The sequence below is a fragment of the Balearica regulorum genome, chromosome 7, assembly GCF_011004875.1.
Source record: "Balearica regulorum gibbericeps isolate bBalReg1 chromosome 7, bBalReg1.pri, whole genome shotgun sequence".
In the NCBI taxonomy this organism is placed as follows: Eukaryota; Metazoa; Chordata; class Aves; order Gruiformes; family Gruidae; genus Balearica; species Balearica regulorum.
In genome coordinates this window covers 20173758-20239183 of record NC_046190.1, presented here as the reverse complement: position 1 = coordinate 20239183, position 65426 = coordinate 20173758, and the positions used below count along the sequence as shown (strand labels likewise).

Sequence of the window (65426 nt, the reverse complement as noted above, 5' to 3'; positions counted from 1 at the left end):
AGATCTTAGCCTTCTCTCAAATGTAACTGAAATTGTTCAGTAAATTCAGATCCTTTGGGAGAACCAAGGAACACAAACACACAGACAGTGTAATCGTATAAGCCTTATTGCTGTAGGGAAGCATTCCATAGAGAACGTATGATTCCCTGTCCGCACCTGCACTGCCTCTTGGAAATACCCTGCAATATTTTTGTCTTAATTGTCTAAAGAATGTGTATACTCCCATGTGGATAACCCATTGGTTTTTTAACTATGTGTCCTTCTCTATTGCATGGACGATTTTCTTCTGTTGAGTAGAAAATAACTATTACAGTATGGAGAATTCAATAGTCTAACTGAACAGATGCTGTTACAAAGTCAGAGAACCGAATCTGGATTTTTTCTTTACTTATTTAAAACCAAAACACACACCCAGGTAACATTACCAAGATAACATTAGAAGAACTGTATTGCGCTAAGGCAAACTTTTTGGAAATGCTATTTGGTGCTACCATGTGAAATTTCAGGTATAAGATACATTAATTCAACCTGTTGCATATTTGCGTGATAGTACGGACTTTAGTAACGTGGTCCCACAGTATTGAAGTCCTCCCTGTCCCATTTCCACCTGACTTCAAGAACAGATCTTCACCTCATCTGAAATGGATAAGGAATGAGGCAGAGGGAAGAAGGCAGTTGTTCAATGTATCTCTTTATTTCTAACATTCAGTGGGACTAACAGGCCTTACTTATTATCTACCCCCTGTGCCAAACACAGAACAAACTTGTATTAATCCCAGCAGAGCTGCTTATATGCATCATCAGCAGGTGCCTTTCACCACTTGGTCCAACTCCATCAGAAAGCTAGGTCTGGTTGGAGAAGGAGGTGTCTGCTTGTTTTCCTTGGCTGGCTTTGGCTAACAGTTCCTCTCTGTACAGGTCAGCTCCAGGCTGGAGTTAAGAGGCTGTTCAGGGAGAGAAGGGACCCTCCTCACTGAGCATGTGGATTTCAGTACATTCAGCATCCTGTGGGAAAACCTCTCTACATTACATTTGTCTCTCAAATCTTACCTGAGTGAACTACTGCAGGAGAAGATACCTCCATGTATTGTATATTCTCTGAAGCACTGTAAGGCAGAGTGGAGGTAGTGTAGCACTTGGAAAGGTGCTAGAGGAGCTGGGAGGCTGTGGGACGAAGCAACAGTCCCACAAAGCTGATTAAAGATGTCCTTGGGGGAGAGTTTGGTGCTCTGAGCAACGAGTCCAGGACTGGGTGACCCTAAATGAAGGCTCCAGTACTCACTGGATGATATTGTCCGTTCCTCTGATTATCATGCATCTCAGTCACTGGAGGGCTCTGTGTTGATAAAGTGCCTTTACTGAGGCAGCACTGCTGGAATTTTTCCTATGTAGGTTTTCATACGGCATGAACAAAACATCCCAGGCAGCCTGGCTTTGTCATTGTTGCACATTCTAATATACTCAGCTGTGTCTTAAAATACCTTTGAAGTGTAACTTAGAAAGCTCCTAAACAGCCTGTGAAAATGGCTGGGTGTTTACTCTTTGAATGTGGCATGTGTGGTTGTGGAACAAAATGCAGTGCCCAGGAAAATTCAGAGCAAGAGAAAGAAAGGGTAAAGTATGTCTGATTCCCATCCAATATTCTTGCATCTCCTGTCCATCTGTACTCTGTATAAGCATGTTGGACTTTGTTACAAAGTGAAGCCACTGTAATTTATATCAGTAAAATGGGGTAAACACTTCCAAGGGCATTGTGGTTATTGGAAAAAAACCCCAAACACTAGAGAGTCTGAAAATCTAGAGCTATAGGTATATTTTAGAGGAAGTTAAACCATCAGAAATTTTGAAGTAACTGCAAAGGCACAAGGTTTTGCTTAGCCCTCTTCAGACAGTATGTGATTCTAATATAAAGGAAAACTTGTGTTTGTTTTTTTTTTGCAGATGATGTTTAGGGTTCTGCCATTCACAGAGCTTCAGGAGTGGGAGGCAGATCCCAGCCACTCTCAGGTTGTTGCCTGCTCACCTTAAATTCCTCCTGCAGCTGCTGTCACAGTACAGAGCAGCAGCATCTTCAGCTCTGCACTTCTGAAAACCAGCCTGTTTATTCTACTGCCAACTCAGGAGATGGAGTACAATCTTTAGCCAGTGTTTGTAAGAATATGAACATAAATAGCTATGTTAATGGTAAACGTAAGGGTGCCCAGGAAAGAAAGGAGGAAGTCAAATGATATGAAAGTAACAGCACCATAGCCAAAACAGAGTGTTTCTATTGTTGCTTTTTCTAAAACACTTCTGGTTTTATGTATTAGTACTTACCTAATTTAAAGCAGGACATGAAATGAGCAAGACAGGACACCTGGTGTAGTCACAGTTCCTGTTTTTTTAGCTTTGCCTTTTCTTGATGTGTTTGCCTTGTAATTGTACAGTGTCTTAAGGTATTTGGGATATTAACAGTTTTTAGAGGTACAAAGTATCCTTTTTTTTTAAGGGTGAACAATAAGGGAATGGCAAAAAAAAATTTCCCCACCTGTAATAACGCTTATTTTTAATAGATCGATTAGGCTTTGAAGAATCAAAGGAGGTGGATGGGAGGAGAAGGTGGTGGAGTTGACAGATTTGCTCTTGCTTTCAGTTGCTGTAGTGGAGGTGGTGTGGTGCTTTGCTTTTGTCTGCACGTGTGTGTTGTCCTGTGGTAATTATGCTGGTGTCAGGAAAGTGAAATAGGTCCTTTGAGTCCTGCATAGGACAGGATGCAGGTTTGGAGGTGGTGGGAGAACTGGGAATTTAACTGTTTTTGCTAATACAGCCACAGAGACCACTTTCATGCAACAGCTGCAGTCTAAGGAGGCGTTTGAATGAACAGCCTCATTGTTTTGCAGAGGAAGGTCAGGACACCAGGATTTCCTCTCTGGCTTCTCCCTGCACTGGTCCAGGAGAATCTACGCTTGCTGGCCTCTGCGGGTAGCAAAAAGGTCACTCACTGTGCTGGGTGTTGAAAGTGGGGGAAGCAGCTCTTCACTGTGTGGTGGTTTAAGCAATTCATTAGTAGCTCAAGAATAATGGTGTCAAAGGCATGACATCTGGCTCTGAAGACAGAGGATTCCAGGAAAGAATGTGTCTTTCAATTAGATATTGTTGATTTGTCTCATAAAAATTGTGCTGACTGCAGTTACCTTTAGTACCAAGTACCTCTCAGAGAGCCCAACTGTCCTTATGTCTCTCTAGTTTAGTAGGAAGAAAACTGTTCATTGTTTGCCTACCTCATCTCAAATCCCAAGTTTCATTAAGATGAGAATAAGTGTAAGTGGTCGTGGCTGACATAACCACTTGGCAGATTAAAACCAGTGATGTAGGAAATTCTGGGCCATATCTAAATATAAAAGTGACACATGCATTCAGTAATACATATTTTCAGGAAATAATAAGAGTATCATAACACACTGCTCATAGCTAGTACCTGCTGCTACAGGTACAGAGCACTATAAGTACATGATGTTCTTCTAAAGTCGCTTTGCAGCTTTAGTGCCTAGGCAGTGTATGGAAGGCTTGGGGTCCATTTCTACTTTCCACCTGGGCAGGAGGAGTTGGTTTCTTTATGGCCAAAGGTCTGCAGGTTGTTGCCTCTAAATGACCCACTAAGGAACATGGGTGAAACTTTTTTTGTCTCTTTTGTTCCCAGGTGTAAAATAGGGGTTTCAGCAGAATATATCTTTTAAGAAAATGTGCCGTAAATGTGGAAAGGTTGAGCTTCTATCAGGGATGAACTCCTGAAAGACACCAGTTGTTCCTTTTTGAAAATGTAGACGCAGTGCCCCATAACAGTTGTGATTCAGGTAGTTCATGTCCCTGTTATACCCTTTTGGCTGGGTCACCCACTGAATTGCATTCTCATGATGTGCTCTAACCAGAGGACAGAATTATCCATTGCACTGGTGCAGCAAAAATTTGATGCATCCAGGGATTTTTTTTTTTTTTTGACTAGTTAATTCAACCATCAAAAGAAGGGACATGAAATGTTGGATATGTAACTTCCACAAGAAAGCCTGATAAGTTTCTGGGTAGAAATGTTCAGAAATGTTTGAATCTTTTTTTTTGTGTGTTTGGTTTTGTTTGGTTTTGGGTTTTGTTTTTTTTTTTGGTTGGGTTGTATTTTTTTTAATAAGGGAATCATCTGATGTCAGGCTGCTTGTCAAGGGCAGCAATGACTCGTGAATAGTGGACAAATAGGCTCCTACAGCATGTTTATATTGTTCCTCAAATGTATGAACATGTTGCACTTTACTCTTGAAATCCTGTTGTTGGAAGCAAATTTTGAATGCACATAGCAGAGCCACTTGAACAAACTACCCAGTTCTACCTCCAAGTAATTGCCACTTACTTTGTTTATAATATGAGCAATGCTGGTGATGTGACATTAAACTTAACTGCATCCCGTTTTGGTGCTGACTAATATTTGCCCTTACACTAGGAATAAATAAGCTGGGACTTCTCTTGAGATAAAGCAGATATTGCATCTTTAATGGAATATAATAGGCATAAACAAACCAATTGCCCTGCTTTGTGATTAGAATTATGTGATTTTTCTCCTTTTACATTTAACAAACACTGAAAAGCACTAGAAGTCATTAGGCTTCATAAACACCAAGTTAAAATAAAACATTCATCATTCATTTCCACACAGATTCCCCCCAAATACGTTATCTGCCTGTGAAGACAGTAATTTTGCACTTGTACGTGGTGCTGTGGAAAGCTGAAAGCTTTCAGCCTCTGGCAGAGGCTTCTCAAAAATCTGTCTCTTTGCACGGTGGGGCTGTGCCTGCCTTGCTCTGGCATGCCAAACAGAGTGAGTGGAGAGATGTTTATGGATGAGGAAGAAAGGCACCAACATCTAGATTTGGACACGCAAGATTAGAGACTTAAAAATGTTTCTAGTCACCTCCCCGCGTTCTTTAAGCACTTATATATAGATATAGATAAGTAAATATCTGTGTTAGCTCCTTGAGCAGGAATGTAAGCACCCACATTATGGTTTAAGATACTTAGATTAGATTAGAGAATCTAACTACTGCTGTCTTTCTGATGGATCAGGCCTGAGGTCTTTCCTATGGAGGCAGTGTTAATGATGGGCAATTAGCAGAAACAGCATCTCGGTGCATAGTTACTTTGCTTGTAAAATCATCACTATGCATGATCGAGTGAAAGCCGAGGCATTCAACTTTGACTACGTTACAAACGTCTGCCTGCATCACAACACAAATTAATCTTATGGGAGGGATCTGAAACAAGTCTGCCTTTGCACCAAATCCTTGAAGCACCACAGATTCAGGTAGATGCCATTCCCCTGCATTGTCCATCTCCAGCCTGCAGTTTCCCACTCCCCCGCTTCCCCTCATACAGAGCACCTCATGAATTAGACTTATTTGAAGATGTCCTTAAAAGCCTTATGTGATGTACAACAAATGTGAGAGAGCTATTGATCACAGCTTATGTGAAGTTAAGGTGTCCTCTGGTCTTCATTGCTCTGCGGAAATCAAGCCCTTGGCCATAACAAGTTTCTTGATTTCCTTCCCCCTTGTTTGTCACTGTCATTTGTCAATCAAAAGCATATCAGACAGACCAGTTCAGAGGCAATACAGGGTTGCTTAAAGGTGGTGATGTCTGAGGAGGAAGGAGCAGAACCAGCATGTGAAGTATTCAAGGGCTGACTTTGAACTATGTGAATTTGTACTATGCAAGCTGCACTAGAAAAGGGAATGTGAGGTTACTGCAGTCATTCAAGCCTGGGCTGATGTCTGTCATTCCAAAACTATGCTGTTGAGGACTTCGGTTGAGGGGGAACATCAGGGAGGGGAAAACAGAAAGTGGAGTGTAGGTTCTCAGGATTGCAGTTTATTAAGAGGCAGAAGTGCCATCATCACAAACTCACCTATTTCTCCCCCAGGGAAAAAAGTGAGAACAGTACAGATAACATTACCTCAGGTCTCTTGGCGTGAATTTTGCAGGCTTTGTATAAAACTGATCCAGTGTACATCCGTGCATCTAAATTTAGGTTGGGACTCCTGTGCTCAAACGCAATCTGTAGTACGCTTCTGCCTCACTTGGGCTTTTACTCTCTCTGTGAACTTGCTGTAACTTGAACCTGCCTATGGACACCAAGTCTCTTCATGGGCTCAGCAAAACAAGAGTTTGCAGGGTCAGGAGTGAGGAAGAGACCACATCTACATGTGCACATATTGGCCACAGAAAATCAAAATCATCCCCCTCTGGTGATGAGTATCCTTAAATGCCACCATCCACTCCTGGGATGCCAGGAGGAGAGGTTTTCACAGAGGTGCCACTACTCCAGCCTCTGGGGCTGTTTTCTGTTTGTAGCACATAGCTCTGGGTTCTGCCTGGCAGCCTTTCTGTAAAGCATTTCAGCTTGTTTTGTTACACAGTGCTAAACAGACGGGAGGCATTTGTCGTCTCTTCAATGCCTGCACAGAAGTCCCCACTCCCCATGGCTGCTGGCACTGACTGGTGGTGCACAACTGGTTTGACTCTGCAAGGTGTGCAATATTCTTCATTGCCTCCCACCTTGAAATGCTGCAGCAGAGGCATTTCTGAGGGTCTTCACTGGCATAGGTGGAGTAGATTGATGCCTTGATGTCACATTTGAAAATTAATTTTGCATAAGTGAGTTATTTTTACTTTTACAGCATTTTCCCATGTTTCTATTTTCCTTGGCTATATCCAGGGAAGTCCATGCCTTGATAACACCTGCCTGGAAATACAGGCTAGGCAGGAGCTGATGTCTTGCTAACTTGCTTGGATCCATCCTCATCTCGTGGGATCTTCAGTATTAATTATCCATTTTCTCTTTTTCTGAGCTTTTTTTTTCCTGCCAACCCCTTTGGCTGCACTGTCTCCTAACAGTGAATGCAGCTGAGGGTTTTGTTCAAAATTTATTTCCCTGATGCCCTAGAATCGAGAAAAGTTATAAAAACCTGAGTCAGGACCTCCTATAGTGGTGGGGAATTTCTGACTTGAAAATAGGAGGGGTTTCAGTGATCCTCACATTCAAATCTGGAATTGATGATCTTAAAGGTCTTTCCCAACCAAAACTATTCTATGATTCTATGAAATGGTCTGACACTGCGATAAGGGAGGCAAGGGTTCTTTTCCTATCATGTTTCTTTGGCATTCAGTTATCTAACTCACCAAGCAAAATACAGAGCTGAGTTACATCTGTACAGTTTAGTGTGTCACTGGTTTAGTGTCTTCTTTTGTTTTCTCTGTGACTAAAGGATTTTTAAATTTCCCAGGTCACCAACAAGAGCCCAATCGAGCAATATTTCGGCAAGATTAGTAAATTACAAGGTGTCTTTCATCTATGAGGACCCTTCCCCCACCATGTCCTTTATGATCAGCATTAAGAGGTCATCCTTTCATCCTTGCAGCCTTTATTGGGGTGAAATGCAAGCATGGCTACCAGCACTTAGCATGGATAAGCAGCAGCTCGGTTGGGGTTCCAGTATTTACTTGAAGCTGCAAGGATGTAGGACTTAGGGAGGCCAAATCTAATCATTATTAACTCCTGAGACAAATGTTTAAGGAAGAGGTTGATACAGTCCTGTATCACTGGGCTTCTGTGTGGAGCTGTGAGCTGGGTTTTGTGGGGCTTGGGATGTAGGGAGGCCATCGCGGAGGGAAAGACTGAGTGGTGAGAAGAGTTAAATAGCTGTAGGAGGATGCTGATGTTCACAGAACAGCAGCAGGGTCGCCTTCTCTAGCTATAGCAAAAGTGGCATGGCATGGTAAAGAAGAAAGGACGTGCAAAACTGAGGGTCACCCTAAAACTACAGTCTAAGTGCCATGGCTGGGGGGGAGGGGCGGCGGCAGCATAGAGGGACCAATGATACACAAGTAGATATATTTTGTAAAGCAGCTTTTGGGGCTCTTTGGCTAAGGAAATTTTAGGTAAAGCCACAAGTTTCAAATGTCAGGTCAGACAAGGGGACAAAGTGGTAACATTGCAGGAGGCAAGGCTGGACCTGAAGGTAGAAGTAGAAGGCACAGTAGTGCTGCGAGCAGAGACCTGGTAAAAGGGCTTGGCTCATTCTAGAGCTACAAAACTCATGCAGTGTTTTCCAAAAGCCTGTAGCAGTCAGGTACCTCTTGCAGTTGCATCCCCTGGACTGGGCATCCATATCCCCTTAGCTCTTCAGACTATCCTCTGTCTGTTCAGTGAACTCTTGCTATCCCACTTGGTGTGATAAAAGAAACTGCTAAAACTGGAGGCTGCTGAGTGCTGTGCTGCCTCTATTCAAATCTCTAATGAGCTTCTCCTTGTAGCTCTAGGTTTAATTAGTTTTCATTGCAATATTAATGATCCAAACAAACCATTTTAACTTTCCTGTTGCACAGCTGGAATCTTCTTATTTAGCATTCTGCTCTATAAGGGAATCACACAAACTTCCTTTCCCCTCCCCCATTTGTCCCATTAATATGCATTAAAATCACAATCTCATTGGCATAGAGTTTCAGACCTGCTATAAAACTCTAATAATTTCTAAAAATGGCAAGGTTGAACTAATGACAGAGCCTCATCTAAATAATACAAAGATAGATTTCTCCCAGAGTTTGATGACAGTGATGATTAATACTTCATTTATTTATTTACCGTCTATCAGCATTTACAAAGATCTGCTCATTCCTCTGAGCACGCATATAATCTCTCTTGAACTCTATGGTATTACAGCAGAAATCTCTAATCTGTTAGTCTTCAACAAAAAAGCCTTCTTTCTCTCTTTTTTCCCCCCAGGAGAAGGATATGCCCTGCCATTCCCAGCATAGATCTAAAGACTGCATATCTCAGTCTTGCATTTCCCTCTGAAATCACTGACAGGGAAGACTTAGAGGAGAGTCTTTTTGTCACCTTCTGGTGCGTTTCAGCTCCTGGACTTATTGTGATTTGCAGAGACTGAAATAAATTGGGTAGTAGATAATCTGAGGATCTTCATGTTGAAGGATGCTAGAGAGGATGACAGAAAACTAGAGTCTCCCATGCTGAAGGACTGACGTGGAGTCTTGCCAGCACCTTCTCCTTCCTAAGCTGTAGAAATCATGGGAACGTTGGTAGTAAGGAAGCTCCAGGATCTCTTGCCCAACCTCCTTCTCAGAGCTGGTCTATTGCTAACACTGGATGTGGTCAGTTTTGGCTTTGTCTTGTTTAGAAATGAACATTTTCTAGGAGCATGGGGAGCTGTGCTCTGCAGGTAGGCTGTCAGCAACTGGATAAAACGGTTTGCGAGCCGTAATGCACAAGCAGAGGTCAAGATACAACTCTGAAAGTGCCAAAGAGATTTAGTGCCACTTGTGAAGAGTCATTTTCTTTGGAACTGACTCTCCTAAGTGCTCCCATTGTTTTTGAAAATAGGACTTTGGAGTGTAAGCATGAAGATAAAGGAGTGAGGTCCAACTGCTTGCTTTGGCATTGCCTGCAGGGTCTAAGCTCAAGAGAGCAATGAGTGACTTGATTGCAGAGCGCCAGCCCCATGGCCCAGGCAGTGGAGAGCTGTAAGTGCCTTACCCCCCAGCCCCTGCTCTGGGAGCCTGTAGGCAACCTTTACTCATGCACAGCCACCAACTCACCCGTTCTCAAAAAGGCATGTCCTCACAGAGCATTTTCCCTTATGAAGCCATCAAGCCAGATGCGAGCTAAACACACACTGCTATACCTAAATCAAGCATTTATGGTATCATAGACTTGAAAATCAAAGCAATTCAGTAAGTGCAGGAAAGAAGTTGCATCATCAAGGTCTCCCTTGGCTGCTGTTGTTGTTGGGAGAATGGTCCAGGAGATAGAAGGGGTACTGAGGGTCAGGACTTCACTCAGTGGTCCCAGGGCTCTCTCCAGCTGTGTAGGATTGTAAAAATAAGACTCCCTGCCTCCACCTAGCTGTGTCTAAATATCTTTTTTTTTTTTTTTCTGTCTACCTAGCTGACTGAACAGAGACTTTAGTGGTTGGGTGTCTTGACTGATGGGATTCACGACCTGTTTGCTTAACTTTTGTGATCTCACAGGGGAAAGACTTCAATGTGTTGAGTTTTTTTGCCAGAATATTTCTCTGCAGCAAAAGTTTCTTGAAAAGGCTTATATCAGTGAGCTGGTTTTGGTAATGCTCTCATGCTGGTTTCCTTCATATTTATGAGTTTGTCATTCCTTTATTGTGCTGGAGTGGAACTGTGAATGGCAACCTACAAAAGCACATTGTCAACAAGTTGAAATGTGTTTGTTCAAAGTCCTCCTGCTGGGAAGTTGTAGGTAACTAACTTGTTTGCTCCCAAGTGGGAAAAAGCAAAAGCATGTGTTGTTATCCCTTCAGAAATTGTGAGAGTAGAAGTGGGAGAGAAGGAGACAGGGAAAGGAAGGATGCTATCTCCTTGCTCATCCACAAAAAAGCAGAGATAAACCTTACATGAACTGAAAGCAGTATCAGAATCATATTCTGATAGTGTGACAGAGTTATGCAGCCTGCATCCACAGGTATGTGTGGTGTGATGGAGGACCCTTTCCCTGGTCTGGAAGCACAGCTCATTGCTGGGCCATGTCCCACTTGGGAAGGGCACCATCAAGAAAGGAACATAATAGCAACAAGGAGATAACTATGCCAAGGTTTCATGTAGCCAGAGTTCCCTATAATGCCTTCCTGTGGTTGACAGTTGACAGCATGAAGATGAGCAGTTTAGACACATTTCTTACTCCAAATACAACTGTTAAGATTAAATTTAGTAAGATCTCTTATCACTTTCGGCTAGCCACAGCTTACCACACAAAGATCTCTCTTACTTGGTTTCCTTTCCCTGTCAGTAAATATCTTCCTCCACCTCTGGATACGCCTCCCTAAAGCTTAAATTAAATGGTTCACCAAAACCAACATGTGCGGTGGATGTGTCTGTTAGATTAAACTGAACCCAGAGCACTCTAGCTTCTACTGGTATTTATGGTTAAGAATGCCAACAAGGTTCCAAACAATAAGAATATGTCCATACAAGTCAGTGTGGCTTAAATGAGTTTAGTGTCGCTCATTTCACTGGAATATAAGCCAACACATTTTACATCATATTTGCTGTAAGCTCCAGCAATGAGCCCATGGGCAGTTAGCATGGTTCAGTTGATATGTGGTGGTGATAAACTCGTAACCTGGTTTGCCACAGGAGCATGTCTGACTGCAGGTTTAATGTGACGAAGCTTTGTCATGAACAAGTGAACCAAATCAAACAATATGCAAAGTTTTAAGCAGTGTAACTTAGGGCTCAGACTGAGGTCTGAGTGTGCTGTTGCTCATGTAACAACATGCGGGTTACCACTTATCACTACTTACTAACCCAGCCGCTTATTATTCTCTCTGGTCTCCCAACATAATTATGTGTCGTTTCTCTCTAACCCAGTTCCATCGGAAAGACAAAGTTTAGTTTAAGTTCTTACTGGGAGGATTTTCAGTGTGTCCTGTTCCTGCAGAGTCAGGCTTGGGGAATCCAAAGGGGCCAGTGAGATCCGGAGTGGGAAGATGTAAGGTTAAGCCAGAAGACTGCTGGGTACTAACCTCCTGACTGGCTTGACAGCAATCGGCACAGCATGTGTAACTGCAGCTTCAGTGACCTGCTTTGTTCTTTCTTCAGTCAGTCCCTTAGCCAAAATAGTGCTGTCAAGCTAAAATCAAAGTAACTATACCAAGGGACAGATCTGTTTTAACAAAATTGTTTTCTAAATTTATTTAAATTGGTGTTCAAACTGTGTACATGGCTTCCTTCAGTGACAGAACTATGATTTTACCTCTTTCTATTCCTAGTAGCTCTGCAGAGCTGAACTACCTGAGAGGGAACAGGCTTGTGTCTCTCCATAGCTGGGCACTTCCACTAAAACTGAGCCAACTTTTGATAGTGAGATTGTAATTGTCAGTGATGTTTCAATTAAGAGCCTTGAGTGACTTTCTGCTCCCAGACTAAATCACATGGCACTTAGAGAAACATAATTTTATCCCATACCAGAGCATATCTGTCATTGCTGGTGGGGGTGACAGCATCTCTTAAAACCACAAGATTTCAGGAGAGCAGATATTCATATTATTTCTATTTGCTTGGCACTTCGAACTTTTGCAACACTAGCCAGGTTCAGGTTTTTCTTCTGCAGCTGTGAATGTGAACTTACACGTTTTTGGAAGACTGAGGTCTGATTGCCTTATGTAGAAACCATTTAACTGCACCGTTCTCTCTTTAAATGAAAGAATCATTTCTTGTGCTAGAAGAAACATAAAAATTTATATGTTTTGGGGATAAGCTGGTGTGTCTGCATTAAACACTGAATCTTTTGACTCTCATTAGAAGCATTAGGGCCAGCAACCTTGCCTTAGGTGTGGATGTACTGAAAGAGAAAAGCCCAGGCACCTACTGACAATTTCAGCAAGGGCATTTTCAAAGACTAATGGTATTGCAGGAGCTAGGTGCATTTATAGTTGTTTATGAATAATTAATAATTTTATTAAAGGTGTAGGGTTGACTGGGCAGGCTTCCTCTTCTGGAATTGAAATCTCGTCTCAAAATCTTGAGCCATTTGGCTTGTGATTGAAAGCTGCATGGAGTTTCCAGGTTGGAGCTTGTTGCAAGGAAAGACTTGAAGCTGTCAATTGTTCCAAGAGCTAATGGAGGCATTAAAAATGTAGCAGCTTACTGGGAGGAAAGCAGGGTGGGTGGGAAACACATGTTACTAGCATATGCTGTAACTGGACTGTAAGTGGTCTTCACATATTCATGAATGATGGCTGACCTCTACTCTGCTAGGGCACATGTGTGCATGTCCATCATGACAACACACTCTGAACTTACTCCATCAGAGGCCCTTGGGAACATAACCCCTGTAACTGTCTCCAAATATAGCTCTGCTAGTCTGCAATATAAGGCAGTGGGGAGAGCTGCTGGATCGAGGAGCCATTTGGAAACTGCTGCAGTGATATCCACCGAGATCTGTATGCCTGGTTGGTGACCTTCTTCGCTAAGAGGCAAATGTCTGCAGCTTGTAAAAGAAAAAGATGCCTCTGAATGCCTTTCCACTTTTAAAAGCTCCTCAGTGCCGGCTCAGCAGAGCAAGTAAAACCCGCAAGTGGCAGCGTTTACTGTACTTGTACTGTATGAATGTATGCAGCCATACATCTGGACAGGGAGGCATGTCCCAAGCAGGGGGCTGGGAATAATTCCTGGAGCTGCCTCTGACTTAGAGCTAGAGCTTTGACCTAAGCCAAACCACTAACTAGGAACTGTTTCAAAGTCAGTTCCTGTGAAAATAAGGACAGTAACCCCTTTCTGCCTCGATGTCCTCCTTTGTAACCCCTTTGTAAAATAAGACTACGTAACAGCTCACAAGGGATTAGGGAAGGCTCATTCATTTGTATTTAAAGTAGATCAGGATCCTTGGAGAAAAGTCCCTTATTAGAGCAGTAATGAATACAAACAATAATAACAATTCTGTTATCACTGTGAAATTGCAGGGATTTGGTGAACATCACTTGACTATAGCTTTGTTTGTCCTGTAGATTACAACAAAGAACAAATCATCCTCTCTAAGTGTTTTTGAACATGGAGGGTGAAAATTATATATTGTTATCTTTTAAAAGAAAATTAAAACTTTAACTCTAAGGTGTGTGTAATAAAATGGCACTTTAATTCTCTAGTGTGCCATGCAGGCGGCTTCTGTTAATTTATTCTCTTCTTTTCTTTTTGTGCTTCATGTAATATTCTGAATTTATTAATGTAGCAATATATTTGACCACAAAAACCTGCCTTCTATTGTTCTTAAGATTGTGAATTAACTCCACAAATGGAAGGCATTTCTGACTTCAAGGCAAATAGATCATGCTTGGGATAAAATGATTAGCAACATGACAGATGCACAAGAACTTCTAAGGGAAGGTTTTCCCAGGTGTCTTGCCACAATGTGTGGGCTTAGGTGTCATGAGCCCAAAGGACTCCAGCTGTCAGTAGCATGTCTCTGTGGTGCAGACACCTGTGAACACCACCACCTGAGTTGCAACTCCTGGGACACAGCCACTTGGTGCAGCTGGTTCCCCCTGCACAGACCTGCCACTAACATGCTTGGATACCTTCCTGTGCCAGAGTGAGGGTGCTAGGTGTCAGGTTGAGGTCCCTGCAGCACATCCCCCAGTGCACCACACACTGGCAAAATTCACTTGGTAAGGCGTCACCTCAGCCCTTAAATGACTTGGATGTCACCTTTCTTAGCTAGGTAATGCAAAACCCATCAGCAGCCAACAGAAAGGCATTCGGTGAGATTGAATTCAGTTCAGTGCAATCTAGATCAAATACTCGTAACTCTGCAAACACTTCCAGGACTAAGGTGTGGACCTAGAAATGTGCAATCAATTTCATCTTGTACCTATGAGCTAAGTCATCAAAGGCTGATGGAGTGCTGCACCTTGTACTGATTATAGCATCTAGCCCTGAAATCACCAGTGCCAGCCTAGGTTGTAGGTACTTGTAAATAACTTTCCTCATCTGACTCATTCCTTTATCCCTGTGCTTAAGCATTTGCAGGACTCATCCTGCATCAGTGGTACAGTTTACACTGAATGCAAATTAATGAGCACAAGTTCAGTGCTCCCTATCTGTGGGGCTTTGCAAAGAATGGCAAATTCATCAGAAAAAGAAACATTTTTTTGTTAGTTGTAGTTGCTAGGATCAATATCAGGTACGGGGAATGGGAGTAGTTAAGGAGATCATGGACAAGCTAAAGCGAGCTGTATATTCCACATATGGTATCAAGAGTTACTGAGGTCTCGACTCTGCTGTGGATGCAGCACGCACTCATGGGGTAGCCTGGAGACGGCTCTCTTGAGAGAGAGCTAAAAGGAGCAGGGTTTTCCAAGATGCTTTGCTAAAGTGTGTTGCTGTGTTAGCTCTGATGTCTGTGTCTCTGTGCTGGTAGGCTAGACTCATGTCTTCAAAATGTCTACTTCATGCTTAGCTGTCAGAAAGGCAAATAGAAGACCGGGAAAAGGATCAAGAATAGTATTGAGTCCCTGTGTATTCTGAATACTGTCACCTCAAAAAGGTCGTAAGAGTAGATTAGAGAAGGTACAGAGAGTAGAAGTGTGGAGAAGTGCAGAATGTCTTCTTCCATGAGAAGAGATTAAATAAGTAGGATTCTTCAGCGTAGAAGACAGATAACTGATAGGGATTTTTTTTTTTACCATTTCCACAATCTAGGAACTACAGGCCACTTAATGAATACCAGTGGAAAGATAATCCTAGCCACAGTCAGAGACAGGATATTTTTTCTGATGTTCTTGCAAGACACTGAATAAAAGGGTTTGTGTGGGGGAGAGGATGGGGGTTTACGCTCATGACCTGGCACAAAGAAAAGTTGAATGGATGCACAAAGGACTTCCCTGAATCTTTTTCTTTGGCTAACCTGCTGAGGCACATCCTGACAGATGTCAGACTACTATGAGGAAAGTTGGGCTGGACCATGGCACCTGCATCCACCTGGATTCGGTGGCCTATCCCATTATATGGAGAGTGCAACCCTTTCAGAGGGCTGCAAAAAAATCTATTTGACAGAGGCTGCATAAATAGTTTCCATCCTGGCATTTTTACTAGGCAGCAGATGTCTAGCTCTAGGTAGGCAGAGATTCTTCTGTTTAGTAGTATTAATCAAAGATCTTCTAACTAGCAGCTTTTCTCAGAAGCTAAATTACTAATGACCGCTGCTTATGGCTATTGATTTTTCCACTCTCTTTTCAGGCCTTGCTGGTCAGACCATTGTTTCCAGCACTGTTGTGTGAGTGTTTACCTGAGTTTCCTGATTCTTGGCACAAGCAAGAGTGAGGTTGGTTGGTGTTGTCTTTGCCAGTGGCAGGTTGTATCTGCCCTTTTTTGGCCCTCTGGAGAAAAATGAGGTACTGTTAAGGCAAATTCTTCATTTGGGTGAAGGAAGAGTTGAGCTGTAACTAGTCATCACCCTCACTGCTTCCAGGCAGAGAGCTGCTGAAGTGTGACCAAGCCACTGCCACCCTCTCCTCTGTCCTCCAGCCCTCGTGCTCAGCACATTGAGAGCTGAGGACAAGCACTCTTTCCGGGGCTGTCAAATGAGCAGTGAAAGGAAACAGACATAAAGGCTCTTTTAACTGCAAAACAGCACCTGTCTTTTTAGGCAAAGGCAGCGTTTGCTTGTCACTCCTGTCAGCAGCATGGGCTCTGCCTGAAAGGCCCTTTAGGCACCTGATTATGTAGGAGGGGGAGCTATGTTGTCACGCTGCAACACCCTCAGCGCTGGTGGGCCATGGGTCGAGGGGAGGCGGGTTAGGTGTCAGTCCTGGGGGATATCGCTCCCAGAGCGCCTCAGCACCCCTCGCTCGCACGGGGTGCGCAGCCGCACCATTTCGCGCAGCCCTTCTCCTAGCCACAGTGGGGGAAGGAGGGCATCGGCATGGGCAGATTTTCTCTGTGAGGACGATTGGGTATGTATCTCTTTAGTACATCTTTCTGGGTGAAACGCTGTTTCCTGACTGATTTTGAAGTGAAATATAACAACCTTCGTTTACATGAACTTGTTGCTGGCGAGAGATGGTACCCTGTCTTGCTCAAACTTGCCAACAGTTTCAGCGTCCACCTTCTCTCTTCCTCTTTTAACCTAGCTCTGAAATCCCGTTGCGTTGTAGCGGTCAAGAATGACACTCATGTCTGAAAACAAAAGCTTATGCAAAGGCAGCCCGGGGGTGTGGTGCTTGCTCAGCACTGAGAGCACAGCAGGACTGCCCGCAGGGCTCCTCGGGCAGAGTGACAGCTTGGTGTGATTTGCTTGGGAAGGCTGCAATGAAGGGACTTAGAGGAGAATGCTTAATTTGTTTTAGCACCTTTGATCTGATCTTATAAAATCTTAATCTGCTCGTATTTCCTGCTGGAAAATTTGCAAGGATGCAATAGAAATAGGACTAGACCCACAAAGTTTAAAAGAAAAACAATTAACTTTGGTTTTCCCTTTATTCCTTCCTGATTTTTGTAGGGCTTTCCCAGTATCCCCACTCCCTTTACATCTCCTCCTGTGCATATTTCATTTGTACACCTGGGGATCTCAGCCATTTCTGGGTTTCAGTCCCCTTTCTGGGGGCCAGAGTCCTGCCACCTCTCCTCAACTGTCTCAGCACTCAGTGCCTAGGCTGAGCTGGCTAGGAAGGCTTTCTCTGTCATCCATGGGGAAGACTGTGATTCTTCCTGTGGGAAGAAAGACACTTCAAACCTCCCAGAGGTGTCTGCTATCCTCCATTGATGAGAAAGGGAGCCTAGATTGCCAGTTTAAACTTGTAAAAGCCAGCACTGGGTGTGATGGATTCTGTCCACTGGATCTCATCTTCTTGCTTATACAGAATATTTTGCGCTAGAGCTTTTCTCTCCCTCACATCACTGATTGTGAACCATTTGTGCATTCAGATGCTGAAACAAGTGTTCTTGAGTGTCTCTGTCCCCTGAGGGTGAATTGTTGCATTCCTGCCCCCTCCCAATATAATAATAATAATAATATCTTCTATTTATAGAGCTTCAAAGTTTCCCAAAGAGCTACCTTTGGGATGGAACATACCAACAGTTAGACAGTGCATAGCAACCCTAGACAACAACTTAAGACAGATGAATGTATCCAGTTGAAGCTGAAGATGAGATTTCCTTTGGTAGAAGATAATTGCAAAAGTTATTAATTATTATTGTTGTTGTTGTTTATGCAGCTCTAGACTCAAGAGCAATAGGCACTTTCTAAACACTACCAGTAGGTAGACAAAAGCACAAAGGCATTATGATCATATCATAGTAATTTGCAGAAGGCAGAATGTGCTAATAAAAATCCTCCCTTGGAAGTATTCCCATCTAGGACTCGGCATAAGCTGATGAATAGTCCATAATGCTGGAAGAGGAGAGAGCTGGATTCTCTTCCTGACTTTTCTATAGGTTCCCAACGTAACCTTGAGCATATAGTTTAGTTGCTCAGAATCTAACAAGTCAACAGAGCATGTTGTAGATGTTTAACTAAAGGTGAGATCTGGAAAGCATTCCAATAGAAGTATTTGATATGAATCTCTGTGTTTTGCGGCATGATTTTATTCAAATTGACATTTGTTGGGAGTTTTTTTGTCTTAAGCAACAGGACCAGGTGTACATGGGCCTGGATTTATAGATCATCTTCTCTGAGTGCAAGGTCAGGTGCTTGCTCACTCTGGTACTGGCCGCAGTGGAAACCTCTAATATACTTGATGACTATTATTAAAATCTCATGGGCTTCACGAGCTAATGTAACTCAAATAGTAAACCTAAGAACTGTATGATTATATCTGAAGTACCCTCACACAGCCTAGAAAGCCAACCGTATCCTGGGCTGCATCACAAGAAGCATGACCAGCAGGTCAAGGGATGCGATTCTCCCCCTTTACTCCGCTCTTGTGAGACCCCACCTGCAGTACTGCATCCAGCTCTGGGGTCTCAGTACAAGAAGGACATGGAGCTGTTGAACTGAGTCCAGAGGAGGCCACAAAGATGATCAGAGGGCTGGAGCACCTCCCCTATGAAGACAGGCTGAGAGAGTTGGGGTTGTTCAGCTTGGAGAAGAGAAGGCTCCAGGAAGACCTTATAGCAGCCTTCCAGTACCTAAAGGGACCTGCAAGAAAGCTGGAGAGGGACTGTTCACAAGGGCATGTAGTGATAGGACAAGGGGTAATGGCCTTAAGCTGAAGGAGGGTAGAGTTAGATTAGATATGAGGAAGAAATTCTTTATTCTGAGGATGGTGAGGCACTGGAACAGGTTGCCCAGAGCAGCTGTGGAGGCCCCATCCCTGGAAATGTTCAAGGCCAGGCTGGATGGGGCTTTGGGCAAGCTGGTCTAGAGGAAGGGGAGTTGGAACTAGATGATCGTTAAGGTCCAACCCAAACCATTCTATGATCCTGTGGAAACAGTGAGCCTGCAAATGATTTTTGAAGGCAACTATGAGAATTTGGTGACTATCATTTTTTATATTGATGCCAAAATAAATGGTAAAGCTATGAAAGGTACAAAGGAAAATGTGAATCAGGACACTGGAATTAACCATACATCACAGCATCTAATGCTGAACAATGTAAAAATACTGTTCTTTAAATAATGTTTAATTTTTACTCATTTCTATTGCACAACCAGTTCCTTGCTTTCTTTTGTGTTCTCTGGTCTTGCATTACTAACTTGGAATTTTTTCAATTGGTTGCATAAAAAAAATCCATAGACTGTAAGAACTGGTAGAGACTTTTTTTTTATATAGAGATGTTTCATGCTTGTCATGCTCAACTAGGCTGCAAAAAGACTAGTCCACAGTCTCACTAGCATCCCTTCTGGGAGTACAGCACAAACTCTGTCTTTAAAGCAATAAACAAACAGAACATGTTCCAGCTCCCACTCATGTCTCTGGAAGGGTTTCTGTTGATTGGAGCTGGCTCAGCCATATCTGCCAGGCTACTTCTGCAGCCAACATCAATTTCCAAAATATCCAGCTTCTATGCATCACGTTGAAATGTCTGAGGGGTGACTGTCCTTCGGCAGGGTTGGAATATTGAAATCAATGGGATTTGTGACCCAAATGATGTAGACACTCTTGAAAGTGTCATCAGTGGAGACATCAAATCTTGTCTCCTTGTTCAGGCCTGCCTGCATACGCAGTCATTTTCTTAATGGATTTCAGACACACCTTGGATTTGGGAGTTATTGCTATATTTTGAAACAGTAATACTTTCTGTCAATAACAAAAAAGATTGCAATAAAAATGCACTTTGAGCTTGCAGTGCTTAAATGCTTCAATCTGTGTTCTGCATTGTGTGTAAACACTTCTGCTGAAATCACTGAGAATATCTGTATGAGTGATGTTATGGATTTGCTTACAGCCCTGATTCTACAAACATGTTTAGTTTTGTTCCTAAGAGAAGGGCCCCAGATCTCTGCAGGAAGATAATTAATCACATACATGTTTGCAGGACTGGAATTTTCATCAGTAATAATTTTATTATTTGGTTTATGTGTATCTTTTTGCCTAAAATGCCTTTGCAGAGTTTTAAGGAAACCAGTTGTGACTTTTTTTAAAAGACAATATTTATCTCTTTAGTCTCATTATATTTTTCTTCAAATATTTGACAGCATAAATTTTCTAATGAGTTTTGCAGACTACAAACCTTTAAAAAGTGCCTGAAATCAGTGGTTTATATGATCATAATTCAAACCACATGCCATTTCCTTAATGGAATGAGATTAAAGAAGAATTCTTTCGTTTGCATTTGTCAGTTTATTAATACCAGCCACTTTAGTACATTTGATACAGTGAATTTCAGTCCCAGGATCACTTTACTGCTAAGAGTAATCTCTGATTACCTGAGACTCATCTGGTTAATCCTCATTAAGGAGTTGTGACATAGCTTTTAGGCCTGGAGGGTTCTTAGGGGGTTCTCTGGTGCTGTCTTCCTATCTACACCACATACCTCACTGACCCTATTTTCCAAGTTCAGCTACAGGGAAAGGACGAAGATCTGTCCCTAGTTTTCCAGGCCACCCAATTCTCTAGGCAGATTGTGCCAAGGACCTTGCAGCCAGGTCATGGCCTGGGTGGAACAGCCCAGGTGTTCTGCAGGTGGAGGAGCTGGGACTGATTTTTGCAGCGAATCTGCACAACTGAGCTCTGTTTCTGATTACTGCATTTCTGTTTTCTTGCTTTTCTGCAGTGGTTGCTTTCTGTTCCTCACTTGGCTTTTTTCTTCTCAGTCATTATTTAGCACTGTTCTGCAGAGAAGCACATTTGCTATCTTTCAGACAAGGTTTTTAGCTGTTCTTGGCCTTTCTGTGTTTGTGTGAATTCCTCCTGCTAGCACTGATAATCTCACTACATCACAGTCTGTTGGTTTGTTAATCTTCCATTCCCGACATTCAGCAAAACCTTGAACAATTGCACATCGGCTTTTTCTGAAAGGCTAGGCATAAACTTCTAGTTCTCTCTCCATTGCTTCCTGTTTTGCTGAATGCCAGTTTTAGACTACTTACTCTTCTTAACCGTGACTTAAGTCATAGCATTTTAGAAATACAGTATTATAATTCCTCGGATTACTGGAGTGGGAAAAAGGCAAAAGCTCGGTTGCTTTTTGCAGTTAACCGGTGCACTCTAATCCGCTAGTGGACTGGAAACGGGTTAGGCAATTTTGTTTGCTGTGGCTTGCATACTAGTGGTGCCCATTTTTCTGCCAAAAAAACTGAAATATTTTTCAAAACCTTTTGTGGTTTCTAATACTCCTTTTCTAGGAAGGGTTTTGAGCTAGGAAGAGAGTTGGTTTGAGAAGGAAGAAGTGCAAATTTAAATTCCTTCCCAGTCTGATTCACATCTGGGCTGAAACCTCTCTCCTAAGACAAGCTGGCCTTTACCTCACTGCTCCAACACAAAACCATGCAGGTAGATATTTTGCACCCCAGTATTTTCTGAACGCATTCTGCAGTGCTATGAGCTTTTGAGATAATGCAGATATGTTTTGAAACTTCAGTGACTGCTGAGGAATAAATTTCTCATATTTTTTTCTGCTGTGCTTCACTGTTTCCTCTTCTTGGCACACAACAAGTGTATTCTGCAAACCACAAGATTAAAACCCGTGTAATTCAGGCAAACTCATCAGCCTATGACAAGTTTTAATGTTTTATCTTTTCTGTCTTCACCACTTGCCGCTCAGAGATAAGCCCGTATTTGAACCACAGCTACCTCTACAATACCAGCTGAACGACAGCATAACACAATTTCCTCTTGTAAATCATCAGTATTTCCCAGGATCTGGGGGGACTCAGCCGTGCAAACACTGCCCAAACCCCATTTCTCTGTTGCAAGGGAACCTGGCACAGGACGGGGACAGTGGTTCTGTGGAAATTCATCCAATGTGTTGTGTAAAATGTCAAGTATTGCATGAAATCTGGATTGTGGGGGGACTGCAACAAAAATTGTACTGGCTAGTTCACCTTGTCTGTGGTGGGGTGATACAGTGCAAAGGGCTCTGAGAGCAGCCATGTGACACCTCCAAGTTCACTAGACTTCTAGCTGCTTGGGCTCTCATATGATCCCCTAAAAATAGCATCTTATGTTTCCCATCATTGCTGTCCAGCTATTTTAATTAGCTTGTGGTCTCCAGTTTTTACTTTGTGATTTGTAAATAGGAAAGATTTACGGTAGGCCAGTAACTCCACATTCCTCCAACCTCTTTTCTTAAATTAGATGGATTATAGCTATGTTTATAAAATACCTAATGCATTTGTCCTAATGTCTCTAAATGTCACTGGCTTCTACATAATGTTTTTAGAGAACTATTTTTTAGATCACTCAGACTATTCACAGACATTTTTTCCCTCATCTGACCTGTCACAAGTGTGCTCATTTCTTAACCTTTAGTTGAAAGACTGATTCATCGCATGTCCTGGGACAGGCTGCACCTCTCCGACAAATTGCAAAGTGCTGTCAGTTCCTGCTGATTTCACTGACAATTCCTGAAGAGAAAGATTTCCAAGGTAAATCAATGCCCAGAGGGCAGATAGGTACCTAACGTGGGGGTTTTTTTGCTCTTTTAGACAGTGCAATCCCTTTGAAAAATTTGCCCAGGTAGAAAAGTGCTTTGCAGGATTAAACCCTTACTTGCTAAACACTCTGGTGTTTAGCATTTCCTGTAGTAGGTTTCTGTTCTGCCACATCTGTCTTCCGCTCTTGGCAGAGTGTTTAATAGTGAAACAGTTATGCAAAAGCATCTTTCAGGTGTTTTGCAGATACAATCAATGTGTGTGAGGCAGCTGTCTTACTGGCAAAAGCAAGACTTTGCTCCTGACTGAAGAGTCAGTTTGGTTTGGGGGAAATAAGTAAGATGTGGTTGTGACTGACATCTTTGCCAAAACAGTCACTGAGGCTGTGTCTTTAGAGTCCTTCTAGCCTACGTTTGGTCACTGAAAGCTGTAAGAGGGCTGCTGAGCCCCAGTCTAGTGCCACGGCTGGGCACCTCCCAGAGTTTTAGGATGAGTGTTCAGGGCTGGAATCCAGACGAGTCATCTCTGAGTCAGCTGAGTCTGGGTGGTATTGATAGGGCAGCAGCAGGGGGAGCAGATCAGGCTATAGAAATTCTTTTAAAATTTAATTTAAGGTTGTATTCACAGATGAACAAAAAGATGGTAGAACCAATGTGTGCCAGCAATCACAAATGCAGTCAATACTGAAATGTAGCAAAGTTCATTGGTTTCATGAGAAATCCGATTTCAGAGAAGAAGTATAGCATTTTGTTTGTTGAAAAATAATATCTTTTACTACTTTCCGAGGGTGGGATGAAAATAATTTTGATATTGTATTATATTAAAACCCATATTATAAAATTTTGAAAGGTGAAATCAAGGAAATATTTCTTTTTTGCTTGAACCATGCTGAAATTTGTTCCAGATTTGCCTTTTTCAGAGGATTTTTACTTCATTTGGAGCTGCAATAAGGACAAATAAAGAAAGCTTCAAGGGCTTCAAAAATTAGAATTTCTTCTTGTCAGAGCTCTAGGAGTCCTTGGAGTTGGGACCAATAAACTCCAGCTACTGACAAGGTGTGAGCCCTAAGGAGTAGCCCTGGAGAGAGGCTGTGGATGAGTTCTGCACCTGTCTCATTGCACAAATTCTGCAATAGGGGTGGATAAAGCAGCCCTTCCAGCAAGGTGGAGAAATAGCCCCAAGAGAAGAGGCTGCAGGACGGCGACTGGTTCTCAGGTGCTGGAGACTCTTCTGTCCTAATCTACATCTGCTCAGCTGGGTTTGTCAGGACAGAAGTTGTTTCAAAGCTGGATGTGTAAGGGGCTGGACTCAGAAGAGAATACAGGCAGAGAGGAATATGACAGAAATCTGCTCGTAATTTCCCCTGATACCAGGTGCAGCATGGCCTGTGTTGGCTAACAGGAGGTGCTGAGCAAAACCTGCAGCCTTGATCTCATTCCCCTTTGAGTGTGAAAATACCTATAGCAATACAGAGACAACTTCCTCCCTTAGGACCCTCAGGTCTCTGCTGCCTCCTGGAGACAGGGAAGGGGGGTAGGTCTGACCAGAGATTTTGCACAAAGTCCAGCTGCAGAAGGAAGCAGCAATGCTTTCATATTTAGTAGAAAATGTGCAGATGCTCAGGCAAGTCCAATGCCTCCTAGAGGAGAATGCAAAACCGAAGACCTCAGTTCATTTTCAGTCATTCTCCCTGCTTCAGCAAGCCATGAAATGCAAAGATTTCAAGAGGAGCAAGTGGAGCACCCCTTCTCCAGAAACTGGGAGCATTTCTATCATCAGAGGAAGTGTCTATTCAGATCAGCTTGAGCAAGGAAGGAAGGGATTTGGGTCCAGGCTGCTGACATACTGCAGGAATGGGATAGAACTGGCAGCCACCTCACCGCCCATACAAGTCCCATGGAGGTGGAGCCCCCTTGCTGGAAAACAAGCTTGGGCTTGGGAGGGGTGCTTGGGCTGGCTGTCCAAAGGAGGCAGGTGGAGCAGTATCTGGTTTGCACCATGACTCCTTGCTTAGCACTGTATTGCTGCTGCACTGCTGGGCACATCCAGGAGCACACATGCAGGTGCTACAGACACCCCCAGAGAAGCCTTGCAAGACTTCAGTCAGGGCACAACAATATCTGCCTGCAAGTGTGGGGATCAACGTGCAGAGCAGATGAAAGTGTTCTCCTGCTGTGGGACATGTTCTAGTCCTTGGTTTACTGCTTTTGTTCAGCTGATATGACCCTGGGGCTGCTCTGTCCAGCCAATGCTCTGCACTCATCTGTCCGGTGCACAGAGATCAAGTTATTGCACTGACTGTGATAACAGTCAACAAATCATTCAGTCTGTGGCTGCCAGGTAAGAACTGAACCTTCATTGTTCTGCTGGACAAAAAATGCTGTAAACAAAGAACCGAAAACTCAATAAAGTCATATTGTTCTCATGGGTTATTAAATAGGCCCCTTGCTTGTTAATGCCATGAGAATTATAAAGCGTTTTCTTTCTACAACCAAAACAGTTTGATGCTTGCATTTTCCTAGTCTAGGGTGGCATGTTTTCATTTCTGTTTATAATCAGTTCCACTTTTGGTTTCTACATACCAGGGACTTTTTGCATGTTATTAGTCTATTGACCCCTCGGGATCTGCATACTGCCTCTCTGGGATTTGCAGCTAAGGTAACAAAGGAAAAAAAAATTACTCTCTCAGTAGGACAGAACTTCATTTATTTCCCTGGAGAAAGTGTTAAGGGATGGGATACAAGTCAGAAAAGGCTGAAAACTACTGCTCTTGCATAAGGCTCTCATGTGTGTGTTCTCTGCCCTACCAAGCATATAAAGTTTGAAGTGTGTGTGTCCAAGATGGAGTTCATTATACATGCATACATACATTTTCCATTGATAATTTGTGCAAATTGCATACTCTTTTCATATAAATTTAGAATTTCAATCCAAATTGCTGTCTACAAAAGTTCAGTGTGATCTGTTATTGCTCTACACTCACTGAAAGGAAGCAGCAGGAATTTTTGCTTTTTAAATTTCCTGGGAGCAGGATAACAACATCTAAGTGCCACTGGGTTGTGTTTGCTGTGTATTATTCAGTAATTTTCCCCAGAAGTGGTTTTATTTTAATGACAGGCCATCTGATCCCAGAGTCTCATCTGAACACTGAATTTGCAAATATATGTATTTATTATCATCATATTTGAATAAGCATAATGCCTATCCCAAGATTTGAGTCCTTTCAAAGCTGGAGTCTGTAAAGCACATTTATCATGATGAATAGTGTTAACCCCAGCTGCTTTCATGTGAGAGGCCTGTTTTGGATTTTCCAAGCAATCAGCCACCCTTCCTGCACCAGCAGTTACAATTTCCACAGGGGTCTTTCTAGTTGCGATTCAGCCTCTAAGCAGTTCACAAGTTCATGGGCTTATAGAAAGCAGGGTTATACCTGCCTCTCTTCATAGACAGCAGGGATGGGTTTATTTTTAGCACAAGTATTCCAGAAATACATTCCACCCCTCTTTAGAAATGTGTAGGAGAGACAGACACACGCATACAGACAGTTTTGCATGCATTAGTGGCAGTGGGTGCTGGAAAACTACTTTTCCACTGTCTGTTTTCATCCCAAACTTTTCATTTTTTTTCATTGTGCAGCACTTCTTTCCAATGTCTCAGTTCACCAGATCTTTGTGCATAAGTGCTCTCATGGGTGCAGGGTGTGGGGCAGAACTTAGCAGAAGTGCCCTGATGTTTGGCAAGACCAGCAGTCGGTTTGGGCTGAGTTAGGAGAAGCGCTTGAGCACCAAAAGCCCAGACCAGGAGTTTAGAAGAGTGGGCTTTGCAAAACCTTTCTGCTGGGATCTAAGGTGAATGACACACCTCTGAATTCAAAGCTGAGGGTTGCTTTGGAGAAGGCAGGTCATTGTCCCTCCAAGGACCGGTAAGCTTAGGCTGCACTTGGATCGCAGGGAGGATTAGTTCATCACAAGCCTCCTGGTGCTTGGAGATTCTCAGGCAGCAGATACCGCATGGTTGTTGCCTTGCTCATGCTGTAGCAATGTAATTAGCAGCTCTTTTTAAAATGCAAATGAGCACTGGGCTCACGTGGAGCCCTGCTCTGCCATGGCAGCAGGAGTTGGGCTGTAAGCGCAGAAGATTCTGCTCTTCATTTTGCTGCAGGCTGTGGCTTAAGCCCAGTGTGATGCTGAGCCCTGAGAGAGCCCCATGACTGCAGTAAGGAGCTCTGTGCACTCAGCGTGGCACAGGGTGCGATCCATTGTTTATATCTGCAGTACAAAAACTTAGTGTGTTGACTTCACAGCATATTTCCCCTATTATTCAACATCCTATTGCAGTTCGCCAAATGAAACCCAATGCTGGCATGTGCCTCACAGGAGGGCGGCTGGTCTTGTTTGCTTTGGAAGGACAGAGGAATGGGGTCCTTACTCCAAGAACACTGGATACATTTGTCCAGCCCTGATGATGAAATGAGCTATTTATGAAAAAGCACCAGTAGGACAGTAATGTGTTACTCATGTGCATACTTCTTGCACAGTATTTTTAATCGTGACCTTAATAAACATTTTGACTCCCACCTGTAGGTACAAAAAATGCAGTGCTTTAAGGTTTGAATCACTGGCAGTAGCGAGCCACTCGCACAGCATTACTTTTTGTATTAGTTATCTCTGAAGCATTACCAGTGGCAAATCTGAATGTAAAAATAGCTGATGACTGTTTGTTTCATCTGTCTGTTACTTGACACCGCATGGTTATTCCAATACGTATGTTTGCCTCTTCCCCACCATGATCTCCGTTTGGTTTCCCCTTGCATGATAACTATTTAAATACATTTTACTAACTTCGGATTCCTTGCTCGCTTCACTTCACCTGGCTGGACAGGTCTGCAAGGGCTCGAGGGTTAGCTCCTCCACTTTTATTGTTTTATTTATTTTTCAGTGGTTGTTTCTGTTAAGATAACCATGTTCAGAAGGAGAGTCCGAAACACATAAATAATGGGAAGTGCTAATAGTAAGCAGGCTGCTGTAAAATGTGCTGGGGCTTTGACTTAAGGGAAGAAAGCACAGCCCTGCACTGTCCCTGATCAGGAAGCTGGAGCACAGAAGGTAAGGGGGAGGCGTATGGGTGTTTTTAAAGCAGGGAAATGGTAAAGAGTGGTGGTGTCTGAGCATGTGAATGTGTGTGCTCTCAAGGATCAGTTCTGTAATTGATGAAATAAGAGAAATCAAATAGCATTTATATCTTCTTTTTGGTGATTAGAGGTGGAAAGTCCTTTCATTTTGTCCAGCTTTTTTCTGCTCTGAAAAATGCAGGATTGTCTCTGAAAGTCTGTGTGTGGAAAGAGCCATACATTTGTATGCTGTGATTACTGTTTATGACATAATTATTTGGTAAAGGGGTATGATCTTTGTAAAAGACCAATAAATTGCTATGAAGCTCCATTTAATTGTCCTGCGCATTGTGCTGTAAGCAACTTTAAGCAAATATACATTGATTTTATTTTCCAGATGATTACTGCCTACAGATAAGATACTCTTAAAAAGTTTAGTGATTTGTATAGGGGTTTGAAAGCATTTTTAATTCTTTTTTTGGAACAAATAGGAAGAGAATAATTTAAATATTTTATAGAAAGCAATTAGTGTGCTACAGAGCCTGAAAAAGTAAAATAGTTCAAATACCTAGGCAGTGTTAAGCAGCCACTATAAATGACTGTGACTATGACCTGTATCCAATTTTAATCACTGGAAAAAATCTTAAATGGCATAAGCTTTTCTGAGTCCAGTTGTTGCAGAACTTCTTAATCTGCCATCCCAAGGAAGTGCATTTTATTAGCCTAGTTGCAGAACTTAGCAGCAAAATAAGAATGAAAATAATTAAAATTGAGCTTGAGAAGCCAAACTGCTTATGCTTTTTTAAATGTCCTGTGAATAGGCAATCCGATTAAGTCTGAATAGGAAATGTTTTCCAGCAGCAGGCCAAAGCGACTGTTTCACACTGACTTTGCACAGTATCAGCTAGAGGGTTCCTCGCTAGTCCTCTGCCACTGCAAGGAGGGAGGCTGGGGAGAAGGAAAAGTATGAAGAGATAAGAAGGAGAAATAAGCTTTCTGGACAGGTTCAAAATCCATAGCTCTCTTTCTTCATTTCTTCAAGGAATTTACCACGTAAAAAAACAAATGCTGTCAGTTAAATGCTTGAAGGAAATGCCTGTGGAAAATACTGACAAATAAAAGAGTCGCAGTATATTGGAGCTCCAAAACAACTAAGTTTCTCCATCCTTCCATGCTTGTCACTGGGAAGGTATTTACATACATATTCAAAACTTAGTTACTAAAACAGTTGTAGCAGGCACTCACCAGTGAACTTGAAGGCCACAGCTGGGTGGAAGTATAGAGGTATAATTGCATCCCTGCACCGCAAACCAAAAGCGCATGGAAATTTCACTCTGAAGTCTCTTATTCCTACCTGCTTCTCTGAAATGTTTGTCTTGTCTGTCCTTGCATTACTGGAGCTGTGCAAAAGCCCCATGAAAATGTAAATCCCTCCAAGACCAGAAAAAAAGCCAACTAACCCCATGAGACAGGTTGGGAGAAAATGGCACTTATCTCTGTAGGTCTTTCCTTTCTTTAGTCTAGCTGAGTTTACAAGCACAGAAAGTTGCTGGCAGAGACAAATTCTGCAAGTGGTCTTTAGCTGCAGGGTTCGCTGCGCTGGCTTGCCTGCAGCCAGCCAGGGTGCCAGGTCACACAGAGCTTTGTCTATTGTAAGCAAGGGGGTGAGTCCATTGCTTTTAGAGCTAGCGTGCTTTGCCTGAGGTAGTGTCGCATTTTGGGATCAGAGGTCCATAAGCCAGCTGACAGGTGTGTGGGGAAAGGGAACATAGTGGGGGCTGCGTGTGTGCGCTCATAGGGGAACTTTACCCTTGAGAAAAGGTTGTCCCTGTTCAGTCAAGCCTGCATATGTTTTTGGGTGGGTCAGTGATAGCTTATATATACATATCGAAAGGTGTATTTAAAAAAAAAATATTTTTTGTGTGTTTATTAAGCTTGGTGTGTTGTGGCTATATTGCTTCTTGCCAGGTTCTTGTGGCTTTCAAGTATGCATGATCAGAGAGACTGCCACTGAGACCCTCGTCCCTTAGCAGCCCCAGAGAAACTGAGGCAGCGTTGAAGCCATAAGAGAACAACCCTTCCCCAGAAGTAAGGTTTCCCTCTCCCTTGGGTTCCCCTGCCAAATGATCCTCTTTGGACACGTATAGAAAGGAGATATTTAATTATAGTCCTAGGGTTCTTTATCGTCCATCTCCTGTGCTTGCAAATAATGATATACAAGAAGGCATTAGCTAGTAATGATTAATCTAAATCATCTAGTAACAGTCAGACCAACCTTCTTATGAGCCAAGCAGGTCAAATAGTGATGCATCTTTATTTTCAGTCTCTCACATAGCTACATCCCAGTAGTTTCAGGGATGCTTTCCCTGTTACTTACACATTGTGTCTTGGGCTGTTTTGGGAACTGTGATAGGGCTATGACAGTCAGGTACATGAAGGCCACCTAACTCATACTTTCCACTTGGAAAAGACAGAGATGAAAATCCCTGCAATTTTTGGAAAAGTCTCTAAAAGAGATGCATGTGGTTAAAATTTGGCTACATCTTAACACGCAGAGTCAGCAAACAGCAGTATGTGGCAGATTACAGCTACTGCAGATCCTCAGTCTCAGATGTGCCTTTGTCTATCACCTTTACCTGGATCAGACATAACCTGTCATATCTTAAGGTTGGTTTGGCTGGCCTGTCACCTTCATTATAGACCCTTGTACAATTCTGCACACTTCTGATGGCTTCTGTTCTGTTGAGATGTATTTCAGGTCTATCCCCGTCCCCATCCTTTGCGTGTTTCAAAGCACAGGGCTCCACTGTGCAGAAATTGGAGTAAGTGCCGAGGGCTATCTGGGATGTTGGTGCAGAAGCAGCAGTATGTTCAGAGGGAACCAGACCCTGCAAACTGCATCCAGGATTTGTGCTGGGGCAGTGAGGCAGCATTCCTGACTATGATATTGTTGTTCACTGAGACTAGTTGTCTGCCTTGAAGTAGCGACATTAGGACTTAGTCTGTTTTTCCAAAACTGAGAAATGATTCTTTGAACTACAGGAGTTGTGACCAGGCCTGTTAATTGAATGAAGCCATAGACAAGTAGGTAGAATTGCCACTTGGGTTGTGGGGCAGAATTGAGAAGGGTGGGATGGGGAAGAAGTAGTGGCTGGTGACATCGCTAGGCTGCAGGTGATGCCATTGCCTGCCTGCAGGTTTATTTAGAGGGTCTGGGGGGGCCTGGAAAAGCACTGCAATGACAGCGTCACTGAGGTTGCTGAGGGACTGATTCAGCCAGAGTCATTGGAAGAAGTGTAGATTCTGCTTAAAATTCTTGTTATTTCCCTTTCTGTCTTTTGCATGTATCCTTTACAGAATAATCACAAGAAATGTCTTAGCATATCAACTGTAAAAGAATGAGGAGGTGCTTTGGGGACACACCAGTAAGTCATAACAATGAATCAGTCTCTGAATAGGGAGAGAGAATCTTCATTTCCCAGGGGAAGAAAAAAAAAAAACAAACCCTGTTGCACAGTGAAGAGGGAACTGGAAAGAGTTTCAATCTTGTTCAGGATGAGACCACTGGCCAGCTTTTGCTCCTCAGGAGGAGGAAAATAGTGTGGCCTCCAGAAATAACACTTGGGGGCAAGGGTGGGAAGGCCCTCCCCTGCCCTCTCAAGGTCCTCCCATGGGTAGATAGCTCGCTGTCCCATGGCCATCTTCCAGGTAGGAGGCAGGAGCAAGGCAAGCTACGGCTTTTGTTTTTCAACTGGAATGGTTCTGTTATCACAAATGGTTGAGGAGGGGTTTGTCATTGGAGGAAAGATGTTATGCAAATGGATGGTTGTGTGCTTGAGTCATATGCTCTGGCATGTATATAAGTGTGTCTTTCCCTCCCTGCCACACTGCTTGCTCAAGAACTGAGCTCACTTGACTGCACTTGAAAGCTATAGCAAGGTGTAAGATAGAAATAGCTCTATTCCTGCAGAATTCCAGCTCTATTTTCCTATTCCAGAAAACCTTGAAAACCAAAGTCTCCACCTTCTCTTTCCCACTCTGGTACATATACCTATTTGCCTTTGGTAACATAAGACAGGTATTTCAGGATATTGCACGTCCCTAAATCCCGTAGAATTCAGTGTGCTATAAAATCACTTAGAACTTGAAACAATTTTGAACCTAGCACCTACAAATGGCTTGAATTCTTTTCTTTATGCTTTTCTTTAAGCCCAGAAAAGTCCTTGTCCAAACCCTGGACATATCCAGAAGATATAAAGGAAAGGAGCAGGTGAGACTCTCAGTAAAAGAATAATACTTGTTTTCTGCAAGCCTTTTATTTCCTGAGACTGTATCCTGTGTGAGTGGGCGTGGGTCAGACTCTCCTTGTCAAAAAGCTTAAGTGGTCTAAGTGTAAACTTGACAGTGCAGATAATATCGGTGTGCTGGGACTGATGAGGATGGCAGTGTAAGTAAGTGGGAGATGGTTTCAGATTCCCCAGCCTGGAAAGAGAAGTGAGGCATAGCTGCTTGATAGCTGCAGATTTCCTTGTGTAGGTCACAGAGAATACACCTGCTTCTCTCTTGTGTCTAGCATACTTGCTGGTATCATTACAATTTTCCCGTGACAGGGGATGGGACTGTCAGGCACGCTCCTTCACAAGGCATCCAGGCCATTACGTTTATTTTCTTGTCCATGTGTTTTTCTTCCCTTCCCTCCTTGTCATCTCCCATCTCTAGCCACTGTGATGCTGCAATATCATACAACTTTCCCTCTGCTGTGGGAAAATCTCCTTTCTTCCACTCAGGAAGTGAAAACTTAGAAGCTTTCATCCTCTAAGCCTTGCTTAGGACTGCAAAGGAGATAAATACCTGTCTGATCAGCCAAAATCCTGTCAGTGCTAAGTGAGAGGCTGTACCAATGCAATGTCAGTTGTCACCTTGAACTAGTGAGGAAGGCTTGAGCCTTCATGATCTCAAAGAGAGATATAGGTATCAAGAACCTGAAGCAGAGCTGAGATCTTTGCAGTAAGTCAGTCACCTTGCAAACCCATATGGATTACAGTATAGAATATGACGCCAAGCTACAGCATCATACTCAGTTGAAGTTTGGGGTTTTTTGCAGAGGCTCCTGGTTAAGTACCGTGCCGTTGAAGGGCAGTGGGAAAGCACATTTTTGCCTTAACTAATGAAGGTTGAGCTCTTCTTGTGTGATTCAGAAAACAGATTTGGTTCCCTGCCCTGCCACGGATGCCCTGTTTGGTCTTGGGCAAATCAGTCATTTGAAGCTGGGCCTTAGCTGCTGATCTGTAGATGAGACAGAAATCCTGCTTGCAATGGGAGCGTTTGTAAGGATAAATAGCCAGGAGGTGTTCATGTACCATATTACTGGGGAGCTGTATAAATATCTCAGTATATAATGACTGACCTAGTTACAGACAGTGGCCTTTTCCAGTCAGACATTTAATGCCAAGAAATGCACTGTTTGGGTTCAGTTGCTTAAATGTCACTTGTCTGTGCTGACTTCAGGTCATGGGAGGACCATCATCCCTTTGCCTTGTGATTCTCGTAGGCTTGTGCTGTTTGTCAAGTGCTGCGCCTGCTCTTTGCCTGTGTTAGTCATGCGCTCTGTGTCTTTGTCTTCCTCCATCATTTCTGTGTGTTACTGACTCTTCAAAGGCAGCGGATAGGCTTCAGATAATGGAAGGAGTGAACAGGAGTTGCAAGAAAGCCTCGGTCCAGATACAATCCATTCTGAGAGACATCTCCTTCTTCCAGACTTGACAGGCCTCTTGGCAGAATGGGGCATTTGGAGGACGTTGAGAAAGGCAGTCCGGACACCAGCTGGAAATAACTGTTGGGTCTTTGCCATTGAACCAGAAAGGGAAAGGTAGAGAGACTTGACATGATTCTCCATAGCTGTCACAAGCCATCTCTGTTCCTCCCATTGTACTTCACATGAGGTCTTCATCTCTCAGTGCTTGAAGCTTTGTGGTCTGAGCTGAAGAGGTAAGCATTCCAGCTGGGGCCTGGAAGAGGTTCACATTCTTTGGGGAAAGGACACAGAGCAGGATACATAACACAAGGTCATTAACTAAATACGCTCCCTCCTCACATTCATACTTCCACCAGGTTGCACTGACCTTCCTTGAGCTGTGAGTCTGATGAGTCCCTGGTTGCAGCTCCTATGGCAACAGATGCGCTAGCTTCAGTAGAGCTCGCTGAGAGGAAAAGACTTCAGATGTTCTTCTTCAGAAAAAAATGGTTTGATTAAACAAATAAAATCACAATCATATTCATTTTAATGACATTTCCCCTAGAAAGATAATTGGATTTTTTTTCTTTTATCACTTGGAATATTTACTTAGGGAAATTTCAAAACAAGATCACACTCTCTTGCAATACCATCAGAGTATTGTTTGATGTGGAAAATAAAATGAAATGTTTCAGTTACTATCAAATAGTACACCTCTGACTTAAGGACAGTAATAATATACTATTTTTGCTATTATGGTATATATTACATGCTACTTCTTATGGCCTATAGTGTAAAAATAGGCCAATAATCTGAAATGAAAGGTATTTTTTAAGATTCTGAATGTAATTTTGAAATTTATAATTTATTTTTTCTTCAGAATCTTTATTCCATGTGAAATTTCAAAAACAATCTAAATAAGAACATCCTCCCATCACATGAACACATTTCCAAAAGATTACAGTGTCCATAGGATGGTGATTCAGACTGCCAGCCAGCTCTGCTGGTCCAGTCTGGGACTGCACAACACCTACCACACCACTCTTAGGTGTAGATATTCTAGTGTATATTGCAGAAAAGAGCAAAATTACTTTATCCCAAATTTACTGCTGTTGTCAGTGGTGAGTGATTGTCATGACTTAACTCAGCAGGCAGCTAAAAGAACCACACAGCCATTCACTCACTCCCTCCTTGCCCAGTGGGATGGGAGAGAGAACTGAAAAGAAAAAGGTAAAACTCATGGGTTGAGATAAAGACAGTTTAATATGACAGAAAAGGAAAATAATAGTAATAATAGAATATACAAAACAAGTAACGCACAGCAAAATTGCTCGCCACCTGAAATCAATGCTCAGCTAGTTCTCCAGCCAAACTGCCTCCCAGCCAACTCCCCCAGTTATATGCTGAGCATGACATCATATGGTATGGAATATCCCATTGGCCATTCTGGCTCAGCTGGCCTGGCTGTGTCCCCTCCCAGCTTCTTGGGTGCCCCCCGTCTTCTTGTTGGCAGGGCAGTATGAGAAGCTGAAAAGTCCTTGACTGCTTAGCACAGCTAAAATATTCGTGTATTATCAACATTATTCTCATCCTAAATCCAAAACACAGCATTATATCAGCTGCTAGTTAGAAAATTAACTCTATCCCAGCCAAAACCAGGATAGTGATACAGGTTAGAAAATCAGAATTGTCCAGAGGACATGATTTGGTGGCATAGCAATGTGGTATTGGTTCCAAATGCCTTTGCATGCTGGTCTGAATGCCACATGGGGGTGAGGTTTGGCTCTTCAGAGATGTTGAATTTCACTTTACTGTGGTTACAGTTACTTAGGTAGCCTTCTGGATAGTGCACCAGTGTCGGCTTAGGAAGTAGATGTATTTAGAGTCACCAATTCTGTTCTCAGTTATTCTACTGACGTCAGTAAAATGACTCTAGATTTATACCAGTGTAACTGAGAACAGAAGTTGGCCCAAAGTCAAGAACAGTCTCTCCTCTTCTCTGGCCCAGGACAAGCTGTTCGAGACACAATTGCTGGGCCAAATCCTCAAGGGGAATGGACCCCAGTCTACACTGGTTTGGTCCAGACACATGGTTCCTTCACCTTGCTTCCCAGTGCAATGATCATAGATCTGATGCTGGAATAGCTGAGGTCACCTCGTCCTATGCTAATTACTTCTGTCGCTGTTTGAGATCTTCACCCTAAGCTGGACTGACCTAGTTCTCCACCCTCCATCAGGTGGAGCAGGTATTTGTACTTGAGAAAATTCCCTTCCCCTAAGCAGGAGAATTCACTTTGACCACCCTTTATGACCACAAAGCATAGATTAAAGTGATCTTGTTGGATGAGGGAAATGGAAGCTTGTGCTAATAGCTTTCACTTTATCACCATCTTAATCCAGAAATTGCCTTTCTTGACAGTTTGGGGAACTGTGTCTGGAGCACCACTGTCTCTCTTGCCAGGCAGCTCCCCTCCTTGGTGGGGGGTGTTGTGATCCTCTCCCCAAGGGCTGCTCAGAGAGGCAGTGTGCCTGGAGCTTCCCAGGCAACATGACAGATCAGAGGGAACATTTGGCTCAATACAGCTCGATATGACCAGCCCATGTAGTCCAGGCAGCCCAGAGCAAGGGATGTTTAGGTATTCTCCTATTTCTCATGGTAAGAACACTGTTTGTCATGATGAGCCCCTAGAAGCCCAGAGCAACATCAGCAGCAACATGCATATGAGTAGAGCATGCCACTGAATAAACCTCAACCAGCAGTCATCACAGGGCTGTGAGTTTGGGCTGGAGCTGTGGATGGATGTGATACAGAGAGCACTACATGAAGAAACCAGCTCACAAGGATTTTAAAAAAATAAACCTTCCCTCTCTCTCCCTTCTTTTCCCATCATCAAGGAGAATGCAGTACTGCTGACTTCAGACTGCTATGAAACTCCCAAGGGCGCTGCCAAAATGCCACCGCAATGTCTCATGGCACAACATTTCAGCCAAATACCAGCCTAAAGGGGGTGGAGAAACCAACTGGCCCTTTATATATTGCAACAGCAGTGATGTCACACACTCCAACCAAGTTTGCTGTTTTGCCCAGCTCCTGTCTAGTGAAAAAAGTTGACATTCAGTCTGTGCCAGGCCAGGAATAGTCTCTGTAATTTAACCTCCTCATCACAACTTGCTAGGCACTTAAGAGAGCCACTGAAAAAAGCCTCCTATTTAAAAGAGAGGAAAGGTTGGTTTCTGATTAACCTTGTTGAAATCTGTACATTCATGCAAGCTTTTTTGGTAGTTCATATCAGGTGATGCCTACTGCAAACACCTCACTTGTTTCTTAGCATTTCCCAAACAGTTCCAAATGGCTGGTGTTGCTTTCCTCTGTCTTGAAAACAGCCCAAATTCAGGCATCCTTAAATATTTTAACTAGCTGAATCCTGACATAAGCTCAAACACTGCACCTTGCTTGCTGGCTGCCATGTTTGTCAAAAAAAAGTAAAGAAATGGGACTTGACCAGGTTATTAAACCAGCTATGAACAGCTTCTTTGCCAAGTTCAGAAGTTGCCATCATACCTATACAAGGGATAGAGAGATCAGTACAGTGCTGCTGTTTCAGTCCTGTCTTGGCAGTGATCTGCACCTCAAATGCTTGGTGTAGATACAGCTTTTCCAGCTTGAAACATTACACTGCCTAAGTACCAGTATTATGGCCAGGAGAGACAAGGATCTTCACAAAGGTTTCAGAGACAGTGGCAGTTGCTATTCTTTTTTAATCAGTGGTGCTGAGGTTTTTTGGTAACAGTGACTCCATCTAGGAAAATAATTGCTGAGATTACATCATGATATCCATGTTTATTGTTACCTTACTCACTTTTCATCAAATGTTGTCAGTTTACAAGATGTTTCTTCAGACCTCTGCCCATGAGATCTGAAAGCCAAGCTTCCTCCTAGTTCAGGCACCACCACTGATAAATAGTGATAAACATTGTGCTACTGGAATTTAGTCAACAGCCCTGTTCATGAGCAAGCCAGAACATAATAACAATCTCCCATGGCTGTATCGGCTTTGCACAGTTAAGAGTATCACAGAAGCAGTAAAATAATTGTAATTTAACCTCTGAGCAAAGAGATAACTGAGTACACATCTCTGCAATGAGGATGCCCTTTAAATCTGGCGGCAACCAGACATATCGTTGTGGTTTTTTTCTTTGATTTTTACTTTTATTTACTCAGACATCTTAAACCACAAAAAGCTCCGACTGGTACAGGCTTGTCCCTAAACTAAGACTGACAACTGTCCTTTCTTAGGTAAGGTGTAGGAGACCATCCCAGTGGGTGAGCCCTTGTTGCCGCTTTTGGCAGTGCGTTTTGAATACCATGGGCTGACACAAAAGCTCTCTTAGAGGAGACCCTTACTTCAGGAAAATCTACTGTATCTACAGCTATGTACTATTTGCATTACCTCAGGGCCAGGCAGTTCTCCTTGTAGGAAATGGATATATTCTAGCAAAGATTAAACAAACTAGTCTGAACCTTGGGGGTCTCCACAGCATAAGAATGGCAGCAACGCACATTCACCATAGCTGAGCTTTCCTTTAGCACCTCCTGACTCTGGTTCGTGCATGGAAGCAAAAAGATGTTTTGTTTAGTGCTCCTCACCATCCCAGCTGTCGACCTTTCCTCTCCTTTACAACAGGGACAGTGAAAAGGATGGACTTTCAAACCTCAGCTGCATTAGTTCCCAGTCCACCAGAATGACATCCGTCTATACTTGTTGACAGCAAGAAGTCATATACGGGTGGAGTGAAGGCACACATTTTCCTCCACAGTCCCTCTGAAAGGGTGGCACGGCAGGGACATAGACAGCAGCAGGGAAGAAGTCATCTGGCATAACCCCTCTTTTTAGCCTGGAGACGTCACCCAGCCTTTGCAATGGGCAGCCTGCCAGGACACCATTGCTCACTCAGCTGTTAGTCCCTGCTGGGGCTACCAGGGAGTGCTGGAGGTTGTAATAGTTGTTTGCTAGGAACCTGACTGCACTCCGCAAGCTACCAAGCCCTTAGGGTATCTGCTTATTATCACTCTGGGATGGATACCTGCCTCTTCCAGTAAGAAGTCCTGTAAACTACTCCTAAAATCATTGTAAAACGTGAATGAACAGATACATGAATTAATACAGCACAAGATAATCTTCAGATTGTGCAAATAACTGTCTTTGTTTTCGAATTTCAGAGTTCACTTAAAATCAAAAAATGCTGAAGGTCGGAAATATCCCGGGACACTACTTCTGTCGAATCTACATCATTAGACTGTTTCTACCTCCTCACTAAAGATGGCCAGAAATGAAGCCAAATACAAACATGAGAGGGAGTTCTAAAGATGAGAAGCCAAATTACATGGCTGGTATGTACCTGTACTTCCCACTCATGTAACAGTTAAGAATCAAAACCAACAGCAGGATGGCCTTTCATTTGTTTTCTCTTTTTCTCTAGCTGCATTATACACAAAAATGTATGTGCAGTGGGGGGAGTGAAACTCACTTTTGAAAAATCTTTGTACAAAGTAAAATGGAGAAGCTCTATTAAGCTCACTTTATTTCTGGTGTAAGCCTATTGTAGCTCTGCATAAGTCATTGGAATTGTATGGCTGGAAGGACAGAATCAAGATTCACTATGGTACTTTGAGTCTAAAAATAGGTTGGCTGAGGTTTTGGGGTTTTTAAAATAGAAAAGGTGAGGAGTGTTTTCATTTGAAGAAACAACTGAGCCTGAGTAACTCAGGTGATTAAGCCCAGTTTCTCTGACTTTTCATACTTTGACCAGCACTGAGTTATCATAGGGAAAAAAGTGCCCTTTCCAAGAGTCTCACTGAAATGGGCCAAAGTGGAATCATGGATTTGGACAGCTGGTGGGGCTGAAATCTGGATCTGGATTTCATTGCTCAGTTCTACAGTGGATCCAAGCTTGAGATGGAGATAGCTTCCACCTATGTAGAAGCTGGAAGGTGCTGTAGATGTGAACTGTGGTGTTTCAGCTCATCACAAGTTAATGGTGCAATTGTACTAGAAAATGGAGATACAAATCAGACTTTCCTTGAGGAGTCCAAAAGGACTTTCCTTTTAGCTAGCTCTTGAATATGCTTTTAAACTGAGTCTTGCTGTAGTTTAGCAAATACCCTGCTCAAGCCCTTGAATGTGAGAATAAGTATCATCTAAAGAGTTTACAGAATAAATTTTAAAGAGTTTTAGTGTATAGATTTCAAGTGTAGCTGAAGGGTCTATTTTGCTTATACTTGTTCCATCCAAAGATTCCCCCATCCTGTCTTCATACTGATGTGGAGATAGACAAAACCCACAATGCTGTGGGCCCTGACTGTGCATCGTAATCAGGGATTAATGGAAGGCTGTGATATTTTTACTTGTGTTGAATGGGTTACCTTTTGCTCTCAGCAGTTCTGGAACTGAAACCAGATGTTCCCTGTGCTCCTTTAGTGGCTCTACTAGAGTCCCCTAGGCACTCCTGCCTTCTGCTGGCTAAGCTGATATTAGCAGCCTCTTCAGTTTCAATATACCAACTAACCGTATCTGGATATGGGTGTCTAAAGGATTTTACCCCAGCAATATTTGCTTGGAACGTGCTAATGCACAGCAAATCTTCTTTACTTGTGGTGCCATTCCACTTTCTCAAACGAGGGTTCTGCTCAGGGTAATTGTCACAGCAAAGCTCCAGCCTGATACGAGCAGGTTCATCTCTATAGACTTCATTTTCCACTCATGAGCTAACAAGTAAGTGAAAATAGAATCTTCTATAACTTTATATTTTACAAAATATTTTACATTATAATTATGATATCTTGTCCGGTGAGTTTTATCAAACTTTCTTTCATTAAGTAACTTTTCTCCCTTTTTATTACTAATTCTTCCTGGCCAAAAAAATGGCTAACCTTCTTAGCTAAATACACCACAGCACTTGGAAGTTTTTATGGTTGGAGGTATGAAAAGGGAGGTACATGAAATTTGGCTCTTATATCCTTGTTTAAGAGCCCAAGTGAAAAATCTGAGGTGAAAACACTTTTTTTTTTTTAATGGCATTTTCCAGAAATTAAACTATCTACCATGAGCTACTCAAATTGACCAAAATAACAATTATTTTTCATGTTGTTTATTGTGTTGCTAGCATCTTGTTTAGAATACATGTAGGAGCAAATTAGTCAGTGACTGATATATCTGGTAAATGCTATCTGTCTAATAGGGTTAATATAGAAAAAAATTGTAATTTATAATTTTTGGCTTTGCAGAAAAGAAAGTTTCCTTCAGCTATTCCGTCAGATGAATCGATGTGCAGCAGCACCGTCTGGAGGAATCACTTTGTGCTTGTGAATTGCAAACAGCTGGAACCATCCTACACAATCATCTGCCTATTTGACACCTGAAGTTAATCCTTTGGATAATTCATCCATGACTCCCATGAACAATGCAGGGAAATAAGAAACATACAGAAGGACATAGTGACTCCTCAAGTATTGGGAGTCTCCTGGATGACACAGACAGAGAGGTGAGCAGTCTCACAGATCGGGCTTTCAAAAGTTTGTGTGTGGCAGAACTTGAAGACTCTTACAATGAACCAGATCTTGCCATTTCACCTGACTTCGCCCTCCAATTCTCTGCTAAATTTCACCCAGGGACGTTAAACCATACCATCAAGAAAAGCAACATCTGTAACAAACTAACAGCAAGAAACAATGAACATACAAAATGGGCTTCAACATTCCAGCAGTTACCAAAGTGTACTCCAGAGGAGAAAAGGATTGCTAAAAACAATACCTTTGCCACGGAAAGGAAAAAGCTGAATTTGCCGGTCCCTGGTCCAAGGAACAATAAACATGTTTCAAAAGTGTCCTCATTGATTAAGACATTTGATAAGACTGCAGACCAAGGGTCAGGAGATTCCCTGATAGCCCTTAAGCAGCCCATTAAGAATAGCTTTCAAAAATGTAAATTGAATCATGGAAACGATATGGCTTGCTGGGATGACACAGACATTTTAAGCATCCACAAGGAACTTTCTGAATTTTCTGAGGCTAGTCATGGTAGCCACAGTCTCAGCAGCAAACATGAGCCACAGAAAAGACCTAATAAAATAGACCTGAGTTACTGTGGCTCTGATGGTTATTATCCTGTGCTGATTGAGATGTCAAAAGTAGCCAAGTCAAATTTTTCCCGTTCGTCTAAAAAGGCTTTAAAAACCAAAAGTGTGAAAGTTAATGAGCCAGCAAAAAAAGGTAATTTTCTTCACAGTGAGAATAGTGCTTTTGAGTCATGGAATGTTCATCATAAAAAACTGACTGAAAAGGAGGAATTTGTTGGTATAAAAACAAAAAAGGAAGGTCTTGCATACTTGGAAGAAGCACCATGTATTAAAGGATCCCGCACACATGAACAGAAATTACCACCTGACAAGATCACCATTGCTAAGAAGCAGGAAAAAGATTTTCAGATGGAGCCAGCTCCACCAGAAGCTGCTTTCAGCATCCCTCTTCCAGCTGTATATGTACCTCAGGGCCCCCTCCCTTCAGAAACCAAATTTCATGCTGCTCTTCCTCCCGCACCCCCCCCCTAGGATCCATGTGCACCAGGGTCCTCCTCGGCCACCCCCTGTCCCGCAGACACTTCCTCTTCCACCCCCCACCCAGCAGGGCCGTCCCCCAACACCCCCTACCCCTGAAGCCCCTCCTGTGCCACCACCCCCAGTGCCAGCTCAGCTTTCCCCTCCTGCCATGTCCCAAGCCTCCGTCTCACCCCAGTCTGTGTCCTACAGGATGGTTTCACCCTCACTCATGTCCCAAGCACCCAGCCCACCTCCACAGAGACCCCTAGCCACCTTAACCAGAGAGGAGGCCCTTAGTCCCCAACTGGGCAATAGTTGTCCACCATGGAGAAGACAGAGGGCTACAAAAGGGGCAGCAGAGAAGAGACAGACCTCAAAGGAGAATTTCACAGCCAGTGATGACATGGTTTCGTTGTCTGAAAAGGCAACTGGTGCTGAACCTGGTCTGGATGTGACTCCTCTGGCTAAACAGGTAAACTCCCCTGGATCCATCAGTCCCTCTTTCAACATCACCGAACTCTTAACACCCATCATACCACCAAAACAGGAGGTGGACCCCCTGGAAAGCGAGCTGATCCCACTGACACCTCCTCCCACTGAGAGCACGGCAGCGAGAGACCATGAGGGGAGCACATTTGATGATTACAGGTCTCGGGATAGTTACAAATCGAAAGCATCGAGTCTGTTATTCAACTTGAAGGATGTGCGTAAACGTGTTAAAAGCATTTATACTCCTTCTCCCCTGTTAAGGGCCTTGGAAGAGAAAAATAAAAATAGGGAAAATATACAGGAAAGTACAAAAATGAATGCCTCACTGTCAACTTCACAAGAAAAAAATAACAAAAATATTGCAGAGAAAGATGAATTGGGTGATATAGCCTCTGTATTGTCTGGCAGTGCTCACGAAAAGGACAATAAAGCTGATTTAACTAGACACTTTACAGACAATTACCTGACTTTGAGTTCACCCCAGACAACAGCGGACCTTTTATTTTACCAAACTGGAGACAACTTGCAGCAAGACGACTCAAAACATGAAGGTCTGGTTAAAAACACAAGGGGTAATGAAAACTTCCCCTTGTTCAGGTATGAATCAAATGAACCTGATCTAAGGAAACATCTGCAGTATCCAGCACTGAAGCCATTCAGTAGAAACACTGCAGATACAACAGCTGGGCAGCCTGTGCAAAATCCCAGTGTCCAGGGTGAGGAAAATGAGAGACAGGCTGCTAATTGGAATGAAGAATTTGCCTTCAAAACACTCCCAAATCAACTCTCACCAGCAGAGGATGTGCCTTACAGTGACATCCAAACCAGTATGGTGGTAACTGGCCATGAAGCACAAGGCAAAAGAAGCAGTAGTTCTTCGGAGCAATCTTTTGTCTCCACAGTAGAGCAGCCACTTCACGAGGAGCCATTTCCACTGGTGCCCCTGATGCAGAAGGCATGCCTTCAAGAAAGCCACAAGACTAAGAGTGAAATGGGTGCAGACAGTAAAAAAAGCCACAAGGAGAGAGGGAAAGAGATTGGTGGAGATGAACTGCAATATTATGCTTCTATCAGCTCTGGTACTGGTGCAGCAGAGAAGAAGGAGGGTAGGGTTACTGGGAATGAACAGAGTAGCTTGATGAAAGAGAAGCTAAGGAGAGAGAAAAGGGAAGAGGCCAACAGCGTGGATTCTGCTTCCAACGGTGTAAGGGACACGTCCATCCCCAGGTCCGAGGAGCCACAAACACCCCCATCTTCGAGCTCAACAAAACCCAGTCTGTTTATGATTAAAGATAACACATTCAGGTCACCTCAGGTAATAAGGGCTGTCAAGCTGCCCCTGTTCAGGTCCTTTTCCCTGGATGATACAGTGAGCAGCAGTTATAAGGAAATGGAAAGTAGGTTTGTGCCCCCAGCAGAGCACAACAAGCAGCACCGGAACATGTTGCATGCCCAGGAGGCAGGCTGGTCGGCATCGAGGAGCAGAGGGCTGCAGAACGTGAGGGATGGAGCAACCGACAGAGGGAAAGAGCCCAGTGAGCCTGGATCTACTTCAGTAACACTAGGTCCCAGTCTTCTGGAAGACACAGAGAGCTTTTCATTAGGGAAGCTGATGGAAGAAGATGAAGAGACTTATGCTTTGTTAAATAAAGTTGGGAAAATGAATGAGGAAAGTGTCTGCAGAAGGAAAGAGAAGTCTCAGACTAGAAAGGCAAGACACAGCTTAGCACAGCCATATTTAGGTCTGGAAAATGACCAAGCACGAAATAAACCCAGCTATCCCACAGAAAGAAAGACAAATTACTTTAAGAATCATAATTTATCTAATCGCAGAGGTGGCTCTTGTGCAAAAAAAATAATCACTAGGGAGACCATTTCCCCTGTGACTGGCTCCATATCAGAGGACCACATGTATTCTCCTGTATCCCATGAAGCTTTAGAGGACATCCTACATATGGAAGATGCACCGGTTTTGTTAGACAGTCTTGCATGCTGTGCTGTTGCAAGCCCCAGGTCAGGCAGCACAATGCACTCCATTGCTGCCAGTTCATCATCAGACAAGCTAACAAGAGAGAAAGAGAGTGTTATAAACCCTGCCTTGCTAAACATGGCACTAAAGAGCCAAGCTGATATGTCTGCAGAAGAGATACTTAATTCAGCACAGAGGAATCTCCCTTCTGATTCTGCAGGGGAAGCTGAGAGACTGGAGCCCAGGGGACTTGGGGAGAGAGCAGCAGGTAAGCCTCCTGCTGTGCCACCAAAAACAGAAAAGGCTCTGCGGCGGGCCAAAAAGCTGGCCAGCAAGAGAAAGAAAATGCAAGAGCAGCAGAAAAAACATCAGACTGAGCAGACTGATGCTGTAGGGAGAAAATCTTCTCATTCTGGAAGACCCAGTGGTGCATCAGCAGTAAGCCCTTCACCCTCTTCGACCCAGCGTAAAATCCTCCAAGACCCTGACTCTGGCCAATACTATGTAGTTGATTTACCAGCTGAAGTTAATTTAAAGACATTTTATGACCCAGAAACTGGCAAATATGTTCAAGTTTCTGTCCCTTCCTCGGAAGAGAACTTACACGAGCCCCCCTCTTCAGAAATTATGAATTCTCCCTATGCCTCCTACCCTAGAGTGCTGCCTTTACCAGCTTCATCTGTAGCAGTGCTGAAGTCACCTTCTCAGCTCTCCGAACCTACCTGGTTAATGCCAGCTGTACCAGGAGAAACAGCTGAACTACCTGAAGACGGCCAGCAGGACTACAGATATGCTGAATCTGTGGATACTCAGCCCTATATTGAACCAGCCTCTTACCCCTACAGTCAAGATGCTGAAGAAACTCAAGGTCACTTAAGAAAGGACACGAGCCCAACACCAAATACTGACATAGTGTCCCTCACCGATTTAGATGATTTTGCTGCTGAAGGAGTATCTTGAAAACTGAAGTAACAAAATATGCCAGGTACTGTTTTTAAGAACCATTTGGACAGACACATGCACACAAAAGCACATGCAGGTTTGATGTTTGTACAACACTATGTCTGAATCTCATTGTGGCTTGGGTGGAAGGAAAATGAAAGCTGACCATGTTGAAAGATGCAAGGTGATGATCGCTCTGAAGAAGTGTGAAGTTGAGTAAGCACCAAATTATCAGTGAGATGAAGGGGCAATGCCAGCTAAACAAATAAATACGACAGTATGAAGCCACTGCTTGCTGCTGCTGCTGCTTTGCCATTATGATGGCTGGGATTGCCAAAGCAAGTGTCCTTTTGCCCAGATGTGTTGCATGATATATGACACAAAGTAAAATGTATGAGACCATCCTGTCCATCCTGTGAGACCTAGGACAGATGCTGCATCTACTGAACTTTCCTCACTCACTGCCTTTGAACTATATTGACAGGTAGAAAGCATGTGGCTACAAATATGCCATAAACCCAAGATTCATTTTTTTGCACACATTGATTGCCCAGATGTTATTGACAAGAAGATTGCTTACTGGATGCACAATACAACAGCCATGTCAAAAACCCTTTAAACAACTAGAATACAGTTGCAGCTGCTCTAGACTTCTTGTATACTTTTGCAGTGTCCACTAACATGCTGCTGAATTCATTTCTTGATAATCTCCAAATAAGTTCCCTTAGAGTCAGGGGTTATTTATAATGCAGCTTAAACCTTCAACTTCTCTTGATACTTGGCCTGAAATATTTTTGTAAGGAGCAAGGTTGAATGAAATCCCATAATAGTATTTAATTTTTTTGTTGTTGTTGATAGGATGAGAAGACCTTTGCTTATTATTATTGAAGTGCTTTTGTTTTGTTTTGTTTTCAGGATCCCACTGAACTATGCACTAACTTTTAAAACCTGAAAAACATTGTACCTAGTTTTGGTCTTGTGAATTTATGAATTCTGTGGTTCTAAAAAAAAAAAAAAAAGAGAGAGAGAGAGAAAAAACATCCAAAGTATTAATTTCTAGAAAAGTGCTTCTTTGGATTATCACTTTTCTTTGAAAGATCTGTATCAAAATATCACTCATTCTTGCATAAGCTCTTTTTTATCATCATAGATAATGAGAGAACCTTGGTGAAAAGATGGAAAAATTGAATGTAATATGCCTGCTTATAAATATCTGTATTTGGAGTATTGGTTTCCTTTTCCTCTGTGTCATTTTCATACTGTTTACCCCAATTAAAACTGAAGTGCAGGAGCTCTAAGAAAGAATGATACCAGTGACTTTCAGCCTGATTCACATCTCAGGCTATTTTTACCGGATTGTTTTCAGTGAAGTGACTTTTGACTTCCTGAAAAAGAAAAGGAAGAATCGAGCCTTTTGCTAATAAATACAATGTTGGGATGGGACACAGGCACTGCCCCACTCTCACAGTTAAATATTTATGATAGAGATTTTCTTCAGTAAATTCTTAATTTCCCAGGACTGAGGCTGCTCTCAGGACACAGACCAACACTTTGGTGGTTTGGCTCCTTCCCTAAGCTGAACTCAGCTCCCAGCCTTCCTCCATCCCTGACAGAGCCGTGCGTTCAGAACCTGTCCTGATCCCATCACACACTTCCTTCTGTCAGCGCTGTTTGCTAAAACATTTCCCACAGAGGGGCTAGGCAGACACTAAGGGCATCTCTTTGTTAATCTCATTGGGGTTTGGATTTCGCCTTTAATGATTTTCTAAAATCTGTTTTGCCTGTTATGCAGAGTTGTGTCAAATTTGCCATTTAGTGATTTGGCAGGGACAGTTGCAGCAGAGGTATGGGGTGGAAATGAGAAGCTTGTACTGGTTCAGTTTGGGCTTTGAACACATTCAGCCAAATGCCCATATTTGAATAAGCATTTATTGTTCAGTCTCCACCATTGAAAGCTTTCAACACCTGACTGGATACAGCCCTGAACAACCTGGGCTGGCCTCAGAGCTGACCCTCCTTGAGAAGGAGGTTCATCCAGAGATGTCCTGAAATCTCTTGCAACCTGAACTATCCTATGATCCTGTTCTGCAAACATTAAAATTTTTAAACCATCTTTGGCTTGGAACTCAGAAAATGCAGTCTCTCCTGGGAAAGGGCTCATTTTTAAAGAAATAAAAAAGAATTTGACAAGGATCAATTTTCAAATTGTTAAATTAAGGGAAATGGCTCCTATTATGAATATTTTTGCTTTTTTTTGGTCACAAATATTTTGCTAAACTGGCGTGGTGCCATTGATGTGGCACTTCTCTGTTGCTGTCCTTGTATATGGACTAATGACTATCCAGTACAGAGCAGAATGTTATCTACATGTTAAAATATAGATAAATAGATCTAGCAAAGTTTTCCACGGTACACTTAGACAGAACCTATGTAATCTGAAAGTCTACCAGAGTGCACAAGCCTTTTTTTTTTTTTTTTTTTTTCCCTGTTTGATATTAAATTTAAATGCCCTTAACAGCCACAAGTCAAGAAGTAGGCAGGCTCTCAGAGGACAGGATAAAAGCATGCTTTCCAAAGGGAGACTGTGGATACAGAGTATGTGTGCATAGATATAAAAGAAATGGTAATTTGATAGGTAAAATATACAACCGCATTAAAAAAAAAAAATCCCTTTTGCTTGGTTAACTGTCATTTGTTTTGTAGATATGCACACTTCTGCACCCTTTTTTTTCGAGGGCCGCCTTAAACTCTTATTGTGGAGAATGAGATCCTCCAATATACTACTTTTAGATATGCGAGGAAAACAGTATATTTTTAACTCTACTGTGAAGGCAAACTGAAACATGGGTATCTGAAAAGGAGCCAGTCCTAACTTGGACACCTAATACACTTCAAGTAGGATTTCTTTATTTTGGCCAATACTTTCTGCTAGCTGAAGGGAGCTGCATTCACAGCAAACTGTGTCTCTAAACATGCACTTGTCCCAAAGGGAGTTTTGACCTAGAGAATTTGTAGCTAGATGAAACAAACAGAACTGGGGAGTTTTGAAAACAAATATGAAAATGTTTGTCATTATATATCCAGAGCTTTCCCTACAGCACTTTTCCACAAGGAGTGAAAGATATTATAAAAGTGTTGCTCCATGTCCCAGCCTGGTATTGACTCCATTTGAGTATGAACCCATCAGCAAACCTGTCTCTGGCCTAGACCGTTCTGTTGGCCAACGTCTTGCTAGGCCATGGGAGTGTGTGTATGTACAAACATACACATGAATGCACATAAACAATATAATATATATAAATATATAAATATTATATGTATTTAATATACCTATAAAACTGGCATTTGCGTATCAGTATAACACAGCAGTAATGCCTGTGGTGGTGAACACAAAATTTTGTGTGTTAAAAGGAAGACAAATGACATCTTTTGAAATAACAATTTTTTTTTTTCCTTGCCCTTTTCTGTTTGTGTTTGTTGGGTTGTTGTTTTTGTTTTTTTTTTTTCCATTGCTGCTGTGAGAAACTAGGATGGAAGAGGTCATTACTAGGCAAAATGACAGCTGTGAATTGACCTCTTTCTTTGGGGGGGTGGGCTATGGGAAACGTGCAATAGTCATGAAAGCAGTTGTAGGAAAGCACTGTTGCACCATTCAAACAACAGTGACATTAAATCATAGGTTAAAGAGGTGCTGAGGCAAACTAAGTTGAATTCTGCCTTGCCAGCAGCCAGTGGTTAGGGCTAAAGAACACAGCAGGCTCTCTGCATGCACAGAAGCACAGCAGGCTGAAGGGAACAGAGGGCCATTGCTTTCACTGCTCCCTTCTCCTGCACATGACCTTTTTTGCATGTTGCATTTCTGAGTGTCCTGAGGCTCGTTTACAGCGGTGGTTCTTCTTTGGCAGATGTGACTGAGGCCAAACCTGCCTTACCTAGTCTTTGGCTCTTGGGCCAGAACTGCCTCCCTTTGAACCTCCTTCTACTTCTGGCGCAAGCTGTCACACGGCAGACTTGGACTGCCATCCCACAGCCATGGCTCTGTCCCAAGAGCTCAAATTTCCTCATGCAAAATGATGGATTTGTTTTAGAGATTGCAGTTTAATTAAAATGGCCTACATGTGTGGATTTTTATCAACTCCTCATTGGGTGTTCAGTGCCTTCCTAAGTCATCTGTCCAAGAAAATGTGTGTCATTGGCACATTATATTGATGCAACTGTATTTGCAAATAAGTAATTATTTATTAATTAATTAATAAAATAAATGGGATTTGTTTTACAATACGGGAATGACTTCTAGCCAGCTTTTTCATTGTTATTATGTCTCATTGTAATTTTATCTGCAGTTATGCCGGCAGAAAAAGTCATCAACATGGAAGTGTGTGTTTGTGTGTGCATGTGTGTGGTACACAATTAAAAGATCTAGGAGATGAGTGCATGCAGGGCATCTGCCCCTTCCTCTCCCTCCTAAAGAGAGGGAGCAGGATGCTGGGCAGAAACACCTTTAGCCCAGGACTCCTGCAGTCATTCCCACCGCTCCCTGCTGTGCAAGGGCAGTGGTGTGGCCAGGGGGCCCTGGGGATGTGGTGCCAGCACCCAGTCCAGCAGCACAGGAAGAGGGTCACCTTCTTGCCACTGCCCAGAGGACATCAGAGCTTTCTCATTCCCTGTGCCCCATCCACCTGGGGGAAATTACTAGGTGTGTAACTTGATGTAGCTTGTATTTTTCCTTACTAACCAGTCCTGCAAACTGTATGTAGTCTCCAAAGTCTTGTCAGTGATGGTTTTACATTTCTTCTCAGTTCCTCTTATCATCTGTTGCATTATGAAACACAGAAGAGACTCTTCTCAAAGGGATTTTGGCTCAGTCCTTGTCCAGACTGGCAATTTTATTTAGACCTGCTCTGCTTTGATCCCTGACTAGCCAAGCCGTCCTTGCCGACAGTGAAAGTGTTACTGTAGTTTGAATATAACAGAGCATAAACAGAAAAGTTGGCTAGTTATATTTTTACCAGAAATACATTGAAAATTGTCAATACATTGACAGATTTGCATGTCTGTATTTGGGGGATATACTGTTTTTCTTTCTGAGTAAATAAAGAACTCTGAGTTTGATCCTCTGTCTCACTCAAAACCAGCATCAGAAGCTGGTGATACTGTACATGATGAGTTACGTGGGCTCTAGTGAACACATACATATGCATAATTTGGAGCAACTGGTGTACAGCAGTCATTTTTATTAAGGAAATTCTGCTTCAAATATAGCCTTATAGGAGATAGAAAGAACATGGAACACTTGAGTAAATTGAACTTCAACATGGTTTTTTTTTTGTGAAATGCTCATTATAACAACAGAGGTCAATGATTAATTTATTTTGTCTTTAGGATGATTATTCTGGTCTTATGATGATCTTACATTTCACTACTGTCTCCCAATATTAAAAATAATATTGTAACTATGGGGTTTAAATGGGTAGGAAATGGCTGAAAATTACCTGCTTCTTTTTGATATTCTCAAATTTTTCATGATGCTGATTTTTTACATTAGATAGTCAAGTCTTTGGTACTCTATGGCCAGTTAGAGACTTGTTTCTAATATGCTATTGAACATATACTTAGAAAGCAGGATTTCAATAGTGCAGAAGAGAAATCATTTATGTCCCAATTGCCTAAAGCTCTGTGTTTTTATTAAAGCAGATTTAACTCAAGCCATTGGGGAAGCAGCTTGCAGTGATAAAAGATAAGCCCTTTCCCATGTCAAAGAAGTCCATATCAACTAAATTGAGGCCTGTGGTACTTTGAAAGAAGGAGAGGGGGAAGACTCTGTGAGAAGCAGGGACAATCTTTGAAATCCTTCTAGCAATGGAAAGAAGTTGAACTCCAGCAAAAAGTAAAAAAAGCTCAAAGCTGGAGATACGCTTTGAAAAGCCAGGGCTTGTCAAAGCCAAGTTGCCTGACAGGCTAACTCTTCCCTGCGCCGGCTTGGACTCCCTTGTCCTGGAGCTCCCTGGTGTGCTCACTTGCTCCTTGCCCACTGGCATTCAGTGTCAGAGCCTCATCTCCTCACAACTGCCCCTCCCGTTGCTTAAAACTGGCATAGGGAATGGCAGCATTCAGAGCACACAAAAAAGGCCCCCCTGCTTTTTTGTTATGCCAGAAATGTCAGTGTTGTCACCAACAACATGAAGCACTTCAGGTGATCTAACGTGGCCTTCTTCAGGATCTTCCTTACATTGACAGGCCACAGATGGCAGACAGACTCTGAGATAAACAGTGACCCTTCTTTCTATTCCCAGCACTGATCCCAGCAGAAGATGTGAACTGGATCTGGCCCAAGAGACACCTTTTCTTCGACTGCACTGAGATTGCTGAAAGTCTGTTGGCAGAATCAGTTTCTGCTGGTGAGCGCTGCTTGCCTGGATCAGGTATCCTGAGATTGCGTCCCTTCCCAAGAAATGTGGGTGGAAACATTGCAGAATTATTCCATGCTAAAACTGGCTGTGGCTTTGTGAACTTTCCAAAAGGAAAAGTCAGAAAGAAATGAAAGGAGAATGTCATATTGCACTATAATATAAGACAATGTTATTGTTAATGCATCTATACATGGATGTCTAGGTATGTCTACATGTCTATATATAATTATAGATATAGTATTCATGTTCTACTGAAGTGTCTGGATGTGGTCTAAACAGTGCCCTTGAACTGTCCTTTGCATCTCCCACCTGTCAGTCTGCGTGTCCTGTTACTTGTGGGGTCTGTCTCAAGGGAGCTCCATTTTCCCCTGGGCTTCCCATGTGCGCTGACATGTTCCACTACCCTGGGGAGACGAATATTCACTTCTTTCCATAATTTTGCCAGGATCAGGGGGTGTACCTGGGATGCCCCCATACCTCCATCACTCCTGCTGGAGGAGTGAGTGGTCGCCCTCACGCAGACTCCTCTTGCTGAAGGTGCTGCAGTTGGTGAGTCCTGAGCACTCCCCCAGGCTGGGCCAGCTGGGACTGTACAGGGACATGGAGAAGTCCTTTTGCTAAATACTCCCCCTTCATGAAACCACTGCATTATCAACCCCAGACAACAAACACTTCTCCTGGCAACAGGATCAGCCCCAACAGTCCAACCCAGCAGCATAACTGGCCCTAGCGCTGATCCTACCAACAGTAAACGTCTTACCTTAGCAACCAGATGAGCCCTAACATAAACCAAGCAGGATCAAATACCAGCTGGAGTACTGGCCCAAAAACCTACTGACACAGCCAAGTCATGTGACTTGCACCTTAGCAGGAATTTTCCAATAAAACAGCTTCTCTGCTGAAAAAACAACCAACCAACCTGCTTTGACAGCACTGAAACTGCTGGGGGGGGGGGGGGGGGAAGCACATTTGGGGTGGGTTTTTTCAACCACTTTTTGAGCTGAGAAATTTGCTGAAAAATTATTGACAAATCCTCATTTGTTTACATGTATGTATGAGTAAACAGTCCTAGACCTTTTCTTTTGGATTGAAACAACTTTTTAAATAAATAATTCATTAAAAAAACATGTATTAAGAAGTTGAAACTAAAGCAAAAGTTTTCAAATATCTCAAAATGTTTCTAATAGTCCAAGCTGGTTTGTTACTTTGTAGTTTGTTGGGCTGAAGGTTGTTTTGGCTTTTTTTTTTCCCCAGTGTTTGTTTTTTGTGGCTTTTTGTGGGATTTTGGGTTGGGGTTTTTTTTGTTTGGGTTGGGTTGGGTTGGGTTGGGGGTTTTTTTGTCCAGTTTGGAATGAGGAAGAGATGTCACCATCACCAAAATGGCTATATGTGAGGGGAAAACATTTTCTGGTCCAGAGACAAGTGTTCCTAGCGCTGGCTGCCACTGATGAGCCACTGTGGAGCTCCCTCTTGTGCTGGGCTGTCCGTATCTCTGGATACAGCTGCCATGCGACCAGCTCCGTGCTGACAGTCTTGTTTGTTATTAACTCTGAGGGGGGGCTAATCCTGCTGCTAACTAACTGTTTTTTCAAGTGATGGAGGAACCTGGTTGCAGTTTTATATCCTTCTGGGCATCCAAGACATGTTTAATGGTGTGCAATATCATCATCCCTGGAGTACACTGAAGTTATCTGATCATGCTCAGTAGGACACTAACCACGTGGTTTACACTTGTCAATTTTTACACTTGTCATCTGAAAAAAACCCCAAACAACAGCCTGTTCCTTGAAAAGCTTCCAGCCACATTCATGCTGTGAGAGTGGCACTAATGTAAGAGCAATGGTATATTCATACTGTGCTTGAAGCACTCCTTCAGGAGCCACGGCTTTATCAGTAAAACTGAGCTTTGTACCATAGCAGTAAGATCACCCTGTAAATAAATCTCATGAAAGTGGTAAAACAAAGGTTTTATACATGTGAGTGCATCTGTACTACGGGCTTTTGCTGGAACGGCATTTTCAACCATGGTTGCATACAACCATGGTTGCATAGGACTGAGCAGGAGGAAGCCTGTGATGTTCAGGGGCCATAGATAAAAACACATACTTTTTATTATGGCTAATTCTAAAGCCAGCCCAAATCAAACTAAACCCCCACTCACTCCTAATTCCCCCAAATTAATGCTCACATTGCTGTGTGTACATCGTTAACTAACTCAGCACACCGTAGACATCATCTCCCATACCATGCTGGGCTGTTTGAAGACTTTTCTGCCCCTTGCTGCTTATTGCTGTCTCTGCCAGCAGAAGCACTTCACAAAGGCTTCCTGGTCCACCTGTAGTGAGCCCAAAATGCTCCCTCCTGCTGACAGAAATGAGAGGAGCTGAGCTCAGGAAGAGAAAGGGCCCCAAGCAGAGGGCAGGGAGAGGGTGAAGAAAGAGCAATACGCTTGACAGATGTTATCATTTACAAATGAAACATCTGGCCAGTGCAACCCCTTCTGCAGCAGGTGCGCATCCCTTTGTGTGGGGCAAAGAGTATTGCCTGTATCTTCAGCTGTACTGCTCCTCATCTCTGGTGACGATGTGATGCAGCCAAGGCAGCATGGCATTGAGCAGCAGGGTGACGCAGAGGTACTGAGGGGTCCCAGATGGCTCATGAGCCCTCACTGAGGAGACTGCAAGCCTTCCAAGCTATGGAGGCTGGTTCAGTGACTAAAGAAGGGGACACCTTAGCAAGAAATACCTCCCTTTGGTATGTCTGCACTGAAAAAAAGTTATGTAGGGCTCAGGATGGCTGGGCACAGTGCAGAGGGATCACTTGTAAGAAAGCATCAAGCAAGGAACTGTCCTTCTTCCTTTCCTTCCAGCTTGGACCCAGGTTGTGAGCTCCATCCACAGCCTCATAGTGGAGGTAGGGATAAAATGTTGTGCAGCAAGTCCTGGGCTTTGCTGGCAGAGTAACGACTCTGTGGGATACATGAAACTGACTCACCTCAATGCAGGTCCTAAGCCTTAGGGGGTAAACCTGATCAAAAAGAGATGAAACTGGGGTTTGCTAACACACACAAATGCCTGGCTGCTTCTTATCTGTGTTATTTGTCTGAACAACAAGCTGCAACATCATTCTGGATTAATCCTGGGTTCATCCCCACAGGAGAAATATTCAGGTATTTGGCTTTCTGAGTAGGATTTTGAAACTTTCCTTTCTGACCCCCATTGGACTGCGATTGTGAAATCCTCCCTGGAGAGCCTCTGGCTCAGTCCCAGTTAGGTTTAGCTCTAAACACAAGTAATGGTTCAGAAGAGAAATAGGATCAGCTCTTTTCTCCTGCACGTCTTCCTTCCCTGCCAGCAGCCAATTTCTTGTGCACTGCTACAGAAATATTTCTAATAAAAATGAACAACTCCCAGGGATGCTCCTATCCCTTGCTGTGCCAAGGACTGGTGATCACATCAGCATCTTGGTTCTCAAGCATCTGCCAAAACCTGATAGCTTCAGCCAGCACGATGGAGCAAGGGTGAGCCAGCTGTGATATAACAGGCAGAGTTTAGGTTCCTGGGGAGTCTTCTTTGCAGAGATGGGTTTCTTCATTTAATGGGCCTTGGATCTTATTTAACACATCGGTTCATGTACAGTGCTGGTGTAAAGAAGCTGTGTGCATATAATAAAAAACCTCAGCCTATTCAATACCTAGGGGAGTCCTAATAAATTTGCCACTATAGCAAGTGTTAGTCTCTAGGGCCAATACTGAATGCTGGAGTTTAATAAACAAAAATTCTGAAGCAGGAGAACCAAAAGGTAAACCAGTTCAGCTGACAAAGCAAACACAATTTAATTAGAAATTGTAAGTTTTCTCCTGGCCTTGACCAGTCCCAAGGACCAGTGTCTCAGACTGGTTCTGAGCCTTCTGACCATACTACCAGAGGTCTCCCAACCTGGGCTGAAGGGCACTGCGCAGAGTACACAGGAACTTGTATACCAGAATAGACCTTGGCAGCTAATGAGCCCTATTTGATCAGGCCATCCATGGGGCAGAGGATGGGTAAGTTGTGAAAGATGACATACTTCCAGCTGTCGACCTGTATACAGCATTAATGTCCACGTACTCTGGCTTGTGCTTAGAAAGTGGGGCAGTAACAACGACCCTGCCATTAGACCTGCCCAGAGAACTGGGTGTTCCCTTAATACAGGGTTGTTGCAGTCTCAGGTGCTCCAGGAGACTGTAGCGTGACTTAGCTAAACTGTTAATTGTCAAATACTAGAAACAGCTTCAATGCTGCTGTCGCCTTTTATGAGAAAATATAGATGCAAGACTCATCAGAACAGAGTTGGAGTGGGCATTAGAACTGGAAGTGACTCAGCCTGCAGAAAAGAGCTGCCTTTTGTTGCTCTGCATGTGAGACCTCTTCTTGGCTAAAATGATCACGTTATTTTCCTTCTCTGTTTCATGTCATACATGTTACAGTAGTATTGCAAAAGCACTGACTACAGAAGAAGCCATCAAGGTTAAATACTGGAAGAATTATGCAGGCCAATACTTTAAATCCTGGTGAGTTTTAACTATTACAGGTTTATCACAGGAGACTTGTCACAGCTCTAAAAAATGATGTGCAGACTTCTGAGACAGCAGACCAGCACCTGCTTGTCTTGTGGCAGAGAGCTTAGCGCAGGCAATAAAGATTTTGTGGTTGGATTATTAAAATATTGTTGACACATGACTCTCAAATAAGGCTGGATTTTCTATATGCCAATGAAATTTTCATTCTAATGGGCCAGATCTATGTGAAGTCGTCTTTGCTTGGTATCAGGAAAAGATCGTATTTTGTGGTAATATGGTCACCTGAAGTCAATATTTTCTACAGTGCAAAGGAAGTTTTTAACTGGAAAGAATAAGGCATTGTTTATTGTACCCTACTGCTCTTTTATTTATGGCAGGGGTGTCAAACTCTTCAGTGGAGAGGTCTGAATTATGTACTTGGAGCTCGGGTATCAATTCAGGGCTTCTCACTTCCCCTGCTTCATACATTGCTTCCACCGCACAAGCAGCCAGGCACAACAGGATCTTTATTGAGTAACAGCTCTTTTAGAGGGAGAATGTGCCACAGCAGCACACCACAAGCATTTCATCTCCATCCCCTGCTCCCTTGTGGTCCGCCCGGCAGCAAACGACTTCCTCCCGCACTGTGCTGGCTTCTTTCTGCTGCAGGGAAGCAGAAAGCTTAAGTGTGCAGCAGAAGTGCAAACTTCCCAGAGACACAGTCTTACCAGCAGGCTTTCCTCCCTGGCCCTGACACGGGATGTGGGAGTCCTTTGGGAGGCACAGAGAAGGTCAGCCTAACCTTGCCAAGGGCAGCAACCTGTGGGCAACACAGAGGGGAGGGCACTGACTGCAAGAGGGAAGAGTTTGATGGTATACCAAGATCTTTTTCTGCATGCAAATTGCCTTCATCATCATTGTAAATAATACTCTTAATAAAGAGCCAATTAGCCTAACAATCTCATTACTATCCAGCATGCAGTGTAGGAAGCACTAGCCTACAGCATAACTGAGCAAAGGTGCATTCTCTGCTTCACATTTCCTGCTATAATGTATGAAGGCATAAGGAGGCCTAAATAGATGTGCAAGAGATAAATGCATGGAGGGCCGAAAGAATGGCTTGCAACCTTATAAAGAAGGTCCCACGGCTTGATGCTTTGCATTAATGCCCACTAACAAAACCCAGAGCAATGCGATGCAATAAGCCGCACGCAAGCCCTGAGCACCCATTCCCCAGCGGGCTCCGCTGTAACCTCCCTGGGTGCTGGACTCAGTGCCAGGGCATGACTGCACGGGGCGAGGGGACACTGTGGCATGGGGACAGCACAAGCAGGGAGCCAGCGGTGAGTGAGGATGCTGGGAGATGTTCTGTGCAGGGAAGGTGTGGGGTGAGGGGAAATCTGGGCATTGTGGCTGTCTCTGATTTCTTGAGAAAAGAGCCCAGATCTGGAAATGCTTTACCAAAATTGTGCAAGTGACATTTGCACAGAGGCTGTTCACACTATGCCTGGCTCATGGTAATATGGAAATTCACAGAGAATTACTGCATGGGATCTAGTGACAATGCAGTAAGCCATTAAACAAAACATCTTTGTCTTACATCCGTCCCTCAAACCTTGGGCTTCTATTTTTCCTTCACAGAACTGAAAAAATATCATGCAGGCTGATTTTGGAATAGCTCACATGTAAATCATCCCCTTGGGCTTGGGCCTCTCATGCTGGGGTTCAGCCTGAGTGACTTTTTATAGCCAAGTTATAAACTTTTAAATGCTAGACTTAATCAGAGCTAGTGAGATGGCCATTACAGGAGTGGTTTAAGTGGCATAGCCCTGATATATGATAGCACAGAAAGAAGGTAGGTGGCTCATCTGTAGTGGGCAGTCTATCTGGAAGGGAGCAGGGTCTGGTGGCTAGAAGCGGGCATGACTGAGTTTTGCTCTTGCCCTTGTGCTACTGCTCAGTGACCTCGAGCAAGTTCCCTTGGGCTGTGCTGCCCTGAGCAGACAAGTCTCAGACCAAAAGTTGAGAGGAAAATGTGGCTCACCTTGCCCTGTTTTCCCCAACTTGCTAATGAGAATGCAAGTATGTATCATCTGCCTCCTCTAGGGAAGTTGCAAGAATTGTTGGCAAATTGGCCTAGGCTTTAATGTGGTGTTGTGCAGACTCAAAACATACAAATCTGAAAGCTTCATTTGTGGCTGACTTAGAGCAACGACTCACAAAATCATACTGAATAATTATAATCACAGACACATCAGACACTGAAGAATCTGAAATACTTTGGGCTCAGGCTTAAGGGGGGCTAATGCTGCTTTGCTACTAACAGGAGGCTCTGCAAAACTTGAGACCCATAATTTTGCAAGTTGTGAGACACCCAGCAGGTTCCAGCTGTGAATCTGAGAGCCTCCCCCATTCTGCAGCATCTTTGGGGTCTAAGCAGGACTGGACAGTCATCAATGTAAGAGCAGGCGCTTGGATGGAGAAATTGATCTGAATGAAAACAGCACAGGAACTTTTCAGGGTCTTCTTTCTAAATTTATTCAAGTATTAAACAAACAGAAACTACAGCATGCATCAGATACTTTTCTTTATTGTACAACAAAACTATGGACTTGTTTGTAATTGCAGCATTTCCAGCAACATCAGGCAGACTTGTCGATGTTATCCAGTTTTGCACAGTCACTAGAGTGTCGCATCATGAATTATTAAATCAGTGCTTCGTGGTAATACATAATTTCTTATCAATTATTCATGCTAATGTGCGTGTAGTTTACTTAATTGTGTTATTGACGATCAAAAGTAATTTCCTGAAAATCCTCAAGGACAGAAAATTTAATCAGCGTAACTACTTTTCAGATGCAATGCTGTTAAGTATTCTTAATTTGCTCAACAATTCACTTATTTATGTACCTTTCTGGAGGAAATACGAGTTTAATCAAACAATTAGATTGAAGAGTTAGTGTACAGAAGGGCTGAAGTTCAACTGAATTCAAGGTAATTATGTTGAAATGAAGTTGGACCTGCCTCTTTGGAGTGGAAATTTTTTTTCAGTCTTTGGGGGGGGGGGGCAAGATCACTAAGAAAACAGTGATTCCCTCTTCTTCAACCACTTCCCACAACAAAGCACACAGCAATTTATTTTATTTTGGTGGAAGAAAAAGGTTGTTGCTGTTGTTTGAACGAAGCCATAATTTGCAGTCAGGGAAGCCACCTCCACTGCAGCAGAGCAGCTCCTAAAGCTGGAACCCAAAAGCGGATCACAGACTAATGCATGTTCCCCCCCGCAGTTAGGACAGTTCAGGATTGCCAAAAGAAACACATGATGTGGCAAAAGTAAAGCAAAATTACTCCATTTGATGAATGTGGGCCCTGTCAGACTTTTGTTTCTATTTGGACCCAAGGACAGACCCAGCAATGCCCTCCCCGATGGCTTATGTCCAGAAGACACAAACCCCACCCTGGGGGGATGCCCAGCACCCTTCACTACTGAAGCAATGAAGGCGCTTGGTGCTGCCAAGCCACCCCCTGTAGACCAGGGCTTCCACCCTTTGGATGGGCACTGGCACCAAGCCCTTCTCAGGGAAAGGAAGGTGTGCACCAGGGGGTACGGGAGGGTCCTGCAAGTCCCAGAGAAGTCCCAGGTTCTGTGAAATTCATGGGCTGAGATCACTTCGGTAGGAAGGAGAAATTTTTGCTGCCAACCTTACTTGGGACTGCCTTGCCAAGCACATCCTCAAGTGCAGACCCTGTGAGAAGTTGGACACAACCCAGTGTAAAAGACCGTGCTCAGCCCAATGCAGGAGGTCCTCAGCACAATGTGCAGGATTAGCCCTGAATGAGGAGTGGCAGAAAAACCTGGGCTGGTAAACTGATACCTACAGTCTGGAAACAAGACTACCTCTGCTAGTTAAGATTCTGTGCCAAAATCAGCCCAAGAGTTAAACAGCACCACTTCAAGGGCTGTAATGGAGAGCCTCTCACTGGCACTAGGACAGATCTTAGCAGCATTCTGACAAAGAACCTGCTCTGAAGACCTTCAGAGCTGACAAGAATCCTTCCAGTGGCCTCCACATTACTTGGTCAAGTCTCAGAGCAGTAGTTTCACCCTGTTCTCCAGGGACATCTGTGGACAAGCCTAAGGAGTCTGAAAAATGCACCTGAGAAAAGCAAGTCCATGTGACTAAGCTTAAATCTGCATCTGCATTTCCCATGGAAAAAATGTGAGGCACCCCAAATTTAAATGCCTGCTCTAGAGCATCAGAACTTAGTCTGCCATGCTTTGGGGAGTTTTGGGTCAGAGATAAGACTGTATTTCCTGAGGCACCAATTTCTCCTTTGCACTGTGCCCACTCTGTAATAATTAAGACATTTTCATATCTAGATTCACTACAACAAGCCTTCAGTCAATGGAATAGTCTGATTTTGGGTGGCATAAAGGAATACCCTTCCAAGCTTTATTTCCTTTTTATTAAAAACACAACATGCAAGGACATATTTGCAGTGTTGCAAGGCAGAATTATTTTGTTTTCCAGTCTTTCTTTCCAAGAGAATGATGCTAAAATACCCCCAGCTTTGTGCAGATCTAGACATAATTGCACTCACCATTAAATACCAGCATTACTGTTTGAAGCTATGAACGCTGCTCTGAAGTCATGTGTCTTTTATGTCTAACCCAGGGAATGGCAAGAGTAACAGACTAATGTTCACATAGAGACTAGTGCAAGGTTTTTATTCACAGGTAAACTGATCTCAGCAATTTCCCAGTTACCTACTCCATGGAAAGTTTTGCTTTTGGGTAAAAGAAGGGAGAAGGAAAATAATTTTAATAGTTTTATTCTAATTTCTGTTTCTCTTACACCTGGCTTGCCTGGAATAGATTTGTTTGAAATCAAATGCCATCAGAAAAAAAGCGGGCCAAGCTGGTTAATACCTGTATATTCCTTCACCTCTCTTGTGCACAGTGGGGTGAATGATGCCTGGATGCCTCTCCTGCCCCGGACCTCGTGAAGCACTGCCCTGCTGCCAGCCCTCCATCTTGCACAGGATGAGGAGCTGAGGTGTGCGGGAGCAAGCCAGGATCCTGGGCGTCTCGATGTCCCTGGGATGTGGAAGGGGGCTAAAAACAGTTTCACGAATGTTTCCAAACATGGATAGTGCCAATAAATCAGGGGAATGAACCTACAGCGGCACAAGAAAAGCAAGGGTGCATGAAAGGCATCCAAAGAGGCCACTCAGATTTGCCAGGTCCCTGGTGGCACCGTGATGTCCTGCTGGGGCACGGCCACACTGCAGTTCACCCCGTGGCAGAGCCCTGACGACAGGTCCCTGCCCTGAGCCGAGGATCTGGTGCTGGTCCGGTCTCATACGCTCTTCTCCCCTTCCATGTGCTCCTTGGCTGGAGAGGGATGCTTGTCCTGGCTGCCCTCAGGGCCGGGTTTGGCGGGAGGAGTGGGGCTGCTGCTGGCAGAGGGCAGGAGGTTGGCAGACTGGAGCACAGCCTCCGAGTGCTCCCGGGCCTTCATGCGCAGCGCGGCCACGCTGGCAGTGCGGTTGCTTTGGCAGCCGTAGGTGGGCAGGAAGGAGAGGCCCATGGGGTCTGGAACACAGCACGAGCACAGTGGGCTCCCTGGGGAGGAAGGAAACAAGGCACCATCACTGATGGGGAAGGTCATGGGATCTGTCTGACTGTTCCCCCCATGATCAGTCTGGAGAGGGCAGAGATGGGGTTGAAGTCTAGAATGGCAACAACACCCTCCCCTATTAACCTTTAGTGAGTACATAGACATTCTCTGGATCAGGGCTAGAAAAGCCAGATCCTGTTCTACTGAGGCCCATTGTGAAGGATCTTACACTGTGAGTCATCCAGGGTGACAAACAGTGAGCAAGGGCAAGCAGAGCCAAAAGCAAGCAGTGAAATTTAGATCACACATGACATTTCCTCACAAGCAAGGCTGAGCTCATCCTCTGCTCTCATACCAAGCTGCTGCACTGTGGCTGCCATCAGCCCCATGCTGGAGGTGTCCCCTGCCCTCCATCTGCACACTGCAGCTGATCAGTTTGGGCAGCTGCACTTGTTGGGTGAGTGTGAAAGATTGCTGCAGAGAGAAAGGTGAAAATATCCTGGTTATTATGCAGGAACTAATGACCTTCTCCTGTCTCACTGTAAGATGACATAAGCTTTTCCTTGGCCAGGCCCCTGCAAACTATTGTCATCATGCCTACCTGCAAGAATCTGTTCTACCTTCACCCACCCAATGTCTGTGCTGCTTAATGATGACACCTCGAAGACAATGGCCTCCAGAAGTGAGCCAAGACTACCTAAAGCTGCTGCTGCTGACATGGCTTAAGAGGCCCATCTTGGGCCAGACCACCTCTACCCTGTCATCTGAGACACATGGGCTGTTCCAAGCAGGCTATAAAACACTGGAGAGAGGGTGAAATGGGTATTCCTCTCCCTTTAAGGAGAGGAACCCGCTGACAGAGGCAGTCCTCACTCTACCAGCTGCCTTCCTGAGCTGGACCACTGCAGCCTCTTCCTCTGGCTTATCTTTGATAACACTGGGACTTGGGCCAGTTCCCAAACGAGCACACCTGAAGTGTGTCCTTTGCTGGTACGCTACATCCCAACAAGAACAGCCTGGCCACGCATATCCTGACACAATGCAATGTCTTCCTCTGATCTTTCCAAGCCAAGGACTTGCTTTAATTTCTGCAGTTAATATTTGAGTTAAATGGCTCATGACTAAGTGATGGAACTAATAACCTGCAGGGAGCAGGTAGTCTTTCTTTTACACTTCTGCTCTCGGTAGCAACGGGTCAGCACCCATCTGCTAGGGATGAAGGCAGACAGTTGTTTGTTTTTAGGATGTTGGCAAGACTTCTCCAGATCAATTGTCAGAGATTAGCAGCTTGCAGGTAACGTTTAGGAAAAAGTACTCTTTGCGTTTTAAAAAACAGAATAAAAAACAAGGGACAAGTTATTAATGTAACTAGAAAGTCTTCTTTTCTCTTGTAATATTCCTCTGATAGAGCATATGATCAGCAGACCAACATTTCCATGGGTCTAGGCATTCCAATGAATTGCACAGGCAAGTTTCAGTACTTGACTAAAATCCCCCACTTTTTTTATTTTAGCACTAGGAAGTTCAGTCTTTAATTCTGTGGTTGCTTTGAGCAGGTCAGAAGGAGGTTTTCTAACAAAATCCACTCGGTAACACAACTACAGTTTTTGCCACCACCAACCATGCTCATAAAGTCATTTTTTGCCCTGTTGAATTGCAGCTACTTCAGGGGTGCTGAATGGCTGCCGTTTTAACAAGAGGGAGAAGAGGAAGATAGCACTTCAGAGTCCCTACACTGGAGTGGGAATCAGCTTCATTCCCTAAGAATAATTTTCATTCCATTGTCAGAGAGGGATAAAATATTTATCAGTCTTCAGTACCAATCTAAGCTCTTTGCTTAATAATTAGACCTGATATTACCTAGTGGCTCTGCAACCTGAGGGTGCAGTTACCTGTGGTGGAAACTGGGCTATCTCTAGCAATAATTCACCCATAAACCAGTCCTGTCATTTTCACTGAGGTTAAAACACTTGCAAACAGCTCACACCTGAAAAAAATGTAAAGTAACAAGTGTCATTTGCTCCATGGTCCAGCTAGAACACAGGAGAGTAGGATTTAGCCCTGTTTCTTTTTAATGTAGGTTGTAAGGAAGGTTGAATCTACCTTACAATTGCCTGTGTCCTCAGGTAGTAAGTCCAGTGAAATCTATTGGACTTTGCTGGCACAAAAGCCAGGTCGAACGATGAGAGAATCAGGAGATCAAGGTCTCCATCTGCCCGTCAGTCAGCCCATGATGGACAAGGATCTGACTTTCATCAAGAAAGAGGCATCCACATATAGCAGACACGAATGGTTTTTTACATCTTATTGCAGTAACTCTGAGTCCACAGTGGGTTAGGATGGAATCATTCCTACTTATTTTGGATCCTCAGAGGAGTTTAGGACCTAGCTCCCATCAAAATCAGTGAGGGTTAAGCCGTTAGCCCTCAATCTTGATCCATCTTCCACTTACATCTATGACAGTCTGATATTACTTTAATGGGACTTGGTTCAAATTGCTATGATACGGACAGGGTACCTTTTTCTTTCTTTCAGGAACTGACTGCCTCTTGTACACAAAATTAAAATACACAATTAGATTTCCATTAACTTACAACAAATTCTGCTGAATTGATCTGAAGCTCCTTGTATTCCTATATGAGATCATACTTTAAATGTTCAGCCTGAACATAAATACTTAATGTAATAAATACAGTCTGAAATATTTGATCCACTTGGCAGTTTAATTGATCTACTACAGAGACTGACAGGAAAAATTAAATTAGTTCTGTCTTGTCTCTGCCAACATCACATTTCAATTGTAATGATATTTGATCTACAATTTTGGTTGTGGAGCCTTTTGTGCAGTTCCAATGTTCAGTTTCAGCGGAGAAGAGTGGGGTGGGAGCGGGGCTCATATTGATGCCTAAGTATTTAAAATATATATTTTGTACTTTAGCTCAACAGTTTAAAGAATTTAATAGATAGCGTTTCCAAAAGGCAAACCCTCAGTTCCTTTCCTCTTTCAGTATTTGTGCATATCAGCATTTAATATGGACAGCTGAACAGCAACCTAACATGGAGGGGAGTGAGGGAAGATTGCCATATAAAATCCTCACCTGTCAATGCATGCTGTTTAGTTTTCAGAGAAAATATGATGCTTTATTTCAGTATTGTTTCCTTCTGATAGTAGTCACACTGGTTTGCTTGAGCTCTAAATCACCATAAACTCTGAAATCACTTTCACAAGGGTTGGAAGGTCAAAAACAACCTCGAGTTCATAGTGTCATTTACCAGTGAGCCATTAGTACTGTTCAAAAAAAACCAAAACCCAGAAGCCAGGACCTTGCCTGTTTGGACAGGAAAGCCGGTGGCAAAGTCCACAAGATTTGGAAGAACAGAACCAGTCCTTTGAATGCTGTCAGTTCAGCAACCATTTACCA

At 43.3% G+C, this 65426-nt stretch overlaps 2 protein-coding genes across 2 annotated transcripts in view; one reads left to right on the top strand and one right to left on the bottom strand.

Moving 5' to 3' along the window:
* The first annotated feature begins 16380 nt into the window (after window positions 1–16380).
* C7H10orf71 (chromosome 7 C10orf71 homolog) lies at window positions 16381–49714 on the top strand. Its single transcript, XM_010306328.2, is given in 4 exon segments — window positions 16381–16514; window positions 38660–38830; window positions 40724–42033; window positions 42035–49714. Coding segments are annotated over 2 exon segments (4551 nt in total). The 5' UTR covers window positions 16381–16514; window positions 38660–38830; window positions 40724–40899; the 3' UTR covers window positions 45452–49714.
* An 11813-nt stretch (window positions 49715–61527) lies between these two features.
* Window positions 61528–65426, bottom strand: part of DRGX (dorsal root ganglia homeobox) — a 16262-nt gene continuing 12363 nt past the window's right edge. The window contains exon 6 of the mRNA XM_075757525.1: window positions 61528–62009. Within this exon, the coding sequence (XP_075613640.1) occupies window positions 61744–62009 (266 nt within the window). The 3' untranslated portion in view covers window positions 61528–61743. The remainder of the gene's footprint in view (window positions 62010–65426) is intronic.